The 72089-nt window shown below is 50.8% G+C and overlaps 2 protein-coding genes across 2 annotated transcripts; one reads left to right on the forward strand and one right to left on the reverse strand.

Moving 5' to 3' along the window:
• Nucleotides 1-730: 730 nt before the first annotated feature.
• On the reverse strand, nucleotides 731-6077 carry EBP (EBP cholestenol delta-isomerase). Its single transcript, XM_032971457.2, has 4 exons — nucleotides 5700-6077; nucleotides 3134-3170; nucleotides 1700-1830; nucleotides 731-1117 (listed from the first exon to the last, which is right to left on the reverse strand). The coding sequence occupies exons 1-4, from the start codon at nucleotides 5998-6000 to the stop codon at nucleotides 876-878; spliced, it is 711 nt and encodes a 236-aa protein (XP_032827348.1). The 5' UTR covers nucleotides 6001-6077; the 3' UTR covers nucleotides 731-875.
• A 14861-nt stretch (nucleotides 6078-20938) lies between these two features.
• On the forward strand, nucleotides 20939-55819 carry LOC116952234 (cell adhesion molecule CEACAM2-like). Its single transcript, XM_032971408.2, has 6 exons — nucleotides 20939-21987; nucleotides 32649-32883; nucleotides 33841-33989; nucleotides 34225-34518; nucleotides 43786-43858; nucleotides 44245-55819. The coding sequence occupies exons 1-6, from the start codon at nucleotides 21891-21893 to the stop codon at nucleotides 44261-44263; spliced, it is 867 nt and encodes a 288-aa protein (XP_032827299.1). The 5' UTR covers nucleotides 20939-21890; the 3' UTR covers nucleotides 44264-55819.
• Nucleotides 55820-72089: the final 16270 nt, after the last annotated feature.

The following is a 72089-nucleotide window of genomic DNA, read 5'->3' on the forward strand; positions in this document are numbered from 1 at the left end:
CATTTTAGGATTTTAATGACCACATGAAATCCAGACTAAAACTTGACAAATTCCACACACTGTTGTTGACCAGACTGAGACGAAAAAGACAAAACACACTGACCAAACTAACACTTCGATTGAAAACGAGCACAGCTACAGCTGCGCGGGGTAATCTGCGGCGATGCCAGTACCTGGACAAATCCCTCGCGAGAATAAGGGGATGAAAGCTCGGATAACTCGACGATGTGGCCTCAGGATCTTAGTGGTGTCCATTCAGTGGCTTGGACATGGCCAGAGCCACTGAATGTAGACCATGAGAGAGAAACCCGACGTAAGTTTTAAGCCACGACTGCGGTGACGAGGGCTCGGTGGCCCGGCCATTATGAGCCACCGTCCACCTCATCGCCGCCTTTAGATGCAACAGGAGCACTCTTCATCTGGGGGAGCGGTGAGGGCAGGCGGTGTTGTGGGCTTCCTTCTTCACCTCGTCATCGTCATCCACTCATTTGTCTTCCACCGTCTTTTTCACCATCTCATTCACCTCATCATCAACTATCTCCTCCACCCCTCTCATCTGCCACCTACACCAGCCTCTTCCTTCCCCACCTGTTATACTATCTCTTCCGCCTCTTTATATTCTACCGCCTCTGTTACCTATCATCCCTTGAACCTCTCCTACCATCTTTATCTCCTTCATCATATCCACCTCTTCTTCATCCTCACTACCCCATTCACCTCCATTTCCTCATTCAATCTTCCTGCTCCATCACCTCTTACACCGCTCCCTCTTCCTCCACCAGCACTACCTTCACCATCACCTCCATCACCACCCCCCCCCCCCCTCCTCCTCCTCGCTGGATTAGCCATTTGGCTGCCACCTACTCCTCCCGTTGTCACTTGCGCTTGAGTTTGCCGGTGGCGCCAGCCCCAGCCGAGGGACCGGCGACATCGGCGCGGGTCTGCACGCTGCACAGCTGGCCCCAGGCGTCCACGATGAGCACGAGCGGTAGCACGATCCACAGTGCGTTCATGAAGACGAAGTAGAACCAGAAGTAGAGCGGGTGGCCCGGCTCGCTATGCTGGAAGCCGCTGCGGAACTCCGTGCAGAAGTACAGCACGTCGCCGTACAGCTGCCCTGGGGGGCACAGGCGAGACGATGGCGTCGTCAACAACGCAGCAGTGACGCAACAGCGATATTCTTGGTTCTTTCGGTAAAGTCACCACGTAGAAGGGAAACAATAAAATTATAAAAATATAAAACAATACAATTCTCACGACGTTTCGACTGCAACACAAGCAGTCATCATCAGTGATGTCGAGACAGAGCAGGGCAGTAGGGGCGGGGGGAACCTGTGTCCGGTAATTTCGTTTCATGAGACTTCATTACACATGGCCCGTGGTCATTTTAGGCCTAACTCTTTGACATTGTCCATTATGATGTGCGTCTGTTACTGAGAGTATCATGCGAGTATCATCTCCTCGACTCCCAACCTTCCTCCTTCTTTCTCTCCTTCCCTACCTCATTTCCCCCTCCTCTCCCTCCCTCGCTTCCCTCTCTCCCTTAACGTCGCCGACAACCCCTCAGTCCCTTCTCCTTCCACTCCCTCCCCATCCGTCGCTCCCTCCCTCCCCATCTCCTTCCTCAACTTCCTCCCCCTCCGCCCCCTCCTCTCCCCCCCCCCCCCCGACTTGAAGTGAGCCGCCAAGGTGAGCTCACCGAGCGACACCACGAGTTGCAGCACAAATCTCTCGGGCCGGTTGTGCACGAACGCCATCACGGTGAAGGCGCTGAGCGGGCCCCAAGCCAGCGCAGTTATGCTCTCCATGCATACGGTGAAGTTATCCGAGCTGCAAACAAGACAAACGCAGGTTCACCCAGCGGTTAGTGGGATGCGCCTATTAATCGTTCCCATTCCGATGACGTACGTGTAAAAATAACGTTATCGGTACGTCTTCAGATCGGAAGGCGTACTGAGGCTCCCCACAAGGCCATGCGGGGGAGGGCGCATGGCGCAGTTTGGCGCCAGCTATCGTAGAGTGCGGTTGTGTCACTAGGGTTCTCTACGGTGAGTACAATCTTTAAAAACAATGGCGCTATGCCCCTCTAAGTCAAATTAACGCAGAGCCGCTCGCACGTTCCGAGATTCAGGGGAGAATAGGACCCACCCCGCAACTTGCAGATGTAAGTTTAACAAGAGTGGCTGGGTGGCGCTCAAGTCAGAGCGCCGAGCCGACGCTGCTGATATCCTGGGTTCGAATCAAGAGTTCCAGCCGCCTGTGATTAAACCTCGTCTCAACTTGTAGGGAGATGGTCTCAGCCCACTCACCAATAAAAAAAACCCATCCCATTATATTTCTAGCTCTGAGAAAAATATCGGTTTGTCTTTGGTCGTGCAACGGACAGTACTCTCTAATGTGGAGCGTGTGGGTAATTACTGCACCCTGCTACTGTGTCGACCAGAGGTCACTTGTGGAACTCTCAGAGGCAGAGCTCTATGAATTCCACTTCTGCGGGCCATTCCGTAGCATAAAGGGTTGCACTGCTGTGCCTGAATTTCGCCAAATTATTGCACAGAGCCAATTTTTTTTGTACGCAGCTACTTGGTGATATTGGCCCGGGACCGTTAACTCACTTCACTTAAGAACCCAGTTTAATCGAAAAGAAACTATTTATTTTACCAGGTAAGGGCCCACTGAGCTACATAGCTCTTTTTCAGAAGCAAACTGGCCACAAATTATAGATGTGCGAAGTGGCTTACCTCGTAGAAATTTATAGCAGCCAAATACTCAAATCAATGGACGTTTCTAGATGTGGAGGGAAAAACCGGAGGACCCGGAGAAAAATCCACACAACCACAGGGAGAACACAGAAACTCCAAATATACAGCAGGCATCATGGTCGGGATTGAATCCACGACACCTCCTATATACCAGGCGAGTGTAGTTAACATCTTGACACTGTAGCACCCATCACACGCGGCTGAAACCCGGATTGAGGCCCAGGGGTCTTAGCGCTACCGGCTAATCGCTCTGGCCACCCAAAGCTACTCGGCCACCTCCCCTGGCAAACTGCATTTTGGTTCAAACTTTTCTCAAGCTGGTGGGTGGTGTTCCGGAGGAGTGGACGACGAATCCGTCTGGATGTACTCACGTCATGTATCTGCTGTCTCCCTTTGCATATTCCTTCCCTGGGAAAATAACAACACCGCAGAGACACACAGTGAGACGCAGAGACACACTGCAAAGACCCCGTGACACGTAAAAAAAGATACACAATAAGACCGAAATACACAGGCATGTACAAACACACAGAGACACATGGACACAGTAAGACAGAGACACACCCAGGCTTGCAGACACACAATGCGAAACAGAGTAAAATATACAGACATGCACATACGTACACAGACACACACACACTGGCAAAGTCAGACACTGACACAAGTAGTGAAACACACAAACCCTTCATGTTGCGGAAGCATATATCTCAGAGCTATCTCTGAGACCCCTTAAAGTCATCAAGTGCACAGACTTGAGTTATGTTCATCACATGGCAGTGTTAGAATTTAGCCAAATCAAATGCAAGACCAAAGTTACTGTGATGTACTTTTAACAAGCAATTATTGGTGACCGGGCTGATACCATAACCCCTCTTTTTGGTTTGGTCATGTTTGTTGTAGTACGGAGTTATACTGATGGCCTTAATCTAAGTTGTCTTGTGGTTGTTGTTGTTTGACTTGCATCCCATTGGGATTTTTGCACACAGCCTTAGTGTACGGTGCTTTTTCTGCAATATTTTGCTGTCTTTTCTTGGATTTTCAGTTTGCACAAAGTCACTTTAATATGTTTTCTTGTTCATGTTTTTGTTTGTTGCGGTTGCACCCGATTCAAGAGCCGAATGGCTCACAGGGCTATACCAAATAAAGGAAACTGAAAAAAACTCTACACTCTAGAAGCCGTTCGTTTTAATCGCAGGTGCTTCAAACTTGGACTTAAACCCAGGCTCTCAGCAGTGCCAGTTCAACGCTCTGACCTCCCAGCCACCCGAAGGCCGTCTCTCAGCACACACACAGGTTTAGTCAGACACCCGGAGCTTTGCATTGTGGACTAGGTCACAGGGCAAAGATAAAACATTAAAGGTTGGTTCACTTTTGAGATAACTCTCATTGCGAGATAAGACTCGTTTTTATCTTCCCTGGCTGAAATGTTGAAAAGTAATGTAACAAAAATAATTAAACCTAGCATCTTATCTTATTACAGTGTCATGAGGTTTTGAGGATCGCACACAGATGTTGCGAAACTTCTTTCCCGTGTGCGTTGGGGTAGCCACCATACACTCGCTCGCCAGCAGAATGCGGTACAGCAAAGTTCAGATGAATATACTGCATGTCATCCGTCCCTTCTGTATGGGACTGAGCGTTGCCCCATCGCACGCGTATATTTTCTCCGGGTGCTCCAGTTTCCTCCCACGTGTGCAAATACTCGTTAATCGGCTGAAAACATGTGACTGTATAGAGGATGGCAGAGCTCGGGCAATTGTTGACGACGGCCCACAGCCTGGCTGCTCCCCTCCAGCTTGTCTTAGGGCCCTCGGCGATTGCGTGGTGCAATTTTCACGCACGGCGACGCTCCTGGACATCTGTGAAAAAGAGCTTTATAGCTCATCGGATTCCTCCAGTGTAAATATTCTGATTTTGATATATATAAAAACGGAATAACCATGGATAAAATACGATTCTCTTCCTGCAACTGCCGGAGATGACAGTCGTGCCTATGCTGTTGTCTTCACGCTGATGTCCTGACTGGATTGGTCTTTGCCAACCTGTAGCTGGGCATGGCTCACCACCGAGCCATAATTAATGCGTTTATGGACCACGTAAAGCCCCCCTTGGGCAAGTCCACAATCCACGTGTCCAGTCAGTTTCAAAGACAATGCGTATTTTGTATTATCGGAGCATGTTCGTTCGCACGTTCACCGCAAGCGCCGCGCGTGGCCAACGCGCGCAAGACGCGACCCCTTGCAAAAGGTTTATATTTGGTGTTTGAACACCTTAAGCCGCCTTAACATATCATCCACTGCCGGACTCGAGGCGCCTGTGATAACCTGGCACGCTCACTCACGACGACCCCCTGCTCGGCTCCAGAGATCTGACGAGAGCGACTTTTGTCACTGTGGGTTCCAAAGAGGGTAAGAAGGTTCCAAAGATTGGCAGAGTCCTGCAGTAGAGATGACAGCACAGGCGGCTTGGTGGGGGGGGGGGAGAGAGATGGCGTTCCAGCAGGCAGTGGGTGAATCTATTATCTCACCAACGACTGGGAATTCCACATTGCTTGACCGAAACGCCCCGAGTCTATCCACGCGACCCTGTCAACCACTGTTTTTACCTCACCAGTGACTGAGATTCTACAGTCACGTGACAGCCCCCCCCCACCCCACCCCGCCGGCACATAGAGCTTTATAGCTCATCGGATTCCTCCGGTACAAAAAAAATTAACGTCGCGATTCTGACACGGTCACTCAACAGAGCTGCGAGACGGAGCGCCCTTGTCACGTCAAGCTTACTGCACCAATGTTTACCTCACAAATGACTAAGATTTAACGACTTAAGATTCCCCCTCACCCTTCCCGAGACTAAGCGCAGCGGACAACAACGCATCAGCAACAACAACAAGAACAACGTGAGGCTTCTTCGTAAGCATCTCCCCGGGTGCCTCACATAGCTGCGAGAGGAAGGCCTGGTCGCCCGCGATGTCCCGGTGGAAGAGCGAGAACCATCCCTCGATCACGCCGTGGATGAAGGCGCACACGGCAAACCAGCAGCAGACGAGGCGCCGCGTCGACGAGAGGCGATGGGGCGACGAGCCCGCGTAGAGCCACGTCGCCGCCACCAGCACGCCCGACGTGACGAACAGAAACGCCAGCACCGTGCTGGTGGCGGTGTCGTTCGCCACGTAGCCCGGGATGACGAGGTCGCGGGGCCAGAACGGGTGACGAGGTGCTGCTGAGGGAACGGCCATCGTCGCGTTCGTTGCGGTGGGTCCGTTCGTCGTCCGCGCTGCTCTGTCGTCCGCGGCGCGCGCTTCCCGCCCTTTTTAAATCGCCGGGGGGGGGGGGAGATTGGAAGTTGAAGCAGACGGTCGGCCATCTTGGCGCGGGACGGCACCGTGTAAATAAATGTTATCGAGTCTATTGCGAATGAATATTGCTCCGTTATTAATGGGAGTGTTTTCGAGGAATCGCGTTGTTGCTTTTTTTATATTGATTTTATTCGTGCACAACCGCAAACGTAATGTAGTAACGTAATTTTTTCACCGAATTTTACAAGCACAGTAACGTTATGCCATTCCATACAAATCTTCAACGTTACATTTTTTTAACACGTATTCATCGCCTACTTGGCTTTCTGGGACTGCTTAATTGCGAGCAGCGTTGTTCAACGCGAACAAAAACTCCAAATGGGTTTTTGAACACTCGGACTCATCAACCATAGTCAGATTACATGTAACTCTCCCTACCCAGCACGGCTACCACGGCGTCAGGCTTTGTGACGTCACTCCCCCAAGGGAGGGTGGGGAGGGGGGGGAAGGTACGTGCACGCGATTGGCTGGTGCCCCTCAGGGGTTCCGCCCCGCCACACTAAGGCGGGGAGGGGGTAGGTGCGCGCACGCGATTGGCTGGTGCCTCGGAAGGCCCCCCGCCTACCACGCTCAGGTGGGGAGGGGGGGAGGAGGTGCGCGCACGCGATTGGCTGGGTGCCCCGCAGGCGTCGCGCGAGCGCGCCTCGACCAATCGCAATGTCGCCACACCGAGGTGAATGCGGCGGCGAGGTCACAACGTTCGATTTGGAAGCCCGCGCTCTGATTGGACGGGCGCGGTGGAACCACAAACGCTTAAATTCATGGGGGTTTCACGATATTCAGTCAACAGCGGAGTTGTCACCTACTAGTCTCCCTATCATTATCTTTTTGATTACGTACCGCACACACTATCATGTAATTGTAATAATGAGTACACGATGTAACACGATTTTTGTTCCTGGGTAGTAAAAGTGTTATTTTCTAATTGCGTATGCCTCAGAAGTATGGATATTATTCCCCACAAACGTTGTTTTTCTGACCAGGACTTTATGTGAAGGAACGACAATTTCACTGTCCTGGTCACAAAAGCAAAGTTTGTGGGAAATAACAGGCATTTCTTGTACTTTTGAGCCATAAGCAATTGGAAAATAACGAATACTACACAGGGACAAAATGTTTTTTGTTACAGTGTTATCAATAGTCGGAATAATGTGGCCAGATGTCAACAGAATAAGAATCAGAATCTTCTTTGGTTCTTTCGGTAAAGTCACGTAGAATGAGAATAAAATAATAAATTATTAAAATAACACAATAAAATTCTCACTACGTTTCGTGAGAATTGTGTTATTTTATTTTATTAATTTATTATTTTATTCTCATTTTACGTGACTTTACCGAAAGAACCAAAGAAGATGAATCCTTGCAGTCACGAAAGCTTTAAATCGAAAAGAATCAGAATCTTTATTTATAGTGCAGGAGGAATCCGGTCAAATATAAAACTTTTTTGGCAGATCTTTAGCGGGGGCACGGGGTCAGAACGTTACAACAAGAACCAGTACCAGAAAAAACACAATTCGGAGTGCAAAGTATATGGGAATTAAAACAAATCGCTGAATTAACGTATTCAAATTAAAACTAAACAAACATTTTTTTAATCTTACCATTAGTAAAGCTCACTGAACTTTTAGCTTCTTTTTCAGAAGCGACCTGGCCACGAATAATTATCGCTCAACGAAGTGGCTTGTAATATATACAAGCACAGAGGCAATTTCAACCGAGAAGATGGATTCTGGCTTAGCAATCATTGGAAAGATTTGATAAACCATTTCAGGTCTTAATTGATTGTTCACGCTTACGGTGGCTTTCAGACAGCATACATTAATTTTTCGTCTCCCCCCTCCTCTTTTCAGAACATAGATGGACTAGTCCCTCTAAACAAACTGTCAAATCGCTATCCGTGGCGCTAACGTTTTCTTAAATAAATAAAAACACCGTTTAAAAATAATAAATGCAAACCGCCACTTCTTCAAATGTTTCTTGCCTTTGGTTTTCACACCTGATGATGACCGTTTGTGTTATGGTCGAAACGTCGTGATAATTTTTTTATTGTTTTATATATATTTTATTATTTTATTGTTTCCCTTCAACGTGACTTTACCGAAAGAGCTAAGAATATGAAGTGGCTTGTACCTTGCGCAAATTTATCGCAGTGAAATAATCTCAACAATATTCTTGGTTCTTTCGGTAAAGTTATGTTGAAGGGAAACAATACTATAATAAAATATATTTAATTGTTTCATATATATTTTATTATTTTATTGTTTCCCTTCAACGTGACTTTACCGAAAGAACCAAGAATATGAATCACTGCAGTCACGAAAGCTTTAAATCAAAATCTCAACAATGTGAACGCTCATCATTAGACCTCCTTTGCCAGTACCAAAATGCGTACGCCTTTTGGCGTTATCTGGTCGAGCACCAATTGGGTCGAGGCTCAAAAGAAAGCCGTCCCTTGGTGTGGACCAATCAGTTTCAAGGACAATGCATATATTATCATAGTATGTTTTTTGTTTGCATTTTGACTGCAGGTATTGTGGTTAATGCAGACATGAATCCTTGTAAAAAGGTTTCAGTTTTGTTGCCAGAAAAAAGGGGAAAACCCCTATTATTAATGTCAACGCTCGTTTGATTATAAACGTGGAGGGAAAAACCGGAAGACCCGGAGAAAAATTCACGCAACCACGGGGAGAGAGAAATGCAACAGCAGGCAATAGTCAGGGTCGGGATCAAACCCACGATATCCTACATACCAGGCGAGGGAGTTAAGGTCTCCTAACCACTGCTGCGTCTCTCAAACAACAACAACAGCAGCCGTTCGTTGTTTGGTGACGCCGTGTTCATTCTCACTTTAACATCATGCTAATCTCTCACAATAACATAGCCACTTCCGTAGCCAGTTACATGCTAATTTCTGACATTAACATCACTAGACCCAGCCACTTCTTTATGACCCTTGGGCTACACCCATTTCAAACCTTTTAAAACATACTCTTTGGTTCTATTCGGTAAAGTCACGTAAAATATATATTTTTTTATTTGATTTTTTTGTTTTTTACGTGACTTTACCGAATAGAACCAAAGAGTATGGATCCTTGCAGTCACGAAAACTTCAAATCTATAATTAAGTGGTAGTCGTAGTTTTAGTGATAGCGTTGGTGATGGTGGTAAAGCAACAGCACCACCAAACCAATAGTGTTGCGTTGAGCATTTGGGTAGTCCGACAATTCGGTGGTGGTTTTCAGCCAGCACCATCATCATCATCAGGCACTTACAGATGCGCGTCTGCGGCCGTCTGGAACGCTCTTTCGATATTAGGAAACCACTAATTTCTTTAAAGCAGTTTGTGTGTGTGTGTGTTTAGTTTGTTGTCATTCCCCCCGCAACTCATATTAGCACGGTTGGCTACGTAGGGTGCGAAATAAGTTGAACAAACACGCGAGTTTCCAAAAATGTGAAAATGTTATCGGGTCTTCGGCGTTAAATAGCGGTGGTGGTGATGTCATCAGCGTGACTCACAAGGGATAGAGCTGGGAGTGGCACGAAGTGATACCAAGAGCTCAATGTATTTGTATAAATAGTTTGTTTTACTTAAAATAAATGTTAGATATTGCAACACAGAACAAACGAACATATGCTCTACTTACGCGATGAAACAATTTGATTGCACTACATGCTTATGTTACATCATAATACATTAGGGGCCGTCCATAAATGACGTCACGCACCTGGGGGGGGGGGATCAGACATTTGTGACGATGTGTACACGAGGGGGGGGGGGGGGGTTGAGAAACGTGACGTCACATCAAAATGCGCAACTTTAAATAAATATAGACAACACGTTCTACTTAATTAAATAGATGTTTTAATAAATGTTTTCTCCTACAATGTCAGAGTGCAGCGCTACATTAAATACGTACTACAATGACCATAGTTTAAAGCGATTTGAAGCATGTTTTATTTTTTTGGGGGGGGGGCAGAGCTTTGTGACGTCATATTTGAGGGGGGGTCTGACTTTTTGTGACGCCGTGTGACGAAGGGAGGGGGGGTCAAAAATCGTCCAAAATCGCGTGACGTCATTTATGGACGCCCCCTTAATTCGCGCTACACATATTTACGTGTCGATACTGGTTAGGCACACTTCATTACATCGATACTCGATGGGGAGTAATGCTCCAATAACGATCGATAACTGTCGAGTGACGTGTATGCACTTTTCAGTGACGTACTTAACGTGGCATTTCCAAGCCGGACACACTCTGGAGCTGTGAGCTCGGTTAAAAACTATTTTTAAAAAATTAAATCGCTCGCGTGATTGAACCGATTCTCTCATCAGCCCGGGCCACTGAGGAATGCGTTTTTGTGCGTAGAACCAATGCCGGATGAAGGTACTGCGGGGCCTGTATTATATGTTATAAAGGAGCCCTAAACTTAAAAAACCTTTAATATTAAACACACATTTTTTTACTTGCACAGTAAAGCAAGCGATCGTTCGTTTGTGTTGTGATCGAAACGTCGTAGTTTTTTGTTATTTTCTTTGAACCATCTACGTGACTTTACCGAAAGACCCAAAGAATGTGAATTCGTGCAGTCGCGAACGCTTTAAGTCAAGTAAAGTAATTGTATCTTTTTTTTATTTGCTATACAGCCAGATAATACGACAAATCGCGAACCTTAAACACCCAGTCGTTCATTAAAGTTTAAGGCGGTATAGTACTATAGTGATAGAGCAAGTGCAGAATCACTGAACCGGAATTGACAGCTTGAAATTATTTAGCTTGGCGCTCTTAAAGTGCTGGGCCTGTAGCTACTACTACACATGTAGTAGCTACTACTACATGTGTAGTCGTAGCTACTACACATGTAGTAGCTACTACTACACTACTACACGTGTAGTAACTACTACACTACTACACGTGTAGTAGCTACTACACACTACACGTGTAGTGCTACTACATGTGTAGTAGCTACTACATGTGTAGATACTTTTGCTACCAGGATAATCCGGCACTGCATAGGACACCAACGTTATCAAAATCGATGGAATATCCTTGTTGTTGGCAGGCATGTTCCGCAATTGTCAACACTCGTGTGGTTGTGAGTGCCCTCTTATTCCTGCGCTTATCTTTATCCCCGCTGTGACCAGAGGCGCGTCGCATCTGCCGTGTGTGCGAGTAATCCGGTGAACTAATTCCGTGGTTAGTTTGGGTAGGCCTCGGCAAGGTAATTTACCCTTTTTACCGGGTAAAAGGGTAAAGGTGTCGACATGCCAAGGGGTAAGGTAAAGGGTAGTAGGGTAAAGGTAGCTCGGAAGAGTTACCCGGTAGGGTAAAGGTAGCGCGAAGTATTACCCGGTAAATACGGTGCCTTGTTTACTGCTAAAAGCTCCGTGGCGAAGTCCGTGGCTTCCAATTACTAAGTCATATTTAAAAAAATATATATAAACACGCTTCTATGAAATGTACTAGTAATGGCAGAACTCCGCGACTCCAGGAAGTGGCCTCGAAGCTTGCCATAACGTAAGGGGCCGTGGCCAATCACAGCCAACGTCAAGTTGACAGTGGACAATTAGACCCAAGCCGAAACATAACATGTAACAAATAATGTTTAAAAATATTTTTTTATTTTATTTTTAATGATAGAATATAGTATTGTCATCAGTATGACATAAGTATACCAAGTTCGCAGTCGAAACCACATTGGGAAGTGGGTTAAAATTGAGTTACAAGATTTGATACAATGACAACAACGGAGCGAGTTAAAAGAGAGCGTGTAAACTTGGAATGATCGAGAGTATTCTATATGAATAAAGCGCTCTACCTAGCATTTACCTGTTATAAACCTTGTTCATGTGTAGTACCCCAGAAATTACCCTGTAATCGGGTAATTTGTACGGGGTAAGGGTAAAAGGTAGGGTAAAGGTAGGCTCGTTGCTTTTAACCTTTTACCTTACCTGCTAAAGGGTAAAAGGTAGGGTAGAGTGATTGTATTGTGATAAGGTAAAAGGTAGGGTAAAGGTAGGCTCGTTGTTTTTACCTTTAACCTTACCTTGCCGAGGCCTAAGTTTGGGTAACCCTTTGGTAGCAGTCAACCCGGCCGTCGTATTTTCACCACTGTGCTCACATCTCATTACATGTTCAATAAATTCTTCCTCTTTTGTCGTTGTTACCCGATTTTATTTCTAGCACTCAATGCTCTGTCGGTTTGGGAATGCTCCTATCCGGTCAATCGCACCGCTACGCTTCACTCGATTTTGAACTCATCACCCGTCACTTGTTTTTTTAGTTGCAGCCCCGGTGATGTACGAACGTCTCGACGCGCAGGGGAGTCTCCTTGGACGTGCGGAGGTCCTCTGTGCTCGCACTTCTTTCGCACCGTACGTAGCCAACGGCGCCAACCGGAGGTCGTGGGTCATCGAAAGGCAACGACGGCACGGCGATGCCCCTGGCTGCGCGCAGCGTCGGCCCGTCGGTGATGTGCCGGTGTCTCCTGGGAGGCACGTCCCAGCCCAGGAGGAGGGGTTTGTGTGGATGTCGCGTGAGGTGGTTCGTTCCGGGACGCGTGGGAGACATTCAGACAGCAGTGTGTGTTTTTCGCACGTGTCTTTTGTGTTGCAGAGGAGGGCCACCTTCCCCGATAATTACGCATCGTCAGTGTGAGCGCCGCCACACATTTGAAACCGCTGGCGCTCGACAGCACGACGACGATGATGATGATGGTTGGAGGTGTTGTCACATGTTGGGTATTGTAGGAGGGGGGGGGGGTCGTACGTCAGGGGCCACACTAAAGGCCACCAGGGGCCGCCAGTGGCCCACGGGCCATGCACACGAAGAACGCTGAATGATAAAAGTCCCCTTGGTTCGTTGGCTCTGTCACGTGCTTTCGTGTCACGTGATTTCGTGTCACTTTAAACGCAACATGTAACACCGTCACCACGGAGAGATGGACATCATTCATTTGAACATTATGTACGCATGTTGAACTTCTTTCGCCCCGTATGTAGCCAACCGCGATAATCGGAGGTACGAGATCATTATGAATACCCATAATGATGAAATATTGTGTAGCGGCTGCGAATGCAGCATATTTTCAGGAAATGATGGATTCGTTTTTCCCAATAGAATTCGAGCACTTTTTTCCCCCATCAGGGCGCTCTACTCTACCCCGTGGGTCATCGTCTCTGATGGGTGTATCCACAAATGAGGGAATCCAAACACTTTAGTCGAAACATTTACATTAGAACATCACAAAAAACGTGTCCCAGGCTTATGAACGTGACCAAAAAAGGGAGAGCCGACCTTTTAAAAAGGTATTTGCAAAAGGTTCCGGTATGCACGTAAAATAACAAATATTTACAGTCATTCTAAATCACTTTCTGGTCCATCCCCCTCGCGCACAGAGTGGGATTTTCTCCCCACGCTCCAGTCTGTCTCCCACGTGTATAATAATAACGATAGACACAATTAAACATTAATTGGCTGAAAACATAATAAAGAATTAAAGCTTTCGTGACTGCATAAATTACTCATTGGTTTTTTTTCGGTAAAGTCACGTATGTAGGAATACCATAAACACTCTTCTGAAATTCGTGTTGACCTGACTGGTTGTGCATCACATATTTTTTCTTGGGTTTGTTGAATTCTCCTCTCTCATCTTCTTGTTGTATTTACCTCCGTGATTAGTTTTTTTTTACACCCGATGAAGATCGCTTGTGTTGCGGTCGAAACGTCGTGATTGATTTGTTTTAATATAATTTTATGGTATTCCTACGTACGTGACTTTACCGAAAAAAAACAATGAGTGGCTGAAAACATCTTCACTGAAAAAACTACCAACGTAGCAGCGGCAGGACCCTCCTGAAAAAGAGTCAGGAACGGCCTGCCGGAGGTTCTAAGGACATTAGAATCAGTAAATGTTTTGAAACGAAATCTTAAAAACGTAACTTTTTAGATTACCTTTCAATAAAGGATGCTTTTATGACGTGTTTATTATGCCTTTTTATGATACTTTAAGTCAATTTTAATGCGATGTAATTTGTTTTAATGCATCATTCTTATTGTTGTTTACATTGCTTGAGTCCCTTCATTTAGTCCCGTAAATCACCTTTGTGTTGCATTATTTGCACGCATTGTGTTCTGTCAGTGAAGTTTTGATTTGATGGTACTCAGCGTGGCACTCTCCTGGATATAAACGTAAATTGATTATTAAAATACGACATGAGGGTACCGTACTACTCTCAGATGCGCTTTTGTGACCGTCTGGAACGCTCTTCCTTCCGATATTCGGAAGCCACTGGAGCTACGCACTTTCATTTCCTTATAACAGTTTGTGTGTGTTTAGTTTGTCGTCCTTTCTCCTTACCTACAATGGGCGCTCACGGTGCGAAAAACGTCAACATACACACACACGTGTGTCTGGTGGCCTCGACGGGGCCACGGCGGTGCAGAGACAATGCCGTGTGAGGAGGGGTGGGGGCAGTGCCCGGGTGTCGCTGAGCAGGGGGTCGCGTCAGGACGGTGACCGCGAGGTGAACCCGGGAGGGCACGTGACCGGACGAGAGGGGGCAGGGGAGGGGGGCCCCAGTCGGGGGTGAGAGGGTCACGTGATAGGGATCCAGAGTCCTCACGAGGGTTCTGGAAGGAGGGCGTGGCCAGGGGCGGAGCCAGCCACGGCAGGGGAGTTATAAGCGGGGTCCCGAGAGGGATTGGGGCTCAAGTCTGGGGATGAAGTCGACGTCCTTGATCCTCGGTCTCCGGTCTCCACGTGTGGACCAGGCAGCCCGTTAGCTGTCCGGGTCCGACTATAGAATTGTCTCTCCGAGTGTCACTTTAGTTAGCCGTGGTGGTCACCAACCCTATGCTGTTATCCTGTTAGAGTTACCCGTTGTGTTAAATAAACGTGTTGCCTCCAAGTACAAGTGTGCGTCTAAGTTAGCACACCACACATGCATTCTCGGGCATTGTAAATGCATCAGATACTGCAGAGCGATTTTCAGGTGGATTTATAATGCATCGCATACCACATCGCGATGTTCTAGACTCTAGGGGATTTAAAATGCACTATTTATATGGTGAGCAGAGCGCTGGTGCAGTGGTTAGCATAGTGCGCCATAAAATCCCCTGCGAACCCGGGGTTTGATTCCCGGCCACGGCTAACATCAGTGACGGAGTGTTATCTGAACCCGGCTTTGCTGCCCGAACCCTGCCCATCTCGAACCCTCGCGGGGGTAGCGCGGGTGAGGTCTGGTGAGATACCGCCCACAAGAAGGCCATCGTCCAGCAGTGGATTCATAAAGGGCTGCACGCTCTTTTATTATTTGTATAATTGCCGTGAAACGCATCGATCCACCGACCGTCCCCTGCTGCAGCTGCTGTCTCTGCAACGCCCGCAGTGAGACGATGCACATTAAAGCAGAAACGAAACACTGCGCATTGATCGAAGTCTCCCTGGCAAGGAGCCACGCGGCTCGTTCAGCTTAAATATCGCTGATGCACGATGACAAGTCGTTGGATTTTTACATATCATCATCAGCCATGATCCATCCACTGCTGGACGAAGGCCTCCTCCTGCCACCGAGCCGCCGCTACCTCTCGCGACCCTGCGAGGCAACGATCCATCCAGCGCCTGCCCACGAAGCGATTTCATCGCTCCATCTCCCACGTGGCCGTATTTTTTCCACGCGTTCTTCCGTGAGTTTCCCCCCCCCATTACCTATTTTAACTATAAATTTTTATTTTATTTTACCAGGTAAGGCCCACTGAGCCGTCTTGCTCTTTTTCAGAAGCCACGTGGCCGCCACAAATGATAGCTCAACGAAACGGCTCATCATCGCGGGGAAATGTACAGCAGCCACATACTCGAAACGCGCGACGCTGATTCTAAACGTGGAGGGGAAAACCGGAGGAGGACCCGGAGAAAAATCCACGCCGCCACGGCGAGAGAGACACGCAAACTCCGAATATACAGGTGTCGGGGTCGGGATCGAACCCACAACCTCATGTATAGCGGGCGAGGTAGTAAACATCTCATAGCCACCGTGATGATGATGAGAGAGACACGCAAACTCCAAATATACAGCAGCAGGCGTCAGGGTCGGGATCTAACCCACGACCTCCTGTACACCAGGCAAGGTAGTTAACATCTCCTAGCCACCGTGGCGCCCTCCACAACGAATAGCGGACTCCACCGCAATGCAGAGCGTCAGGTATTGATGTCTGTGTTGAATGGTTCTAAGTAGTTTATAGGGAGTGCTCTTGCCAATAGCTCCTAGCAACTCAGTGGCAAGCGTTGAACACGCCTGACTCTGCTTGACTGTGCAGGCAACCAAGGAGCACAGACTGCAACAACGCAGACAGAACCACGCGTGTCGCTGCGGTGGCTAGGAGATGTCAACTACCTCGCCTGGTGTACAGGAGGTCGTGGGTTTGATCCCGACCCTGAACACCTGTATAGTGGAGTTTGCGTGTCTGTCTCTCATCATCACGGTGGCTAGGAGATGTTAACTACCTCGCCTGGTATACAGGAGGTCGTGGGTTCGATCCCGACCCTGAACACCTGTATATTGGAGTGTGCGTGTCTCTCTGGCCGTGGTCGCATTAACTTTTATCCTCCGATTTGTATCCCACCCCCCTACCCCACCCACATTTAGAATCAACGTGCGTTCAGGGTATGTCACTGCTGCACATGTGCACGTGACGATAAGCCACTTCGTTGAGCTGTCATTTCTTGGTCAAGTCGCCTCTGAAAAAGTGCGAAGAATAGCGCAGTCGGGCCTTACCTGCTGAATTATAACGAATCGTTTTTTCTGTTACTTTAACACAGAGCCGCCGTCTGGTGGGGTTCATCATCGGGGTCTCCGTGAGCTGGAATGTGGTTCGGCTCTCCCCACCGTGACACTTGCGCATGAAATGTGTCATAAGAGCGCCATCTCCTGTCTTATGTGGGGCGTACATTGTTTATACAGCTGTGGTCTACCTATGGTAGGGTTTATACCTGGGGTTAATGTGATGGGGCTGAATCCACCAGGGAAGCCTCTGGAACGTTCCCGAAGGTTCCAGGAGGGGCGTGGCCAGAGGCGGGGCTTAGCCTCCGGGGAGCGAATATAAGCCGGGGGCAGCAGGAACGTGCGGGGTCTGTGTGTGAAGATCGAGATGAGTTCCCCGTAGCTGCTGCCCCGCCAACTCCACCTGCCACGTGGTGGTTCGACCTCCGGCCGCTCCCTGGCGCGCCGTCAGCCAGCGGCGCGTTAGTGAGCGGGGTGAGCGCCACGTGGCGCGGGGCAGCAAAGCCGCCCCAGCGCGGTGCAAACATCCGTAGAGAGAGAGAAAACCAAGCTGTACCGAAGATTTATTAATAAACAACGTAACGTTACTTACCGTGTCGGAGCCACTCATTACAAATGTGAGGACAATTCGCATTCTCCATCGTTAATGATTCGAATCGACATAAGCATCGCACTCCTCCCCTATAGGCGGGCGCTGGTGGTGGCCACGCTGCAGCAGCAGCATCCTCCATAGCGCTGCGTCACAATAGCCACGTGCAGCAGCAGCAGTAGCAGCAGCATGGAGTGTTGGTGAATCACCAGGCACACAGATGATGTCGTTGTGAAACTCCCTTCTACCCCTGTGGGTGGCCGTGGAGGTGCCGCCGCACTGCCCTGGCTCTCCAGGAGAGGACGGCACAGAGAATGGACTCGTCACTGTTTCGTTTACATCTGTACGGGGATAGAGCGTTGCCCCCTCGCGCACGTGGTTTTTACTCCGGTTCTCCTACGACGCGCGTATAATAATAAGTAATAATTATTACTTGTCATAAATTGGCCGAAAACATACAGCTCGGCATAGGTGTCTTAGACAAAAGAAGCAATGACCATCGTCACCTGTTCACAGTGTTAGGGAATTGTCGCAGGCTGCATGCGCAGTACCCAACATTGCACAGGATGGAGAGCGTTTTGCAAGCTCAGTCCGTGGACTCGTGGGTTTTTCGTTAAGCGCACAAACTCAACTTTTTTTTTTCATTTTACCACGTAAGGCCCCACAGAGCTTACTACGTTCGCTCTTTTTCAGAAGCGACTAACCTGGCTATCACAAATGATAGCTCAACACAAGTGGCTTATCACCACCGTGATGATGATGAGAGAGAGACACGCAAACTCCAAATAAACAGCAGCAGGCGTCAGGGTCGGGATCGAACCCACGACCTCCTGTACACCAGGCGAGGTAGTTAACATCTCCTAGCCACCGTGATGATGATGAGAGAGAGACACGCAAACTCTAAATATACAGCAGCAGGCGTCAGGGTCGGGATCGAACCCACGACCTCCTGTATACCAGGCGAGGTAGTTAACATCTCCTAGCCACCGTGATGATGATGAGAGAGAGACACGCAAACTCCAAATATGCAGCAGGCGTCAGGGTCGGGATCGAACCCACGACCTCCTGTATACCAGGCGAGGTAGTTAACATTTCGCCATGATAACTGTTTGCACACGTTACTAACCGGTGATTGTTCCCAGCGGAATTTTAGTGATCGATGCACCGATGGGCGGCGCTGCGGTGGCTAGGAGATGTTAACTACCTCGCCTGGTATACAGGAGGTCGTGGGTTCGATCCCGACCCTGACGCCTGCTGCTGTATATTTGGAGTTCGTGTGTCTCTCTCTCATCATCACGGTGGCTAGGAGATGTTAACTACCTCGCCTGGTATACAGGAGGTCGTGAGTTCGATCCCGACCCTGACGCCTGCTGCTGCTGTATATTTGCAGTTTGTGTCTCTCTCTCTCATCATCATCACGGTGGCTAGGAGATGTTAACTACCTCGCCAGGTATACAGGAGGTCGTGAGTTCGATCCCGACCCTGACGCCTGCTGCTGCTGTATATTTGCAGTTTGCGTGTCTCTCTCTCTCATCATCATCACGGTGGCTAGGAGATGTTAACTACCTCGCCTGGTATACAGGAGGTCGTGAGTTCGATCCCGACCCTGACGCCTGCTGCTGCTGTATATTTGCAGTTTGTGTGTCTCTCTCTCATCATCATCACGGTGGCTAGGAGATGTTAACTACCTCGCCTGGTATACAGGAGGTTGTGGGTTCGATCCCGACCCTGACGCCTGCTGCTGCTGTATATTTGGAGTTTGTGTGTCTCTCTCCCCGTGGTCACTTGGATTTTTTTTCCCACGGTCCTCAGGTTTTTACTTCCACATTTAGAATCAGCACGCGTTTAGAGTGTTTGGCTGTTATACAGTTTCACGTGATAAGCCGCTTCGTAGAGCTTTCATTCGTGGCCAGGTCGCTCCTGAAACAAACAAAAAAGCCGTATAGTAGCTCAGTGGACCTTACCTGGTAAAATAAAAAATAAAAGTTTAGTTTAGACTCAGCCTTAAATTAGTAGCACCTGGTTCGGTGTGTAAACATCGCTAGTCGGGAGACAAAGGCGGCCGGGCGTGGTGCTTGACAACCCTCTCGTGTGCCACCGTGCCGGCCTTCACAGGCGCTCGCTAAAACCACTTGCCCCAACAGTCTGTTAAGGCTATACAGGGTGGGGGGCGGGGGTGCTTTGCATTTCGTTGTTGCAACAATCCAGCGCTGCTATTTGAAAATGATTGGTCCATTGTGAGTCGGGATCGTCGACCAAGCTTAGCACGTGTTCCACATTTTAATGCCAATTGCAAACAGCAGCAACAGCAGCAGCCATCACCACCACGCCACTATTACTGGCAGGCATCCATGCCCGCTTGGGGGCGCCGGGTTGCTTTGTTCGGCACAGGAACGGCTGCCACTGGTGGAGGGGGGTGCCCTTCGAACGCTCGTGACGCGATGCTTTGCGGCGCTTTGAGATGCTCTGGCATGGTGGGGAATCGCCAAGCTCCCGATAAATAACATCTTTGGATGACCTTCAAACGTAGGATCTTAAAATTTGAGGATAATTGTTAATATTATCATGTTTTTAAAAAAAAAAATTCTAGTGACTTGACGGGTATACGTTTGTTTGGCTTTTGTGTTCGTCCGAATTGGTCCCATTTGAACATTCGCATGTTGGGAGTGAACTCAGGCCGTGTTCATTGGGAATCGGTCCTCACGGGATTCGTTTATCGCCGGCGGCGGCGGCAGCAGCAGCAGCTCTGCGCCCAATGAATTACCGCGCTTATCTCTGCCCAGACTCAAAAAATATTTGGTCATTTTGGCCCTGTAGTTCGTATCGCATGACAATATATAAACAACACCCACACAGGAATGTAACAGCAGCAGCAACAACAACAACAAGAGGCTAAAGGCACAGCCCTGCAATTGCGCGCTCTGCGCCACTGCCGGCGGAAGGAACCATCCACGAGGGGCTGCTCTTTCTGGAGATCCCCTTGGAGGCCCATCGAGATGACACGCGCCCTTTCTTCCACGCCGCCTCCTCACGAGTCTAGCAAGGGGTGGGAGTTACCCACGCTTGATCACATTTACATTGTTGAGCGGACAGAGGCATGTCGGGGGGTGGGAGGGGGGTACCGCTGCTGATTTAAGAACCTCGCTTTTGTGACAAGTGCCGTTAGCGAGGAGCACCTGTCGATGAAGGCCGGAACAGCACACGAGGGGGTGGGTGGCCAGCGCCACGCCCGGCCGCCTTTGTATCCCGAGTGGAGATGTGTACACACTGCACCGGATACTCATTTGAGGCTGAGTCGACCTAGGCGATGCCCAGGACCGGTTCAGATCATCGTCAATGGCGGTGTTGGTGGACGTGAGCGGGAATCGAACTCGGGCCGCCGGGTTCGTAGCGCAGCGTAGCGCTAACCGCTGCACCACCGCTCCCCGATATATATAGTGTGTGTGTGTGCGCACACGCTCGCATTGTGCCTCCAATCGCACGCGCTCTCTCCCACCAACCTCCCTGGAGCGTTCAGAGAGAGCAGGGAGAGAGAGAGCGCGCGGGCTGAGAGCGTCGAGAGAGAGAGAGACGATATAGAGAGAGAGAGAGACACGACAGAGAGAGAGACAGAGACAGAGAGAGACAGAGACACAACAGAGAGAGAGAGACACGACAGAGACACGACAGAGACAACAGGGTGAGGACGGAGGGACGCTGAGATCACAGGGGGTTGACGAACGCAAGCGACAGAGAAGACGCAGATAGACCCAGAGACGCGGTCGTAAACACGCGCAGCCGCAGAGACACGGGAGACGCAGAGACGCAGAGACACAGAGACGCAGAGACACGGGAAACGCAGAGACACAGAGACACGGGAGACACAGAGACGCAGAGACGCAGAGACGCAGAGACACAGAGACGCAGAGACACAGAGACGCAGAGACACAGAGACGGACCATTTAAGAGCCGCACACACAGACGGCGTTTACGTGCGTACACGCGTGGAGACGAAGAGCGACGGGTTTAGACCCATAGACTCACACAGAGACACATAGACTCACACAGCAGAGACGCATAGATTCACACAGAGACCCATAGACTCACACAGACCCATAGACTCACACAGAGACCCATAGACTCACACAGAGACCCATAGACTCACACAGAGACACATAGACTCACACAGACCCATAGACTCACACAGAGACCCATAGACTCACACAGCAGAGACCCATAGACTCACACAGCAGAGACGCATAGACTCACACATAGAGACCCATACACTCACACAGACGCATAGACTCACATAGAGACCCATAGACTCACATAGAGACCCACAGACTCACACAGAGGATCTATAGTCAAGGGCACGCGGACCAGGGAAGCCATCCCCAGATTCGTCTCCATCTCTGTTTAGAAATGGGCTCAAATCCTCCTCCTTCACCTCGTCATCGTCGTCGTCCTCACCCCGGGGTCTCCCTCGTGATCATCGTCGTCGTCTGCGCGGCGTTTCTCGGTGAGTGCCGGGTGAGCGGTGCGGTGTGGTGTGGTGTGGTGCGGTGTGGTGTGGTGCGGTGTGGTGTGGTGCGGTGTGGTGGTGTGTGGTGTGGTGTGGTGCGGTGTGGTGTGGTGGTGTGTGGTGTGGTGTGGTGTGGTGCGGTGTGGTGTGGAGTGGTGCGGTGTGGTGTGGTGCGGTGGTGTGTGGTGTGGTGCGGTGTGGTGTGGTGCGGTGTTGTGCGGTGTGGTGTGGTACGGTGTGGTGTGGTGTGGTACGGTGTGGTACGGTGTGATGCGGTGTGGTACGGTGTGGTACGGTGTGGTGTGGTGTGGTGGTGTGAGTGGTGTGGTACGGTGTGGTACGGTGTGGTGGTGTGAGTGGTGTGGTACGGTGTGGTGTGGTGGTGTGAGTGGTGTGGTACGGTGTGGTGTGGTGGTGTGAGTGGTGTGGTGTGGTGCGGTGCGATGCGATGTGGTGTGGTGCGGTGTGGTGCATTGTGGTGTGGTGTAGTGGTGTGGTGCGGTGTGGTGTGGTGTGAGCGGTGTGGTGCGGTGTGGTGGTGTGGTGTGGTGCGGTGTGGTGGTGTGAGGGGTGTGGTGCGGTGTGGTGTGTTACGGTGTGGTACGGTGTGGTGCAGTGTGTTACGGTGTGGTGCGGTGTGGTGCGGTGCGGTGTGGTGCGGTGTGGTGGTGTGGTGGTGTGGTACGGTGTGGTGGTGTGAGCGGTTAGCTCGCGCTGCGCTACGATCCCCGGCGACCCGAGTTGGATTCCCGCCCACGGCCGACAGCGCAGTGACGATTATCTGAAGCGGGTCCTGGGCCTCCCCTAGGTCGACTCAGCCTCAAATTAGTACCTTGTGCGGTGTGTAAACATCGCCACTGGGGAGACAAAGGCGGCCGGGCGTGGTGCTGGCCACCCACCCCCTCGTGTGCTACCGTGCTAACAGCACTTGCCCCTACAATCTGTTCAGGCTACACGGAGGATGTTTGTCTTTGGGGTGAGTGTGGTGATTAGGGCGAGTGGGGTGAGTGGAGTGAGTGGGGTGCGTGCGGTGAGTAGGGTGAGTGGGGTGAGTGTGGTGAGTGCGGTGAGTGGGGTGAGTAGAGTGAGTGGGGTGAGTGCGGTGAGTGGGGAGAGTAGAGTGAGTGGGGTGAGTGCGGTGAGTGGGGAGAGTGGGGTGAGTAGAGTGAGTGGGGTGAGTGCGGTGAGTAGAGTGAGTGGGGTGAGTGGGGTGAGTGCGGTGAGTAGAGTGAGTGGGGTGAGTGCGGTGAGTAGAGTGATTGTGGTGAGTGCGGTGAGTAGAGTGATTGTGGTGAGTGCGGTGAGTAGAGTGATTGTGGTGAGTGCGGTGTGCAGTGGCTGTGGGTTGCCCTTTGTAAACACGCCACGTTTCCACCTCTGCGTCATACAAATCAACGCATCCCCATGTCGCCCGTGACAGGCTGTTGATGCTAACACCGTTCGCGAGCAGCACCCTACGCTGGCCGTGAGCCCGGCTCCCCTCTCGTCTCGCCAGTGTCGATGTTTAACGCACCGCGCCAGGATGCTGCTCATTTAAGGCTGAGTCGATCCGGCGAGAAGCGCGCAGGACCGCTTCAGGTCATCTCGACAGACTCGCACAGATACCCGGGTCGCTGCTGCACCACCGCATCTGCGTCAGACGCAAAGACAAAGGACCCCCGTATAGCCCGAACAGACCCTTTGGGTCAAGTGCTGTAAGCGAGCACATATGAAGGCCGGCACTGCACACGAGGGGGGGGGGGGAATGACCAGCACCACGCCCGGCCGCCTTCGTCTCCCTAGAGGCGATGTGTACACATCGCAGCAGGTATTAATTTGAGGCTGAGTCTACCTAGGGGAGGCCCAGGACCAGTTCAGATGATCGTCGCTGGTGTTGGCCGTGAATCGAACCCGGCTCGCCGCTGCACCATCGCTTCTCAACATCTGCGTCACACGCAAAGACAAAGATCCCTCGTATAGCATCAGCATAACACCATCCACATCATCACCACGCCATCATCACAGCATCATCATCATCACACCATCCACATCATCACCACGCCATCATCACAGCATCATCATCATCATCACACCATCCACATCATCACCACGCCATCATCACAGCATCATCATCATCACACCATCCACATCATCACCACGCCATCATCACAGCATCATCATCATCACACCATCCACATCATCACCACGCCATCATCACAGCATCATCATCATCACACCATCCACATCATCACCACGCCATCATCACAGCATCATCATCATCACACCATCCACATCATCATCACGCCATCATTACAGCATCATCATCATCATCATCACACCATCCACATCATCACCACGCCATCATCACAGCAGCATCATCATCACACCATCCACATCATCACCACGCCATCATCACAGCATCATCATCACACCATCCACATCATCACCACGCCATCATCACAGCATCATCATCATCACACCATCCACATCATCACCACGCCATCATCACAGCATCATCATCATCACACCATCCACATCATCACCACGCCATAATCACAGCATCATCATCATCACACCATCCACATCATCACCACGCCATCATCACAGCAGCATCATCATCACACCATCCACATCATCACCACGCCATCATCACAGCATCATCATCATCATCACACCATCCACATCATCACCACGCCATCATCACAGCATCATCATCATCATCACACCATCCACATCATCACCACGCCATCATCACAGCATCATCATCATCACACCATCCACATCATCACCACGCCATAATCACAGCATCATCATCATCACACCATCCACATCATCATTACGCCATTATCACAGCATCATCATCATCATCACACCATCCACATCATCATCACGCCATCATCACATCATCATCATCAAACCATCCACATCATCACCACGCCATCATCACAGCATCATCATCACACCATCCACATCATCACCACGCCTTCATCACAGCATCATCATCACACCAACCATCCGCATCATAATCACGCCATTATCACAGCATCATCATCACACCATCCGCATCATCATCACGCCATCATCACCACATCATCATGATCACACCATGCACATCATCATCACCACATCATTACACCACCCGCATCATTACAGCATCATCATACCATCCACATCATCACGCAATCATCACATCATCATATCGTCATCGCACGATACACATCATCATCATCACATCGCGATCACATCACCGCATCATAATTTTTTTCATCGCATCATCAGCACATCGCCATCACATCGTCATTACATCATCATATTCATTTCCAACACCGTAGAACATACATGATGCGCCACACAATCGCACATACAACACGTGTGCACCCATCCTCGCATACGCCACACCGCATACACAAAGGCAAAGGTCCCCCCGTATAGCCTTAACAGGCTGTTGGGGCAAGTGCTGTTGGCGAGCACCTATGAAGGCCAACACGGCACACGAGGGGGGGTGGGTGGCCAGCACCACTCCTGGCCGCATTTGTCTCACCGGTGGCGATGTTTACGCACCGCACCAGCTACTCATTTGAGGCTGAGTCGACCTAGGGGAGGCCCAGGACCGACTCAGATAATCGTCACTGTTGGTGGCCGTGACCTCACAACAGGGAATGGAAGTGCATCGGTCTCTGTGAGTCATTTAATCCACGTATGAGTCAGTGTATCTGTGTGAGTCAGTTTACGTGATTGTGAGTGATTGTATCCACGTGTTTAAGTTTAATTTACAGTAAAACCTTGGATTGAGCATAATTCGTTCCGGAAACGTGTTTGTAATCCAAAGCACTCGTATATCAAAGCACTCGTATATCAGTTGATCACGTGACGCTTGGCAGACAAAGCGTATACGTACTACTCGTATTGCAAAACCATCGCTCGTTTATCAAATTAATATGAATTAAAAAATTTTGCTCGTCTTGCAAAACACTCGCAGACCAAGTTACTCGCAATCCCAGGTTTTGCTGTATTTGGTATAGCCCTGTGAGCCATTCGGCTCTTGAATCGGGTGCAACCACAACAAACAAAAAACAAAAACATGAACAAGAAAACATCTTCAAGTGATTTTGTGCAAACAGAAAAATCCAGGAAAAAACAGCAACAATCTTCCAGTCTGTGTATCTGTATGAGTCACCTAATCTACGGGAGTGTGGGTATCCACGTGTGAGTCTGTGTCTGTGTGTGAGTCTGTTTATCCACGTGTGAGTCGACACGAGTCTTTCGGTCTCTGTGTGAGAGTCTATGGATCTCTGTGGGAGTCTTGGGCTCTGTGCGTGAATCGACGGGTCTTCATTTTAATCGAGGGGTCTCTTGTCTGAATCTACGCGAGAGAAGGTTTGTAATGCCAGTAGAGTCAACCAACGGTGTGAGTGGACTAGTGGGCACGGGAGGTACCGACAGGGGAGTCAGCCTGCAGTGCGAATGGACTAGTGGCCACGGAAGGTAATGACAGGGGAGTCAGCCTGCAGTGCGAATGGACTAGTGGCCACGGAAGGTAATGACAGGGGAGTCAGCCTGCAGTGCGGATGGACTAGTGGCCACGGGAGGTAACGACAGGGGAGTCAACCTGCAGTGCGAATGGACTAGTGGCCACGGGAGGTCATTACAGGAGAGTCAGCCTGCAGTGCGAATGGACTAGTGGCCACGGGAGGTAATGACAGTGGAGTCAGACTACAGTACGAATGGACTAGTGGCCACAGGAGGTAACGACAGTGGAGTCAGCCTACAGTATGAATGGACAAGTGGCCACAGGAGGTAACGACAGAGGAGTCAGCCTGCAGTATGAATGGACTAGTGGCCACGGGAGGTAATGACAGGGGAGTCAGCCTGCAGTGTGAATGGACTAGTGGCCACAGGAGGTAATGACAGTGGAGTCAGCCTACAGTACGAATGGAATAGTGGCCACGGGAGGTACCGACAGGGGAGTCAGCCTGCAGGGCGAATGGACTAGTGACCACGGGAGGTAATGACAGGTGAGTCAGCCTGCAGTGCGAATGGACTAGTGGCCACGGGAGGTAACGACAGGGAGTCAGCCTGCAGTGCGAATGGACTAGTGGCCACGGGAGTTAATGACAGGGGAGTCAGCCTGCAGTGCGAATGGACTAGTGGCCAGGGGAGGTAACGGCAGAGGAGTCAGCCTGCAGTATGAATGGACTAGTGGCCACAGGAGGTAATGACAGTGGAGTCAGCCTACAGTACGAATGGACTAGTGGCCATGGGAGGTAATGACACGGGAGTCAACCTGCAGTGTGAATGGAGTAGTGGCCACGGGAGATAATGACAGGGGAGTCAGCTTTCAGTACGAATGAACTAGTGGCCACGGGAGGTAATGACAGGAGTCAGCCTGCCGTGCGAATGGACTAGTGGCCACGGGAGGTAATGACAGAGGAGTCAGTCTGCAGTGCGAATGGACTAGTGGCCACAGGAGGTAATTACAGGGGAGTCAGCCTGCAGTGCGAATGGACTAGTGGCCACGGGAGGTAATGACAGAGGAGTCAGTCTGCAGTACGAATGGGCTAGTGGCCACGGGAGGTAATGACAGGTGAGTCAGCCTGCAGTGCGAATGGACTAGTGGCCACAGGAGGTAATTAAAATGACAGGGGAGTCAGCCTGCAGTACGAGTGGACTGGTGGCCGCGGGAATGATGGAGAACAGGGGCGTGGCCAGGTGACAGAAGAGGATGGTGGAGTCTGCCGGTTGAGCGATCGGTCTAGAACCAGCGAGAAGGTTCGAGAATGAGGGCGTGGCCTCGGACCGTATACAATGGAGATGCGCGGGAGACTCGGGGCTGTTGCGAGCACGTGGCTCCTTAATAAAATAAAAAATAAAACATCTCAAGACAAGTGCGTCCAAGTCGTCATTACACATTTGATGCGATGCCGTGCCTACGTCGCTTTGATTCGTCGCTGTACTCTCTCCTATCGTTATTTACTCTTCACTTTTTTTACTTTTTTTGTCATTTTGGTGACCTGGATCACTCTGTGGCGCTTTTGGTTCTCGCCTACTTCAAGGCTCACCTTAATTTCCACCACTATTATGTATATTTCTTTCGTTAGCCAAGTCACGCCCTTGTTGTTTGGGGTCGAGTCTAGTGAGAGAGTAATGGATACCAAAGCGGAGGCGATTTAATATCGTTGGTTTGTCTTTAATTTTGTATACAAGCTCCCCCCCACCCCACACTCTCTGCCTGCTTTCACACCATAGCGTAGATCTGGACAACACGGTGCGCTTACAGCATACCACAGGGCGACCCCTTTGTCACACACTTCTGAGGCTGCACGCGTACCCTAACAAAGATCCCCCGTATTTTCTAGATTTGAAGCTTTCGTGACTGCAAGGATCCATACTCTTCGGGACAACAGAGCTTCAAGCTCTGTTGTCCCGACAGTTCTGTTCCTTCACCTGAAGAAGGCCGCTTGTGTTGTGGCCGAAACGGCATGATTTTTTGTTGTTTTATTTTTTGCCTACGTGACTTTACCGAATAGAACCAAAGAGTATCCCCCCTATAGCCTTAATAGACTGTAGGGGCAAGTGCGTGTATTTTTCTCACGGTTCTTCCACTTTTCCCCTACCACGTTTGCAAACGTGGCTGCCGATATAAATTTTTCCACGCGACAAGCCACTTGCTTGAGCTTTCGTTTGTGATCGTCAGGTCGCTTCCGAGAAAAATATCTCTACAGCCCAATCATCCTGACCTGGTAAAATACAACAAATAGTTTCGTTTCTCGTGTCCTCGTCTATTACACACAGCGAAATATTTGTTTCGCCTTAGGCCACACAGGGTTCAGAATCAAAATGTTTCTTAAGACTGCAAGGAGGAAATGGATGACCTATATGAATCTCTTTATTTTTTTTACAGATGTCTAGTCAGGCCGGGTCAGCAAGTTACAACAGCAAACAAACAACAACAACACACAAAAAACCCCGATAGGAGTGCAAAGTATATGATAGGTAGGCAGGTCACGAGAATTACATAAGTATAAAATATGCAAGTCCAAAGCATTTCACGAGTGCGTAAATTCCCGCCCATGTTCTGAAAACTGAAGTTGAATCTTGGGGCAAGGCAGCAAAAACGACGACTCCGCAAACAGCCCCAGACCACACCAAGATCACAACAGCAGCACACAGTAGGCGGTCCCCCGATGCAATTGCACATTAAAATGTAACTTTCCATACACGAGTGACGATAACAAGTCGCATTTTTTTTGCAATTGCAGTTGTATCCAGCACCAAATCTTCCCCTCCGAGATATTTATTGCCGATGAGAAATGTGCTGAGTTGTTATCGTCAAGTATGTCCTAACAACGCAGCAGCAGCATCGCCGGATCTCTCGGATTCCTACGGAGTGATGTTGAACGCATGAAAGTGAACACGGCGAAGTCATAATACGCAGAGTGGAGGGTGTTGGTTCTGGACATGGCCCTCGGGAGTTGACAGGACACATGTCCGGAGTGGTGGTGGTGGGGGGGGGGGAGTGGCGGTGAGAGCGGAGAGAAGTCTAAACTAGGGGTCAGCAACCAGAATATCAAGATGAGTATTTTTTTATATATATTTGGGTCTTTTGTAAAGTCACGACGATAGGTTTAAAGAAAACAACAACAAACAACAACAAAAACCTCTCAATGTTTCAAGAGCCGCAATGCACTGTGGTGGTGGTGATGATGGTGGTGGTGGTGAATACGAGACGTTGGTGCCTTTAAGAATCACGACACGATGCCGTTCCCTCCCGGGGAACCACCGCATGCCGCCCCGCCAGCCTCCGGCTGTCCGACTTGCGGTCTCGACTATACGGGGCCCACACAGCAGGGGGTGGACCTCGCTGAGCCAACGTCGATCTCGGGCAACGTCCGCGCCAAAGGCGAAAAAGACGCCCCCCGATGCAGCCTTGCGAGACTGCCGGAGCCAAGTGCCGCTAGCGTGCAGCTGTGAAGTCTGGCACGCAACGTGGCCCACCAACAAAGCACCCGGACTCGCCGTTGACTCCAAGGTGCTGATTTGGCGTTGACGCACCGCACCAGGAACTCATTCGAGGCCGGATCGACCCGAGGGCGTGACCAGGGATCGGCTCAGATAATCGTCACCGGTGTTGGTGGCCGTGAGCGGGAATGGAACTCGGGTCGTTGGGTTCGATACGGATGCGCGCAAACGGCAGCACAAAAAAAAGATCCTCCGTATAGCCTGATAAGACTCTTGGGGCGAGTGCTGTTAGCTAGCTACTATGAAGGCCGGCACTGCACACGAGGGGGCGGGTGGCCAGCACCACGCCCGGCCGCCTTTGTCTCCCCAGTGAGGATGTTTTACACATCGCACCGGGTACTCATTTGAGACTGAGTCGGCCTAGGGGAGGCACAGGACCGGTTCCGATAATCGTCACTGGTTGTTGGCCGTGAGCGGGAATCGAACCCGAGTCGCCAGGTTCGGAGCGCAGCGTAGCGCTTAACCACTACACTACCGCTCCCCACACACACACACAAACACGTGCGCTGACGTCACATCATCGGCATCAACACCACACCAACAGCATCATCTTCATACCATTAGCATGCAGGGCGCCCAAGGGCCGATTGCGTCAAGTGCACAACTAAATCACTGTACGTATACTCGCTCGGTGGTGCACATCGTCTAGTCCAAGCGCCCTGGTGACGCCACCGCTACTTTAGTTAATAAAAATGCAAATGTATAACGCGAATTCCATCCCCGGATCCCAAATGCGCAACGCATGGAAAAGCAGGAAACAAAAATAAAACCAGCGGGCAACCGACCAAACCAAAGAGGCAAGGCTGAGTTTGAAGAGATGGGGGGGTTTCAAAACAGACTTAAATATACCTCCATAATACAGGGAGGGGTTTTTTTTCGGTCGGAGATGGAGATCACTAAGTCAACGTTGCCTCGGGGAATGTCTGTACCAAAGGCACACGATCCCCCCGTGTAGCTATGAAGATTGGCACGTAACGTGGCCAACAACACGCGTATAGGCGATCTAACTCCCCCCCCCCCAAAAAACCCTGCATTATGGATGATATTGGTCACGAAAGCCGACGCATTAAACGTATATATACCTAACGACTTCTTCCTGATTTCAAGTGGCGAGGTGTTCCATAGCTTGTGGACGCCACGCTAACAGAAGCGCCAATCACCAAAAGAGCACAAACCCAGCCTGGACCTGGGAGTGCTGAGCAGTTGGAGATCAAACGATCTTAAGGACCCTGATGGAATATAAAAATTTATTTAGTTCCTGCAATTAGTGTGGGGTGGTGGTGGGGGGGTGGTGAGCACTTTTAAAGCCGCGTTAAAACAACGGTGGAGTTAAATTTCGATTTAAAGCTTTCGTGACTGCAAGGATTCATCTTCTTTGGTTCTTTCGGTAAAGTCACCACGTAGAATGAGAATAAAAGAATAAATTGATAAAATAAAATAACGCAATAATATTCTCACGACGTTTCGGCCACAACACAAGCGGCCCTCATCAGGTGACAGACAGCCTCGTCCCCGGCCTAGACACAACCCTAACCGCGTTGCACCGACGGCATCGACCGAGACAGCCAACAATTGTCCGGCCGCGCAATTATCGAGTGAAGTCCGCGGCGACGAGGTGCAGCGAAGACAAAAGCGAGACGAGTCCACTCCCAGAACAGGCAGCCCGGAGCTCTCGCTCTCCGCTGCTTTTATTCTACTCGACGCGGCCTGGCTCCGCCCTGGCCGCGCCTCCCTTCTCGAACCCACTAGCGGGTTCCAGGGGGCCTCTCTACGAGGTCTTCCGTGACCCTTGCCCCAGTTCCTCCGCCCTGCCGGCACGCAGCCGTGCTCGACCGCAGCGCGTGCGCTAAGTGTCCACCGCAGTTGCCGCTGCTGGACAGCAGTCGGCGCTGTGTCACTACACTCGTGTAGAGGATGTTCGGGACATCCTCACACACAAACACCACACAACCACGGGTTAAGGGTCACGGGGGCGCTGCCGTGTACGCCACCCAAACCGATTATTGAGGGGAGGACACTCCGATCGGATTGGCCCCCAGCAGGATTAGCAGTGGAGGGGTCAGCCCGAGAAGGGAATGAGTGTTTAAAAAAAGGGCAGGCGATTTGGAGGGTTCGGGGTTGGTTTTCGACGATGAGTGGAAGTGCGGTGTGAGTTGCCTTGAGAATAAAGATCCTGCTTAAACCATCTCAAGTCTCCTCTTCACTAGTACTGCTGTAAGCATCGCCACGAGGAAGGCAAAGGACGTGGTTCTGGCCACTACACCCATCGCCTCGTGTACCACTCCGTCCTTCACAGGTCACAGTTTCAGTTTTTTTCAGTTTCATTTATTAGGATTTACGCTGTGAGCCATTCGGCTCTTGATTTTGGTGAAACTGCAAACAAACAATAAAATTACAAGATACACCTAACAGCACTTGCCTCAACAGTCTGTCAATGCTATACGGGGGACCTTTGTCTGTTGTGTGTGTCGGGCGTGGTTGCTGACCCCCCCTCACCCTACCCGCCCCCCCCCCCCCACTTTGTTGCACCGCTCTGGCCTTCACAGGCGCCGCTTGCAAATGACCACATGCCCCCCCCCCCCCCCCCCCCCATCATTCCGATAATTAACGGGAGCCCACACGGGTGGACCTGTCGTGCGTGTGTCTGCGTGGTGGGCCAGGAGGCGGCGTTGAGGGCCGCGCGGTGGTGCGGGTCGCGTCCCAGGCCCTCACGGTGGCCGTCGGCTCCTCGGCGCTGCTCAACGTCTCCTTCTCGCTGCAGCGGCCCACGGGGGTGGGCCCCCCCCCCGGGTCAGGCGACCCCCACGCGGAGGTGGACGTCGAATGGACGTTCCACAGCGGCGGCACGGAAATGCGCGTGGCCCAGCGCAAGCAGGGCATCACCAACCTGCGCACGTACGAGACGGGCGGGGGGGGTGGGGGCAGGAGGGGGGGCGGGGGGCAGGGGGGGGCAGGGGGTGTTGGGGTGAGGGGCAGCACCAACCTGCGTGTGCATGAGACTGGGGTGGTGGTGGGGGGGGGCAGCGCCAACCTTACCAGCGCACATTCAATATTTGTCCTGCACGGGCTCCACACCGCAGCCTGTGCTCCCCCGGACACCTCTCATGGTGAATGTCCCCGCGGGTTGAGACGAACGTGGCGCCGGCACAGCGAGGGCTCCACGCACCAGCGGATAGACCATGGCCGCCGGAGGGGATGTTCCAGCGGTCGTATGACGGGGGCGGCGTGACAGGGGCGGTGTTGTGACGTCGCCGTGAATGTGACGTCGCTGTGAATGTGACGTCGCTGTGAATGTGACGTCGCTGTGAATGTGACGTCGCCGTGAATGTGACGTCGCCGCGAATGTAACGTCGCCACGAATGTGACGTCGCCGCGAATGTGACGTCGCCGCGAATGTGACGTCGCCGTGAATGTGACATCGCCGTGAAAGTGACGTCGCCATGAATGTGACGTCGCCGTGAATGTGACGTCGCCATGAATGTGACGTTGCAGTGAATGTGACGTCGCCGCGAATGTGACGTTGCCGTGAATGTGACGTCGCCGTGAATGTGACATCGCCGTGAAAGTGACGTCGCCATGAATGTGACGTCGCCGTGAATGTGACGTCGCCATGAATGTGACGTTGCAGTGAATGTGACGTCGCCGCGAATGTGACGTTGCCGTGAATGTGACGTCGCCGTGAATGTGACATCGCCGTGAATGTGACATCGCCGTGAAAGTGACGTCGCCATGAATGTGACGTCGCCGTGAATGTGACGTCGCCATGAATGTGACGTTGCCGTGAATGTGACGTCGCCGCGAATGTGACGTCGCCGTGAATGTGACGTCGCCGCGAATGTGACGGTTCGGCAGGTACGATGGCCGCGCGCAGCTTTACCCGCTGAACGGCAGCCTGGTGCTGAACTCGCTCACCAAGAAGGACGGCGGCGTCTACACGGTGCACGTGACCGACACGGCAGACGGCGGCAAGGACCGCAAGCAGATCCGAGTCACCGTGCTCAGTGAGGCCCGCACCGCCGCTAACGCCACGGCGCCGGCGGCACTGGTGGTGCCGACCGACGCCAGGACGCCATGAAACGAGCTTTCGCGCACAACCAACCGCTCGGCGGCGTGAAGCCGGCCTTCGCAGCCACGACCCTGACCACCGCTTCTCCGCTCCGCTCTCTTCCCTGCCTTTCCCCGTAACCCCCCACCGCTCCCCCCCCCCCCGTCTCTGCGCAACCTCTCCCCCTCCAGACCCCGTCTGGGGGGTCTCGCTGTCCCCGTCGCCCAACCCGGCGGCGAGCGGGGCCTGGGCGGAGGGCCAGAACGTGAGCCTCTCCTGCTCCGTGTCGTCGGGCGACGAGGTCTCGCTGGCGTGGAGCCGCGACGGGGACCCCGCGCTCCTGTCGCGGCGCCACCTCCGCTTCGCCGACAACAACGCCACGCTCGCCATCGACGGGCTGCAGGCGGACGACGCCGCCACCTACGCGTGCGTCGCCTCCAACCGCGTGAGCCGCAAGGAGGCGTCGTTCGTCGTCACAGTTGAGGGTGAGTCGGGGGGGGCGTGGCGTGGCGTGGCGGGGCGTGGCGGGGGGAAGGGGCGTGGCGTGGCCGGGCGGGGTGGGGGGGGCGTGGCGTGGTGGGGCGGGGCGTGGCGGGGAGGGCGGGGCGGGGCGTGGCGAGGTGGGGGGGAAGGGAAGTGGCGGGGTCGGTGCCGGCCTTCGCAGGTTGCTGCTGACGCGAACAGCACTTAGCGTCTTAGCCCATACTCTTTGGTTCTATTGGGTAAAGTCACGTGGGTAAAAAATAAAATAACTTAGCCCCGCACGGGTGTTGAGGCTATACGGTGGTGGTGGGGGGGGGGAGTATCTTTGTCTTTTTTGTTAGATGAGAGCGGTGGTGTAGGGGTTAGCGCTACACTGCGCTACGAACCCGGCGAACCGAGTTCGATTCCCACTCACGGCCAAGACCGGTGACGAATACCTGAACCGGTCCTGGGCCTCCCCTAGGTGGACTCAGCCTGAACTGAGGACCTGGTTCGGTGTGTAGTAAACATTGCAACTGGGGAGACAAAGGCGGTCGAACGTGGTGCTGGTCACCCACCCCCTCGTGTGCCGTGTCGGCCTTCATAGGTGGTACTCGCTAACAGCACTTGCCCCTACAGTCTGTTAAGGCTATACAGGGAATCTTTGTCTTTATTGGTGGTGGTGTTGGTGGTGGTGGTGTTATTGGTGGTGTTGGTGGTGGTGTTGTTGGTGGTGGTGTTGTTAGTGGTGTTGTTGGTGGTGGTGTTGGTGGTGATAGTGTTGGTGGTGATAGTGTTGGTGTTGTTGTTGGTGGTGTTGGTGGTGTTAGTGGTGGTGGTGTTGGTAGTGTTGGTGGTGTTGTTGGTGGAGGTGGTGTTGTTGGTGGTGGTGTTGGTGGTGTTGGTGGTGCTGTTGGTGGTGTTGTTGGTGGTGGTGGTGTTGGTAGTGTTGGTGGTGTTTGTGGTGGTGGTGGTGGTGTTGGTGTTGTTGATGGTGTTGGTGGTGGTGTTGTTGGTGGTGTTGGTGGTGATGTTGGTGGTAGTGTTGGTGTTGTTGGTGGTGTTGGTGGTTTTGGTGTTGGTGGTGGTGTTGGTGTTGTTGGTGGTGTTGGTGTTGGTGGTGTTGGTGGTTTTGGTGTTGGTGTTGTTGGTGGTGTTGGTGGTGGTGTTGGTGGTGTTGGTGTTGTTGGTGGTGGTGGTGTTGTTGATGGTATTGGTGGTGGTATTGGTTGTGGTGTTGGTGGTGGTATTGTTGATGGCGGTTGGTGGTGGTGGTGTTGTTGGTGGTGTTGGTGGTGTTGGTGGTGTTGGTGGTGTTGGTGGTGGTGTTGTTGATGGTATTGGTGGTGGTCAGAATCAGAATCAGAAAGGGTTTTATTCGCCATGAAAGTTCACACCGACACGGAATTTACTTTGGCAGGATGGTGCATACATTCAACATATAGGAATCTAAAATCTTAAATAAGTTTTAAACAAGTCTTACTATAATAATAAGGGTTAAAAGTCTAACTAACACCAAGGGGCTGAAGTATATAAAATTGAATAAATATCGAATATAAAATAGCTTTAAGATATAATTAAAAAAATACAAATAGGTTAACATAGTTAATATCGGCAAGGTGTCATTATGTAGATAAAATGTTAAAATCAGTGTAAGCCCTTGGCCTTGTTTAACAGGCCAGCAGCAGATGGGAAGAAACTGTTTTTATGGCGTGAGGTTTTGGTCCTGATGGACCGAAGCCTTCTGCCGGAGGGGAGTAGCTGAAACAGAGAGTGACCAGGGTGGGAGGAATCGGCCATAATCTTCCTCGCTCGCCTCATGGTCCTTGTCGTGTGCAGGTCCTCGAGGGTTGGTAGATTGCAGGCAATTACCTTCTCAGCAGTGTGGATGATACGCTGCAGTCTGCTCTTGTCCTTGGCAGTGGCAGAAGCGTACCAGACGGTTATGGAGGAGGTGAGGATGGATTCAATGATCGCTGTATAGAATTGCACCATCATTGTCTTTGGCAGGTTGAATTTCTTCAGCTGCCGTAGAAAGTACATCCTCTGTTGAGCTCTCTTGGTGAGGGAGCTGATGTTCAGTTCCCACTTGAGGTCCTGGGAGAGAATAGTGCCCAGGAAGCGGAAGGACTCTACAATTTTGACTGGGGAGTCTAACAGGGTGATGGGGGTGAGGGGGGCTGTATTCTTCCTGAAGTCCACAACCATCTCAACTGTCTTTAGAGCATTTAGCTCTAAGTTGTTCTGGCTACACCAGGTCACCAGGTTGTCAGCTTCCCACCTATAGTCAGACTCATCCCCACCAGAGATCAGCCCAATGAGGGTGGTGTCGTCCGCAAACTTCAAGAGTTTGACAGACAGATGATTGGAGGTGCAGCTGTTGGTATACAAGGAGAAGAGCAGTGGGGAAAGGACGCAGCCCTGAGGAGTTCCGGTGCTGATGAACCTGGAGTCAGAGATTTGTGTTCCCAGCTTAACGCACTGCTTCCTGTCAGACAGGAAGTCTGTGATCCATTTACAGGTGGTGTAGGGAACGTTCAGCTGGAAGAGCTTGTCCTGAAGCAGGGCAGGGATGATGGTGTTGAAGGCAGAGCTGAAGTCCACAAACAGGATCCTGGCATAGGATGCTGGGGCGTCCAGATGCTGTAGGGTGAAGTGGAGGGCCATGTTAACTGCGTCATCCACAGACCTGTTGGCTCTGTAGGCAAACTGAAGGGGGTCCAGGAGAGGGTCTGTGATGGCTTTGAGGTGTGCCAGGACCAGGCGCTCAAAAGACTTCATTACCACAGATGTAAGGGCGACCGGTCTGTAATCATTTAGTCCTGTTGGCCTTAGCTTTTTGGGCACAGGGATGATGGTGGAGGACTTGAGACAGGCTGGTACATGGCATGTCTCCAGGGAGGTGTTAAAGATGTTGGTGAACACCGGAGACAGCTGGTCAGCGCAGTGCCTGAGGGTGGCTGAAGAGACAGAGTCCGACCCGGCTGCTTTGCGTGGATTCTGCCTCTTGAAAAGTCTATTAACTTCTCCCTCCTGAAAGGAGAGAATCGTCTCTGTAGTATTGGTGGGGGGTGGGGCCTCTTGGGTGGGAAGGGGTGGTTCAGGACAGTCCAATTGTCTTTCAAATCTACAGTAGAACTCGTTCAGGTCGTTGGCTAGGCGGGAGTCGTTAGTGGTATGGGGGGCTCTGGGTTTGTAGTTGTTGATCTGCCTGAGCCCTCTCCAGACAGAAGCAGCGTCGTTAGTAGAGAACTGGTGTTTTAGCCTCTCTGAGTACAGTCGTTTAGCCTCTCTCACCGCTTTGCTAAACCTGTTCTTCGACTCCTTGAATCTGTCTCTATCCCCACTCCTAAACGCTTCCTCCTTCTCCAACCTCAACCTTCTGAGCTTTGCTGAGAACCAGGGCTTATTGTTGTTAAAGTTCACCCTGGTACGTGTTGGGATACAGCAGTCCTCACAGAAGCTGATGTAGGACGTCACAGCCTCTGTGAGTTCATCCAGACTATTGGTAGCAGTCGTAAACATATCCCAGTCAGTACAGTCTAAGCACGCCCGCAAATCTTCCACAGCCTCACTGGTCCACTGTTTAGATGTCCTCACAGCAGGTTTACAGAGTTTTAGTTTCTGCCTGTATGCAGGAATCAGGTGGACCATGGCATGGTCAGAGTGTCCTAGTGCTGCTCGGGGGACGGCGTGGTAGGCTCTACTGACTGTATTGTAGCAGTGATCCAGAGTGTTCCCTTCTCAGGTTGCGCATTTAATGAATTGTATGTATTTGGGGAGTTCGTGGCTGAGATTACCTTTGTTAAAGTCGCCAAGTACGATAACCAACGAATCTGGATTTGCTCGCTCCACACTCAGAATCTGATCGGCGAGCATGCGTTGGGCCTCTTTAACCTGAGGACAAGGCGGCAAATAAACTCCGACCAAAATGAGCGACGCGAACTCGCGAGGCGAGTAAAACGGTTTACAGGTTATAAAAATTTATTCAAGAAGTGGAGAACAATGTTGCAGAATCACTGTGACATCTACACACCAGCCACTGTTAATGTAAAAACAAATACCACCGCCTTTCGTCTTGCCGGAGAGTGCTATGTCACGATCCGATCTTACAAGATGGAATCCTGCTAGTTGTAGCGAAGTGTCCGGAATCAAATCACACAGCCATGTTTCCGTGAAGCACAAAACAGAAGCTGAAAGAAAGTCTTTGTTTTTTACCATCAGTAGCTGAAGTTCATCCATTTTGCTGTACAGTGAACGTACGTTGGAGAGGAAAAAGCTCGGAAGCACTGTTCGGATCCCGCGTCTGCGTAGCCGTACTAGAGCCCTTGACCGTTTACCCCTTGGGCGGCGTTTCGCTGCTTGAGCAAAGCCTAGCGCGGCATTGACTAGAATGCCTACTAATTCTGCCGCTGGAAGCAGAAAAGTAGGAATTAAATCCACAGGAGTTGTTTTCCTGATATTTAAAAGTTCGTCTCTTGTTAGAGAACTCCGAAAATATTGGCAAAACACTGAATTGACAGACAAAACAAGACAAAACAGGGCGCACTGACCGGCTGAGGCTACCATCATCGGCGCCATCTTCGCACCAGCACGGGTGTGCTGAACAGCAGGACTCTCTCACCAGCACGGGAGTGGTGAACAGCAGGCCCCTCTCACCAACACGGGTGTGATGAACAGCACGCCCCTCTCACCAGCACGGGTGTGTTGAACAGCAGGCCCCTCTCACCAACACGGGTGTGATGAACAGCAGGCCTCTCTCACCAGCACGGGTGTGTTGAACAGCAGGTCCCTCTCACCAGCACGGGTGTGCTGAACAGCAGGCCCCTCTCACCAACACGGGTGTGATGAACAGCAGGCCCCTCTAACCAGCACGGGTGTGATGAACAGTAGGCCTCTCTCACCAGCACGGGTGTGCTGAACAGCAGGCCTCTCTCACCAGCACGGGTGTGCTGAACAGTAGGCCTCTCTCACCAGCACGGGTGTGCTGAACAGCAGGCCCCTCTCACCAGCACGGGTGTGTTGAACAGCAGACCCCTCTCACCAGCACGGGTGTGATGAACAGTAGGCCTCTCAACAGCAGCCCCCTCTCCCCAGCACGGGTGTGCTGAACAGCAGGCCCCTCAACAGCAGGCCTCTCTCACCAGCGCAGGTGTGCTGAACAGCAGGCCCCTCAACAGCAGGCCCCTCTCACCAGCACGGGTGTGCTGAATAGCAGGCCTCTCAACACGGGTGTGCTGAACAGCAGGCCTCTCTCACCAGCACGGGTGTGCTGAACAGCAGGCCTCTCTCACCAACACGGATGTGATGAACAGCAGGCCCCTCTCACCAGCACGGGTGTGTTGAACAGCAGGCCCCTCTCACCAGCACGGGTGTGCTGAACAGCAGGCCCCTCTCACCAGCACGGGTGTGCTGAACAGCAGGCCCCTCTCACCAGCACGGGTGTGATGAACAGTAGGCCCCTCAACACGGGTGTGCTGAACAGCAGGCCTCTCTCCCCAGCACGGGTGTGCTGAACAGCAGGCCCCTCAACAGCAGGCCTCTCTCACCAGCGCAGGTGTGCTGAACAGCAGGCCCCTCAACAGCAGGCCCCTCTCACCAGCACGGGTGTGCTGAACAGCAGGCCCCTCAACACGGGTGTGCTGAACAGCAGGCCTCTCTCACCAGCACGGGTGTGCTGAACAGCAGGCCCCTCTCACCAGCACGGGTGTGCTGAACAGCAGGCCCCTCTCACCAGCACGGGTGTGCTGAACAGCAGGCCCCTCTCACCAGCACGGGTGTGCTGAACAGTAGGCCCCTCAACACGGGTGTGCTGAACAGCAGGCCTCTCTCACCAGCACGGGTGTGCTGAACAGCAGGCCCCTCTCACCAGCACGGGTGTGCTGAACAGCAGGCCCCTCTCACCAGCACGGGTGTGCTGAACAGCAGGCCCCTCAACACGGGTGTGCTGAACAGCAGGCCTCTCTCACCAGCACGGGTGTGCTGAACAGCTGGCCTCTCTCACCAACACGGATGTGATGAACAGCAGGCCCCACTCACCAGCACGGGTGTGCTGAACAGTAGGCCCCTCAACACGGGTGTGCTGAACAGCAGGCCTCTCTCACCAGCACGGGTGTGCTGAACAGCAGGCCCCTCTCACCAGCACGGGTGTGCTGAACAGCAGGCCCCTCTCACCAGCACGGGTGTGCTGAACAGCAGGCCTCTCAACAGCAGGCCTCTCTCACCAGCAAGGGTGTGCTGAACAGCAGGCCCCTCAACACGGGTGTGCGGAACAGCAGGCCTGTCTCACCAGCACGGGTGTGATGAACAGCAGGCCCCTCAACAGCAGGCCTCTCTCACCAGCACGGGTGTGATGAACAGCAGGCCTCTCTCACCAGCACGGGTGTGTTGAACAGCAGGCCCCTCTCAAGACAAAACTGGACAAAACAGGGCGCACCAACCGGCCTAGCCTGCCATCATCATGTTGGTGGTGTTGGTGGTGGTGTTGGTGGTGTTGTTGGTGTTGGTGGTGGTGTTGGTGGTGGTGTTGTTGGTGGTGTTGGTGGTGGTGTTGGTGGTGTTGTTGATGGTGTTGGTGGTGTTGTTGATGGTGTTGGTGATGGTGGTGGTGTTGGTGGTAGTGACAGTCGATGCTGATTCGTGGGTTTTTCGGCCCAGCGGCGTCAATCGCGGGCCCTGTATCTCACGGCGCGCGTTACAGGTCACGGCATCTTCAGCCGACTGCCGATGAGTGTGTATAATTATAATTATATAGTGGTGATAATAATTATTATAAAAAATATCACCACTGCACACGTGTTTGGAGGAAAACGGAGCGTACGGGAGAACCCCCCCCACCCCACGCGTGCGAGGGGGCAACACTCAATCCCCGTACAGACGGAACACATGACGGCGACGAGTCACACTCTGCTGTACCGCCCTCTCTTGGCGAGCCGGCGTAGTACGGGCACCCGCGGGTAGAAGGGAGTCCCACTATGACAACAACAATAATAACAACATCATCTGGGTGTGCGATGATCCAACAACTCACGCTTGCTGCTGCTGCTTCCATAGTGCTGGGTCACGTGCAGCCACGTGCAGCAGCAGCAGCAACGTAGCTATCACCACCGTCATCATCACCACTACTCAGTCATCAAGTGGAACGGGCACTGGCGTAGAGATTTCGCGGTTAGATTTCCCGGATAATTATTTGAGCCACATTCGTAAAAACAAACATTTATAAGTGTCAACCATTGCCCCCCCCCCCCACCAACTCTCCACTAACCGGTGCTGAGTGGCTTATGCGCCGCACCGGGACAGCTGCCACTGGGCGAGCCCTGCGGATGTGGAGAGACGAGACGCGAAAAGAACCTCATGGCAGTACCCCGGGGGGTTACCAGAGTGCCCCGGCTCTAGCACAATGTCCGTGACGCAGTCACTTTTAGTCTGTTGATGGTGGACGATGTGGCAGTCGACTCATCTCGACGAGCCGTACTCACGATGCACCACCACCGCCACAGTGCGTGCCGCGAGCGTTCAGGGTTTCGGCGGAATCGTCCTCGCTGCGTTTCGACATCGCGGAGTGTGGCACCGACGTCGGATTGACTGGAACCCCAGTCGCGGAGTGAAGTAACACCCCTGGACAAAACAAGTGTCCCAGAAATAACATATTTAATTGCCTCGGCCCATTTTGTATTATTGGGCACCCCGGGGTACCTCCATAAGGATCAATTGTTGAAGCGGGTTGAGCTGTTGAGTGGAAGGCTGCCGGGAAAGAGGAGATGCTGAAAGGCTTCGGGGGTTTGGCTGCGAGGTGGCCGGACATTCGATGGATTCCCAAATCGATCTGTGCGGAGTTGCGAATGTCGCCCGTTTCCTGCGAATGGTGGGTTGCTCCGGCCGGAGGGAGGGAACGTGGAGGAGAGTGGAGTGAGATGAGAGGGGAGAGGTAGGAGAGTGCGTGAAGGGGAGTAGAGTGAGATGAGAGGGGAGAGGTAGGAGAGTGCGTGGAGGGGAGTGGAGTGATATGAGAGGGGAGAGGCAGGAGAGAGTGTAGAGGGGAGTGGAGTGAGATGGATAGAGTGAGGTAGGCAGGAGTGAGTCACATCACACAAGCAGAGCGGTTGACGTTTTGATTTAAAGCTTTCGTGACTGCAGGGATTCATATTCTTGGTTCTTTCGGTAAAGTCACGTAGATATCTAAAGAATACGGTGAATGTTTGACAATCTCCAGGGAGAAGATGGAAGGTAAAGATTCACTCAGAATCGGACATCAACGGAATATGGAAATAGACGCCCCACGCCCCAAAGACGGAAGACTGTAATTGTCCATGCCTGGAGGTTGTGTTATTTTTAGTTTTTCAAAAGGGTACTTTCCAATAACATTTCGTGTAAAAAAATAAAAAAATGACTCACTTAGAGAACCAAAGACGATTAGAGACCCATAGACATGCGGGGACAGTTTGGGTCACCTGAGATTGAGTGCAGACCTCCTGTCGCCAACATCGTCAGTAACGTTATCCCAAGACCTCCTGTCGCCAACATCGTCAGTATCGTTATCCCATCATCAGTACCGTCAGTAGCATCAGCATCATGAGCACCATCAGCACCATCAGTAGCAGCAGCATCATTAGCACCATCATCATCAACATTATCATCACCATCATCATTATCAACACCATCATCACCTTTATCAGCATCATCATCATCAGTGTCGTCATCGTCAGCAGCGTCACATCCCGTGGTGGTGCACACGTGGTGGTGGTGCACACGTGGTGGTGGTGGTGCACACGTGGTGGTGGTGGTGCACACGTGGTGGTGCACACGTGGTGGTAGTGGTGCACACGTGGTGGTGGTGGTGCACACGTGGTGGTGGTGGTGCACACGTGGTGGTGGTGGTGCACACGTGGTGGTGGTGCACACGTGGTGGTGCACACGTGGTGGTGCACACGTGGTGGTGCACACGTGGTGGTGCACACGTGGTCACCGCAGTCGGTCGTTCTCCAACTCGCGGTAGCGCGGGTAGGGGGGGTGGGGGCCACCGCGTGGGGATCTTCGAGCTCCTCCAAGGCCTTAGCGTAGCAGAGCGGACCCACAATAACCCCCCCTGCCACCCTCTCCCCGTCAAGGGGGCTCCCTCTCGCGACACGCCCACCTTCCGTCAGCAGGGGCGCCATTGCAGGGCTGCCCCTTTAGCTTCGCGGGTTCGCCTGCTGCGATGCGCTGCGAGTTGTGAGGACTTCAAGGTCAGGACGCGCGGTGTGTCTCGCCCCCACCCCCCTCCCCTACCGCGGCGTGATTCACGCTTGAAGGAAACGGCGCCGCGAGGCTGGGACGCGGAACGCCGTGGAGCGCAGGCGTGATCCCCCTCTTCATACTCAGCTGGTGAGCCGCAAGGGACCCCGGTCACTCATCGGGGACCCGGTCACCCACGGGGTGTTTCCTAAAGAAGACGTATCAGAGACGCCGTGACGGGTTCCTGGTGTCCAGCCGTGGTGGTCGAGCCCTGGGGTCTGGGTGTCTCAGAGACACCCAGACCCCAGGCCACCAAATAACCACCTCCCTCCCTCCCTCACCACCTCCCTCACCACCTCCCTCTCTCCCTCCCTCACCACCTCCCTCACCACCTCCCTCTCTCCCTCACTGCCTCACTACCTCCCTCTCTCCCTCCCTCACCACCTCCCTCACCACCTCCCTCTCTCCCTCCATGCCTCACCACCTCTCTCCCTGCCTCCCTCACCCACTCCCCGTTCCTCGCGCGTGGCGTGCAGTCTGCTGATCGTTGCCTAAGTGGCAGCCCAACACCCATCAGCACCATCAGCACCCTCGGAGCAGGAAGAAGAAGAAGAGCGAGCGAGCGAGCGGAGGATGAAGAGGAGGGACGAGGAAGACGATTGTAACTTATTTAAAAGAAGAACACGTTATTCAATCCACGTGCGCCGCATTCTCCTCATCCTCCCTCCTCCTCCCTCCCTCCCTCCTCCTCCTCCTCGCCATTCACTCGGCGTCCTTCAGCTGTCGATGTCCGTGATTGACTGTCGTTGCTTTCTCACCGCGTTGTTTCGTCTCCGCACGCGATGCCGCCGCGTTGTTTCGTCTCCCCGTTCCTTCGTTCGCGAACGCAGTATTCTTTTGATCTCACGCGGTTGCTTCACTTCTCCCTCCCTCCCCCCTCTCTCTCAACGACTTGCCACAAACTGTGAGCCGCGTGTCATCATCCCTGACACGAGCGCGTGGCTGAGCCCCGATTGTAATCGTGGTGGAGGCCCTCTGGCGGGGTAGCTTGAGTTGAGACCGAGCCGCGTGTAGCCAACCGCGCCGGATCACTGAAACTAAAACGCCGCTATTGCACGGTCAACCCCGGGGTGACCACCCCCCACGCCCCCCAGGCAAACCCAAATGTAGACGTCTATGAGGAGCTTCGTATAACGGTCAGGTCGGATCGCAACGCTGTCGCGCTGCGATCCGACCTCGGGAGGCGCGCCCCAGCGACCCGCGCGTAACTAAAAGGGCGCTAACGGCGGCCCCCGCTTTGTCTGTCCACGACCCCGTCGGCCGCGCGAACGCGCAGTGCGTAAATGTCAAGCGGCGCGAGCAACGACAACAAACAACAACAACAAACTCTCCGACGTTCGGATGTCTCGTCGGGAGCAGAGCGAGGCTCGCTCGGAACGATGCCCTGGTTAGATCTGTTTGCAGGACCCGACAGGTCTGAAAAAGGGGAATCGCCTGGCCCGCTGGACGCGTGAACGCGCCCCTGGTCATGACGGACAAGCGCGTTCGAAATGCGCGGCGGAGAACGAACAACGCCGAGCGGATTGTGAAGGGGAGGAGGCGCCGGTCGTCCGCTGTTCCTCCTCGCCCTCTTTATATTCTGCCCCAAGCGGTGACTCCTTCCAGGATCGCGACGGCGTCGCTTTGTTTGCGCATTGACTCCGACAGTCACGCGCCGAAATGTGAGAAACGATGAAATCGCACGCACACCGAAATTATCTTCGAAACGTCACGATTTCAAAATGAAAATTTATCTTAATTAAAATATTTTTTAAACCCCCCCCCCAACTTGAAGAGCTCAAGTTGAAATCAACAACGGTGGGGCCAAACGGGTTGAGCTCTTTTCAAATCACCAAGGTGGTGATTTGGTGATTTCAAGCTGGCGTCTGGCCCCACGCTTGGTGATTTCAACTTGAACTCAAACGTGGTGTCTGGTGCCAAACACCACCTTGGTGATTTGAAAAGAGCTCAAATTCAAATCACCAAGGGGTGGTGTTTGACGCAACGTTGGTTCCGCAAAAGGTGGCTCAACGTTGGTCCAGCAACGTTGAGGAGGTAGGAACTGAATAGACAGAGAGAGAGAGCCCCCCGCCCACCCCCCAACCCTAACCGTCTCTGCCGCGTTCGATCGTCGCTCGCGACTCAACGGAGCTGCGGGCGGCGAAAAATATCGGAAGCGGTCCCGGGCCTCCCCCTCGAAGGAACGACCCGGAGCCTTCGATGAGCAGTTTGGTGCGGCAGCACGGCGTGTGCTACTACTACATGTGTGCTACTACTACTACATGTGGTAGTAGTAGTAGTAGCTACTTGTGCTACGAGGGTAATCCGGCACTGCCCACGTTGTCGTCGTGCGCCCTGACAGCACTCGCCCCAACAGTCCCACTACACGTGTAGCTACCACTACACGTGTAGTGGTAGCTACTACACGTGTAGTAGTACACGTGCTACACATGTAGTAGCTACCACTACCACTACGACACGTGTGTGTAGTAGCTACTACTGCATGTGTAGTGGTAGCTACCACATATGTAGTAGTAGCTACTATATGTGTAGTAGTAGTAGCTACTTGAGCTACTACTACTACATGTAGCACAAGTAGCTACTTGTGCTGCTACTACTACTACATGTAGTAGTAGTAGCTACTTGTGCTACTACTACTACATGTAGTAGTAGTAGCTACTTGTGCTACTACTACTACATGTAGTAGTAGCTACTTGTGCTACTACTACATGTAGTAGTAGCACTAGTAGCTACTTGTGCTACTACGACACGTGTGTGTGTAGTAGTGGTAGCTACTACATGTAGTAGTAGTAGTAGCTACTACATGTTGTAGTAGTAGCTACTTGTGCTACTACTACATGTAGTAGTAGCTACTTGTGCTACTACTACATGTGTGCTACTACTACTACTACATGTGGTAGTAGTAGTAGTAGCTACTTGTGCTACGAGGGTAATCCGGCACTGCCCACGTTGTCGTCGTGCGCCCTGACAGCACTCGCCCCAACAGTCCCACGTGGGCTACAGGGAGGAGTGGGGGGGGATCTGTGGGGATCTGTGGGGATCTTTGGGGATCTTTGGGGCTCTGTGACTTGCTGGTTCCGCCTGGGTGGGCCACGCTGAGCGAGCGTAAGGAGGAAGGGGGTGGGGGCGGATCTCGGAGGTAGCCGTCGCCTTTATATATTTATTTATCACTCGCGGCGGCAGAGGGGGGGGGGGCGGTCAGCCAAGCCCCCCCCCATCCCCCGGCCAGCGCTCCGTCGAGCGTTCAGATTCGCTGCCCGCGCGTCGTCGTCGTCGTCCGAGCACGGCGACGTCCGACGTTTCGCTGCCGCGTTCCTGGGAGATTCTTCCCGCGACCTTAATCGTTCGCGTTGAAAAGGTGGCCCAGGTCTGCGGCCTCGGCTTGCCGGAATCTTCTACACTCGAGTCCGGCTCTGGTAGTGGACACGAGGAGATGCGGACTCGACCACGATCGACAGGAACCACGGACTCCGTAGGTTACGTGATAGCGCATGACACCACGCACTTACACGGAACGCGTTTACCGGCACCGACTTGACCGACAAACAGGTCCCTGCAGGGTGGGCTGGTAGGAACATTGGAATTTTGCGCAATTTAATGACATTGTTACTTCCAAATGTTGGGTGCAATAAGACATATCAAGTCTCTGCGCTGTCTATTGCTGATTTTACACCCAACAGCACGAGATTTCACTTCGTTAAAGTATTGAAAGGGGACGGACGGACGGACACATTAATCTATTGCAGGCTGGTACACTCAGTTTACAACTTCGTTCCTACCAGTATTATCGGAACGCTTTCAACGGGGCCAATAGACTCGCACCGAACCCACACGCACACGCACACACTTACATAGAGACCCGTAGACATACATAGAAAACATAATAATGCATGACCCACATACATAGAGAAACCTGTGGACAGACATACATAGGCACTGTAGAATAACATTTTACCCATATTCTTGCAGGGGACCCATAGACATACATACATAGATAGTATAGAATAGCATTGTACCCACGGACTTACAGAGACCCATAGACATACATAGATACTATACAATAGCATTGTACCCATGCATTAATAGACGCTAATCGACACACGTAGCGGGCGACGTAATAACGCAGAGCTCACGGGGCTTACGTAGGAGTTGAAGGCAGCGGTTTGTGTACATGCTACGAAAGGTCAGTCAGTACGTCACGGGGACAGCCGTGGCCAATGCATCACCCCCCTTCAGCTGCTGCTGCTGTTGTTGTTCTAAGTTGAGGACGGCTGACTGCTGCAACTAGCGCTGATGCCTCTTCGCGGTCGTTTAGTGGTCCGCGCGTTGTTCGGAACGACGCCCGACGTTTCGCACGCACGGGTCCCGAATCCATTCGGAAATCGCGGGCGAGGTTCGCGTCACGTGACGCCAGTCGGGGCTCAAATTGGGGTGGGGTGGAGTGGTGGGGGGGGTCAATCGACGGATTGAGACCCAGAGCGACGCTTGGCCGATCACGCCCAGTCGTATAGACAGGACCGCAGAGCGCGGGCAATTGTTGGGTAGCGTCCGGCTCCTCGTCGCGTGTGGCTGCCGCCGCCGCTGCTGCTGCTGCTGACTTCTCGCTCCTCTGAGTCGTCCGCTGTCTCTCTCTCTCTCTCCGCACAGCGTTAACACAATGTCGCTTATTCTACACCGTTATTTTGTCTCATTGTAATAGCCGTGGCAGCAGCGCTTCGAGGGTTTCCTGTGGAAAGGGCGGGTCACGGCGTTCCGCATTCAAACCGACCGCACGCACCAAAGCAAACATCAGCGCTTCGTGATAATTTAATTGTGTTATTTTATTTTATTATTTTATTCTCATTCTACGTGACTTTACCGAAAGAACCAAAGAAGATCAGCGCTTCTAGTTTAATTTTATTTTGCAACGGAACTCTAAATTACCAATCAGCAAAACAAGCAGAGAGAGAGAGAGCGGTCAAACTCACTGGGAACCCACAGCACAGGGGGGCCCCCCACACCCCCCCCACCACCATGCACCCCCCAACTACGCCCCCCCCCACCACGCCCCCCCTTTCCGCACCCCCTCTCCACACCCCTCCCCCAAACCGCGCCCCCCCCATCGCCCGTCCCCATCGCCCCCCCCTCCACACCCCCCATCGCCCCCCCTCCACACCCCCCCCCCCACCGCGCCCCCCCCTCCCATGTTTCAGTCCGGCAGCAGCCCGCGCTCCGTGCTCCCCCTCCTCGTGCCTAGCAGCGAGCGAGTCGGCTTTACTGTACGCCCGACTTCTTACGCAGCTAGTCGGAGGCGGTGCGGGTGAAGGACAACAAACTGCGCACGCGCACACGCACACGTAAACACACACACACACGCACACACACACAGGCACACACACACGCACACACACACACGCACACACACGCACACACACACACGCACACACACACACGCACACACGCACACACACACGCACACACACACACACAGGCACACACACACACGCACACACACACACGCACACACACACACACGCACACACGCACACACACACACACGCACACACACACACACGCACACACACGCACACACACACACACACGCACACACACACGCACACACACGCGCACACGCGCACACACACACACACGCACACACACACGCGCACACACACACACACGCACACACACACACACGCACACACATACGCACGCACACACACACACGCACACACACGCACACACACACGCACACACACACGCACACACACGCACACACACGCACACGCGCACACACACACACACGCACACACACACACACGCACACACACACACGCACACGCGCACACACACACGCACACACACACACGCACACACGCACACACACACGCACACACACACGCACACACACACACACACAGGCACACACACACACACGCACACACACACACGCACACACACACACACGCACACACGCACACACACACACGCACACACACACACACGCACACACACGCACACACACACGCACACACACACGCACACACACACGCACACACACGCGCACACACGCACACACACACACACGCACACACACACGCGCACACACACACACACGCACACACACACACACGCACACACACACGCACGCACACACACACGCACACACACGCACACACACACGCACACACACACGCACACACACGCACACACACGCACACGCGCACACACACACACACGCACACACACACACACGCACACACACACACGCACACGCGCACACACACACGCACACACACACACGCACACACACACACACGCACACACACGCACACACACACACGCGCACACACACACACGCACACACACGCGAACACACACACGCGTGCACACACACACGCGCACACACACACGCGCACACGCACACACACACGCACACACGCACACGCGCACACGCACGCACACACGCACACACACACACGCACGCAAAAAGTAGTTCCATCGCCTTCACTTCGGAAGCCTCTAGACCTGTTGGGGGGGGGGGTGGGGTGACCCTCAGTGGCAGCTGTCCCTGTGTGGCACGCAAGGTGTAAAGCAGCACCTGGTCGGCAAATGTATGGGCATTAGTGGGGGGGAGGGGAGAGGGAGGGGGGGTCAATGGTCGCCGGTAAACGCGCCAAACGTTGACGCAACGTTGGTCCCGTAACGGTGGCTCAACGTTGGTAACGCAACGTTGACGCAACGTTGGTTCCGCAACGTTCACGCAACTTTGGTCCCATCAACGCTCACTCAACGTTGGTACCACAACGTTGGCGCAACGTTGGTCCCGCAACGCTGAATCAACGTTGCGGGGCCAACGTTGTTGAATCAACGTTGGCCCCGCAACGTTGACTCAGACGTCGGTCCCGTCAACGTTACCGCAACGTCGCGTGTCATTTTTTTTTATTTTGCCCGTTTGGGGTCCGGCGCGGAGACGCGTCACAGGGGAACGCACGGCCGCTCGCTCGGAGCCACGCGGAGTGTCCCGTGGGTGAAAAACCCAAAACCGAAAAAAACAAACCCCACAGCGGAGGGAATCCCAGCGACGCTTTTCACCGCCCGCGTGACACCAAGATCGCTGACTGAATGTCGACGTGATGTCCACGAGCCGCTCGCAATGCAAACCCCGGCCGCCGCCGTCGATCGGCGCGCTCATTGCGCGAGCCGTAGCACCCGCTCGCGTCGCAGTGAGTCCTTGCACGTGTGGGAAACGCCTCGACCCCGCCATAGGCACGTGGAATTTACATCGCATCGTCTGCCGCGCTCGTAAGCGGGCGGCGAGCACCGATGGCCACGTGAGCAGCGGGAAACAGCTGCTCACGTGGCTATCGGCGGTCGCGTTCCCCTGCTGTGCCGCGTGTTCCTTGGCGCGGTGTCCGACGTTCCGCTGCACGTGCCCGGAAGCCCCTTGAGGACCTTACCTCAGCAGGCCACGCATTTCTCTTGGTTGATTAGGGTTGCTTGGCCGGCTGCTGCTGGTGATGCTAAAAATATATATATATGAAACACAAGCAGCAGCAGCGGCAGCAGCAGAACTTTAGCTGTCGCGTTCAGTTCCTGGAGGTCCCCAGCACGTGGAACGAACTTGTGGGACATCATAACCGAACAACACGTGACACACCCGGGAGACGGCATCGGAGGGTGACACAGCAGCACAACTAGTTGGCAGATACAGGAGTCCCCAAGCCACATCTTCTGCTCGAGTGAGCAATGTTTACAGTCCTGCAGAGCCAGTGGTGTGAATACCGCGTACCTGTGGCGGGGGGCCGAATATATCCATTGGGGCGACCACTGTTGATTTCCGCACAAAGCGGTGCTCACTTTATCGACCCCCGGAGGGATGATGGGTGGAATCAACTCCCAAGCAGGATGTAAACTCATAGGCCTTTGCGATTGCGAGCCGCTCGCGCTGTCGCCGACACACCTGGCCGGACATAGCAGAGCAAGCCCGGTGCCAGCCTGGCCCTGCTTGGCCCCACATCAGATTGCGGTGTTTTGTAACGCAGGTGCGGCGTGGAGGGGTATCAGAGTTTGATTCCGGCTCGGCTTGGCAAACAGCCGGTGGAGGGGAAAAAAAAGGCCCCGCTCGTGCTATCGAGGGCCCGCCGGTGTGACAGTCGCATACCGAGCGCGGGAGCAGGGGGCGCCTTGACCACCCCCGAGCCCGAGCCGCGGTGGACAAAGCTACGAATTGGGGCCCCCTCTTAACAACCATTATATGTATTCAACAACGGTGTAAAAGAACGAAGAAGAAAAACGTATTTAAAACGCGGTATTAATCCATGGAAGGTGTTTTAGATTAGATCGTGTTAAATATCAACGTGTTGTTAAACCCGCCACCGCCCGCGACACAGCCAACTAGTAAGGGTTGTCACGTAAACAAAGAGTGCCAATTCGTTACTAGTTCAGCGCACGGGTGTGTCGGGTAGTAACATCCGCGACATTTACCGTGACGCTTCGCCGGTGATTGGTCGCGAAAAGCCTTCGTGTTCGAAACGTGGTTTAAATGTTGGAGGCCGCGAGCGTGAACGACGACGTGGTGATAATGACAGAAGGCCGCGATCTAGGACAGCCTCTCGGTGCGATCGTGCGAGACGAATCAAATATTGGGGCACCCCCACGCCACTGATAATGTAGTTACTACACCACTGATAATGTAGTGACTACACCACTGATAATGTAGTTACTACACCACTGATAATGTAGTGACTACACCACTGATAATGTAGTTACTACACCACTGATAATGTAGTGACTACACCACTGATAATGTAGTTACTACACCACTGATAATGTAGTTACTACACCACCGATAATGTAGTTACTACACCACCGATAATGTAGTTACTACACCACTGATAATGTAGTTACTACACTACTGATAATATAGTTTACTACGCCACTGATAATGTAGTCACTGCACCACTGATAATGTAGTCACTGCACCACTGATAATGTAGTTACTACACCACTGATAATGTAGTCACTACACCACTGATAATGTAGTTACTACACCACTGATAATGTAGTTACTACACCACTGATAATGTAGTCACTACGCCACTGATAATGTAGTTACTACGTCACTGATAATGTAGTTACAACACCACTGATAATGTAGTTACTACACCACTGATAATGTAGTTACTACACCACTGATAATGTAGTTACTACGCCACTGATAATGTAGTTACTACACCACTGATAATGTAGTTACTACACCACTGATAATGTAGTTACTACACCACTGATAATGTAGTCACTACACCACTGATAGTGTAGTTACTACACCACTGATAATGTAGTTACTACACCACTGATAATGTAGTTACTACACCACTGATAATGTAGTTACTACACCACTGATAATGTAGTCACTGCACCACTGACAATGTAGTCACTACACCACTGATAATGTAGTTACTACACCACTGATAATGTAGTTACTACACCACTGATAATGTAGTCACTGCACCACTGACAATGTAGTCACTACACCACTGATAATGTAGTTACTACACCACTGATGATGTAGTCACTACACCACTGATAATGTAGTCACTGCACCACTGACAATGTAGTCACTACACCACTGATAATGTAGTTACTACACCACTGATAATGTAGTTACTACGCCACTGATAATGTAGTCACTACGCCACTGATAATGTAGTTACTACACCACTGATAATGTAGTTACTACACCACTGATAATGTAGTCACTACACCACTGATAATGTAGTTACTACACCACTGATAATGTAGTTACTACACCACTGATAATGTAGTCACTACACCACTGATAATGTAGTTACTACACCACTGATAATGTAGTTACTACACCACTGATAATGTAGTTACTACACCACTGATAATGTAGTTACTACACCACTGATAATGTAGTCACTGCACCACTGACAATGTAGTCACTACACCACTGATAATGTAGTTACTACACCACTGATAATGTAGTTACTACACCACTGATAATGTAGTCACTGCACCACTGACAATGTAGTCACTACACCACTGATAATGTAGTTACTACACCACTGATGATGTAGTCACTACACCACTGATAATGTAGACACTTAGACGACACCAGGCAAGCGCTGCGTGTTCTCAGAGCCGCGGCATCTGCTCGCTCGCTCGCGGCCGACGCGTTTTGTGTTGTGTAACGCGCGTCCCCGGTGTTTAGGGCTTCTGTGAACGATGATGGGCCTCCTCCATTCATCATTGCCTGTGTGTGTCTGCGTGTCCGTGCGTGCCTCGCGGTGGCTTCAGCTCCGTCAAAGCGTGGCCGTGTCGTGCCGTAACGTGGCAGAAATCTCCGTAGTAGTCGTAGTAGTCGCAGTAGCTGTGTAGCCAGGTATTTAGGCGTAAGGTCCTTTGGCGGTTCGGGTAGGTGTCCAGGTGGGTCAGTGTTCTTCCTTGCGAGGAGAGCGGTGGGCGGGGGGGGGGGCACTGGTGGGCCCCTGGTGGCCCCTTTAGTGCGGTCCCCTGACGTGCGGCCCCCACCTGACAGTATGCAACACGTGACACCCCCCCCCCCCCAATAATCATCATCATCGTGCTCCTGTCACCCCCCCCCCCAGCGAAGTATTCGGCTGCGAGAGAGACGAAACGTTCACATTGCGAGCACGACGCACGCACGGCGCACACACACACACACAAAAAAACACATTTCTGGGAAGGTTTTTTTTTCGCGTGACGTATTTCGACATTGGCCGTTGTATTAACAACAAAAAAACAAATTTAAACCGGCCCCCAAAAAAACGAAACCACCTGAACTACGTGGCCGCAGCGTTCCTGTGCTGCTAACACATCGCACGACGCACCGTTGTGATAGCGCACGCCCTTGACACGCAAGGGCGCTGCAAGGCCCGGTCGTTCAGCCGAGCTGACCGACCCAGCCGGTTGACTCGGTGATCCCCGCTGCCAGCGGTGCGTGCGCCAAGTGTGCTACCAGCAAAGCAAAACACGAACAAATACAATTGCGTCAACGCGCCGCGTCGACTGCGACATCTCCCGAGGCTGTGCGGCGCGGCGCTATGAAAACAGCAAGAGACGAAGTGAAAGCGCGTGGGGACACGGGTTTTTGTCTCGAACTCAAACCATGGGGTTGTCTTTGTTCTAGGTTTTTGTCGGGCGAAGTTGAGGAGTTGCCAGGTTTGCAACGCTGTATCCCCGCGCAGAAGGAACAGATGGAGATTAGTCCGCACTTTAATTCGTCCGCGCTCTCCTGTCGAGCCAGGGTGGATTGGGCTCCTCCTAGACGCCCACCCACGGGTAGAAGAGAGTTTCACGACAATATCATTGTGTGTGTGTGTGCGGTGACCCACCAACCCCTCGCTGCTGCGGCTGCCTCCACAGCCCCATGTGCAACGTGACCACCACCACTATCAACACCAACACCACCACCAACACCACCACCAACACCACAGCCACCACCTCCATCGCCCGGGTGGTGACTCTCTGGACGGGCGGGCAGCAGTGACCCCAGCGGCTCCATCGTGGGTTCCGCTGCACGTGGCACACGGAGACGGCCACACGCGTCAACAAACGCCGCCACCCTCAGAGGGACAACCACGCAACGTTCCGGGCAATGGCCCTTGTCCGTTCTCGCCGCTGTGAAGAAGGGACATTGCCCGAAACGTCGCCTAATACGCATTTGTTTCGCGTTTCGAGGCAGCGCCCGTTGACACATTGTGCCGAGCCGCTGACTTTGTTTTACCGAGTCGACGTTGCAGCTCTCTGCAGAGGAGCGGCACCAGCCCACAGGGTGGTGCGCCGCTCGCTGTTGGGCGGTCTTCATCCCATGGCCATACACGACCCCCCCGCCCCTGCCAGCCAGATGCCAGCAGCAGCAGCAGGAAAAAAAAACCCCATCTTGCGATAGAGGCGTGTATTAAGGACGTGAACTAATTGCGTGACAAGGCCGTCTATGTTGATTGTTCGCTGGATTGTGTTCGTCGTGTGTTCTCTGTCGTGACCAGGAATACCGTCAAATAAAACCACGGGGACGTCCCTGAACCCCCTGCTCGCATTCCCTCTCGTGGGCCCCGCGTTCGGAGGCGAATCTCATCACCGGTGGCACCACAGCATCCTCTTCGCTCGCCGACTCTCGCTCCAATACGCTTGTCACGCGCACCTCTATCGCTACTACCGCGGTCGCTTTTTTCCCCGCAAACTTCGCTGACCGATTCCTCCAGTCCACTCGCCTCGGTATCACTCCCACATCGCAGGTGCTACGGTCCCGGGGTGGTTTCTTTTTAGCGGGGATCGTGTGAATGCCAGAGATGGGTCGACCACTCGAGGCTGAGCAGCTCAGTGTCAGAAGTTGAGACTAAACTGGCGCGTTCCAGCGGCAACTTCGTGAGTAACGCGCCCACGAACACAACTCTCGGGCACACCCTCACACCCACACTCATTCGCCACCTGACTAACTGCACGTGGTCCTCAAGGGGGGCGGGGGCGTGGGGGGAGGGTAGAGGACTACGTGGCAATGTCCCAGCGGATCTACGTGAGGTCATTTATGAATGTGTGAAACAATATCTCAAGGAGAGAAGTCATTGGCCAATGTTAGTGTATGACTGGGCCAATATAAATTAACTATGATACATTTTAAATACACGTCGTGAACAATTTCGGTTTCCAAGACTCCGTCCGTCATATGTTTCGTTTCTTCGCTTGCAGTTGCCTAGCTGCTTGGGATACTTCACGCAACGGACATTTTGGTTAAAGTATTGATATTGTTTGGGTGTTTCGGTAAAGTCACGTAGATGGTTCAAAGAAAATAACAAAAAAACTACGACGTTTCGATCACAACACAAGCGATCGTCATCATCCTCCTGATAACTTTACCGAAAGACCCAAAGAATGTGAATTTCTGCTGTCACGAATACTTTAAGTTCAGATTTAATGTATTGATGTTCACCATTCACACGGTTATATCTCAAAACCACGTGTTAGGGGTCAGGTAAGGTTGGAACTCTGTCGAAACGAAATTCATCAAGGGGGGGGGGGCAGGTGGGGGAGGGTACAGTAGAGGCCAAAAAACGATTGCGAGCCACAGCACGAACGTAACCACTCTCCCAGTCGCCCAGTCACTCATCCACCCACTCACAGTGCGGCGCCGCAGAGGGGAGCGGTGGGGGAAGTTGAAGGAGCAGAGGGGAGGAAACGGAGGGAGTTGACGGAACGGTGAGGGTGTTAGGGTCGTCGGCCCCTGGGGTCTCTCCTGCCTGCGACCCTGCCCGCGAAGTACCGATGCCCCCAGACTCTCCACTAGTGTGGGAGCTGCCGCCGCTGCACTCCTCACCGGGCGGGGAAGGGTCGCCGCGCTCCTGTTCCCCCTCCCCTGGGCTGTCCCCCCCCCGAGTCCGGGTTTCCTGCCGGTAAGGCATCACCCTCGACCGCCCTGAGACCCGCTAGCGCTTCGCCGGCACTCGAACGCGACGCTCCCCACCCGCGCAGTCCCACGCACCAATCACACGCGGGTAACAGGGGGTTAGAGGTCGGAGGGTAAGCGACGTCACTCGTACCCACGCCGGCGATTGGGGGGATTGGATTAAATGGATTTAAAGGGCTACGCGATGGGCATGCGTGCGAGATGGGTATCCGCTCGCAACGTGGGAGTCCGCAGCCGAGGGTTTGTAGCGCACACACCCCACGCGGCGCCGCTCCACACACGCGGCGACCACCGCTAACAGCAAGCGCACCCACGCTTCTACTCTCTTTCCACACACTCGCAAAAACCACACCAGTCCGTTATTGGATCGCCGACGATTTATTCCACCGGGTCGGCGAGCCCTTATTTAACCGAGTCAGTCGGGATCAGCGGGGCAGGACCAATCTATCTCTCGATAGTCGGCACTATACTCTACCTGTCCTTCTCCACTTAACCCTCGCAGGTTTTCTTTTTAAGCTAAGACCCAACTCCCTCTTTCTCTCCCACTCTTACTCACGGTTCGTCGCTACTGTCGGCTGGTCCTCGCGGCACGTCGATACGTCCCACGGACGTTCGCGCGGCTGGACTCTGGAGTTGACGGGCCTGGGGTTGACTCGAGTAGCCAGAGCGCCTTTGCCCCTCGCCCTGACCCGCTTTATTCTTTCTACATCAAAGGGGCTACCTGGTGCCGACTCGCAGGCCAATCAGCTCGCTGGGATCCCTCGCCAATCGGTAGGCCCATCTGTATCCCAGCATCCCCCGGGCTGTTGCTTTCAGCGACGTCCGCATCTAAATTTACCTGCTCAGCGGCCCTCCAGCCGGAGGGCGACCCTGCTTTCCCGCCGCTCGTGGCTCTGCCCTCCTACCTGCCTGCCCTGCCGACCCGTGTGTGTGAGGTGCGTACTAACCGCGGTGGCGGGGCAGCCCCGCCGTGGACATGTCAGTTCTACTCAAGTCACGGCGCCACGGTGTGTGTTAGCGTCGGAGGAGACCGTCCAATTCCCTGGCCGCAGGAAACCGTGAAGATTACCCCTTTACGAGGGCTTCTGGGTGAAAACCCGTCGGCCAGGGTGTCTCCCCACGCGCTCTAATGGTGGGGGGAATGCGTGCGTGTGTGTTTCGGTGGGGGGGGGGGTGGTGAGGTGGAAGCAGTGTCGGCCTCGCCGCTCGGGGGCGGCGAGATCGCAGGTGGGCCACCCGCCGATCGGCTCCGTGGCGGCGGCATCACAAGGGCGTAGGGAACGAAGGGGTTGGAATGATGGGGGCGGGGGGCTGAGAAGAGCGGTGGGAGAGGTGGGATCGGTGGGAGGGGTCGGAGCGGAGCGGCGGAAGCGGTGGGAGTGGAGGGAGCGGAGGGGAGGGAGTGGAGGGAGCGGAGGGAGTGGAGGGAGCGGTGGGAGTGGAGGGAGTGGAGGGAGCGGTGGGAGTGGAGGGAGTGGTGGGAGTGGAGGGAGTGGAGGGAGCGGTGGGAGTGGAGGGAGCGGTGGGAGTGGAGGGAGTGGTGGGAGCGGAGGGAGTGGTGGGAGTGGTGGGAGTGGAGGGAGCGGTGGGAGTGGAGGGAGTGGTGGGAGTGGAGGGAGTGGAGGGAGCGGTGGGAGTGGAGGGAGCGGTGGGAGTGGAGGGAGTGGTGGGAGCGGAGGGAGTGGTGGGAGTGGTGGGAGTGGAGGGAGTGGTGGGAGTGGAGGGAGCGGTGGGAGTGGAGGGAGTGGTGGGAGTGGAGGGAGCGGTGGGAGCGGTGGGAGTGGAGGGAGCGGTGGGAGCGGTGGGAGTGGAGCGGTAGGAGTGGAGGGAGCGGAGGGAGTGGAGGGAGCGGTGGGAGTGGAGGGAGCGGTGGGAGTGGAGGGAGTGGTGGGAGCGGTGGGAGTGGAGGGAGCGGTGGGAGTGGAGGGAGCGGAGGGAGTGGAGGGAGTGGAGGGTAGCGGGTGAAGGTTGTCTGAAGTTACGCTCTAACGATCAGACACGTTTAGAAAACAATACATTTCCATTCACATGAACAATCTCCGTTATCAGGAACCTCCGGTGGGCAACGTTCGGTGAGGGAAGTGGGTGTGGGGGGAACGCGCTGGCACGGACACAGTGCAGCATTTGTGCCATGAGTGGGTGGGGAAGAAAGTGTTCACAATGTACACGAGATTTTTCATCAAGGGTCCAGGAACCAAGGCAACCAAGGCCGATTCCCGCTCACGGTCACCCAACGCCAGTGAGGAGTATCCGATTCGGTCATGGGTCTCCCCATAGGTCGACGCAGCCTCAAATGAGTGAGCATCTTGTGCGGTGTGTAAACAGCGGCAGTCGGGGAATACAAAGGCGGCCGGGCATGGTGCTGGCCACCCAGGGCCGAATTAAGATTTTGTAGGCCCCTGGGGGCTACAAGTACTGTGAGCCCCCCCCCCCTCCCCCAGTAATATTTTCAAAAGGAAAACAAAGTTATAGAAAATGTAAATGTATTTTTACAAGGCTAACAACAAATAAAAATTCAGCATTCACGACCGAAATAACGTCTCACTTCATCTCTGGAGGCCCTCCAGCTGACGGAGGCCCCCTGGGCTGCAGCGCCCTAGAGCCCCCCGTGCCTTAAGCCGGCCCTGTGGCCACCCACCCCCTCATGCACAGTGCCGGTCTTCATAGGTGCTGCCGGCTAACAGCACTTGCCCCAACAGTCTGTTAAGGCTATACGGGGGGTGGGGGGGGGCTTTGTTTTTTTGGCGATGATTAACTCGGGCGGGGGAGAGAACTTCCATAGAAACCTTGCTTATTGAAGCAGAGAGTGTCTGGAGGGGAGCAGAGAGAGAGGAAAAGGAAGAGGAGAGAGAGCGGGGGTAGGAGGAGGAGGATGAGGAAACGGCGTGGGAGTTTTGAAGCAAATATGAGAGTGGAAAGCGGCCAAAATCCAAAGTAAATGTGTTTTGTACAAAACACTTTGCTGTGCCCTGCAACTATAAAACTCACCGGTTAATTAGAGTGGGGGGGAGGGGCAGCTCATCAACAGTCCGGTGTTGTGAAATCCACAGAGGAGGAGGCCACCACCCAGGGGTGACTTCACCAGCCTGAGTTGGCGCCGCTGAGAGCCTCTGTCTGCGTCAGGATTAAGCCGCCGATTTTCAAAGTGGAGTGGGGAGTGAGTCACCATTGGCGGCTCACGCGGCAAGCCCATTTGGCTCGCATAGAGAGAACCCGTGTTATGCGCATGGGTTTAACACACATCGCTTAGGGCACGCATAGACTGACTCGCGTAAAATTCCCATAAATTCACAAAAGATCAATAAACTAAAAACATATGTGGACCGAAAGACCCACATGAACATCCATGAATGCACAGAGGCCCATAGAATCGGACAGACCCCAGCGACTAACACGTGATCCCGTCTCAAGCACGCTACGTCGATTGAGAAACCACCAGTTACACGAACATCGACACCCATAGACTAGTACGTTGACTTTACATGGAGACCCACAGATTCACGTATGGCTCAGCCTTAGAGACCCATAGACCTTGGGGACCAATATAGAGTATTCGTCTATAGACCTTACAGAGACCTATAGATTCACAAGTCTCTGGCGGGCAGACGTGTGAGTACAGGTTTAGGGGCCGTCCATAAATGACGTCACGCTCCCCCCCCCCCTTCGTCACACGGCGTCACAAAAAGTCAGACCCCCCCTCAAATGTGACGTCACAACTCTGCCCCACCCTCCCCCAATACAAAATATAAAACACGCTTCAAATCGCTTTAAACTATTCCCATTGTAGTGCGTATTTAATGTGGCGCTGCGCTCTGATGTTGTAGGATAAAACATTTATTAAAAAGTCTATTTAATTAAGTAGAACGTGTTGTCTATATTTATTTAAAGTTGCGCATTTTTATGTGACGTCACATTTCTCAACCCCTCCTCCCCTAGGTGCGTGACGTCATTTATGGACGGCCCCTTATGCAAAACATTGCGCAGACAACACCGCGGTTGCGTTGAGTCGATGGTAAGCCCACGGCTGTCTGCTGCCGCTAATTAATGAGCTCTGTCCGGCTGTCTGTGAGAGTAGTGAGAGATAACCTTTACAAGGATGATCAAATATTTATAATTATAATAATACAATATCGATGTAGACTCGTGCTCACGAGGGGTAAACTTCCCACGGGTTCCTTCCCTGGCGCGGAGTCGCCCTCTAGTGGCTAACTACACAACAACAACTACACAACAACAACTACACAACAACAAACTACACACACAATAACTACTACACAACAACAACTACACAACAACAACTACACAACAAACTACACACACAACAACAACAAACTACACACATAACAAACTACACAACAACAACTACACAACAACTACACAACAACAACAAACTACACACACAACGACAAACCACAACAAACTACACAACAACAATAACAAACTACACGCACAACAACAAACTACACACACAACAACAAACTACACAACAACAACTACACACACACAACAACAAACTACACACACAACAACAACTACACACACAACAACAAACTACACACACAACAAACTACACAAACAACAACAACAAACTACACAGACAACAACAACAAACTACACACACAACAAACTACACACACAACAACAAACTACACAGAAAACAACAACAAACTACACACACACAACAACAACAAACTACACACACAACAACAACAAACTACACACACAACAAACTACACACACAACAAACGACACACACAACAAACTACAAACACAACAACAAACTACACACAACAACAAACTACAAACACAACAACAAACTACACACACAACAACAACAACAAACTACACACACAACAAACTACACACACAACAAACGACACACACAACAAACTACAAACACAACAACAAACTACACACAACAACAAACTACACACAACAACAAACTACACACACAACAAACTACACACACAACAACAACAAACTGCAAACACAACAACAAACGACACACACAACAAACTACACACGCAACAAACGACACACACAACAAACTACAAACACAACAACAAACTACACACACAACAACAAACTACACACAACAACAAACTACAAACACAACAACAAACTACAAACACAACAACAACAAACTACACAGACAACAACAACAAACTACACACACAACAACAAACTACACACACAACAAACTACACACACAACAACAACAAACTACACACACAACAACAAACTACACACACAACAACAACAAACTACACACACAACAACAAACTACACAACAAACTACACACACAACAACAAACTACACACACAACAACAAACTACACACACAACAACAAACTACACACACAACAACAACAAACTACACACACAACAACAAACTACACACACAACAACAACAAACTACACACACAACAACAACAAACTGCACACACAACAAACTACACACACAACAACAAACTACACACACAACAACAAACTGCACACACAACAAACTACACACACAACAACAAACTACACACACAACAACAAACTACACACACAACAAACTACACACACAACAAACGACACACACAACAAACTACAAACACAACAACAAACTACACACAACAACAAACTACAAACACAACAACAAACTACACACACAACAACAACAACAAACTACACACACAACAAACTACACACACAACAAACGACACACACAACAAACTACAAACACAACAACAAACTACACACAACCACAAACTACACACAACAACAAACTACACACACAACAAACTACACACACAACAACAACAAACTGCAAACACAACAACAAACGACACACACAACAAACTACACACGCAACAAACGACACACACAACAAACTACAAACACAACAACAAACTACACACACAACAACAAACTACACACAACAACAAACTACAAACACAACAACAAACTACAAACACAACAACAACAAACTACACAGACAACAACAACAAACTACACAAACAACAACAAACTACACACACAACAAACTACACACACAACAACAACAAACTACACACACAACAACAAACTACACACACAACAACAACAAACTACACACACAACAACAAACTACACAACAAACTACACACACAACAACAAACTACACACACAACAACAAACTACACACACAACAACAAACTACACACACAACAACAACAAACTACACACACAACAACAAACTACACACACAACAACAACAAACTACACACACAACAACAACAAACTGCACACACAACAAACTACACACACAACAACAAACTACACACACAACAACAAACTACACACACAACAACAACAAACTACACACACAACAACAACAAACTACACACACAACAACAAACTACACACACAACAACAAACTGCACACACAACAAACTACACACACAACAACAAACTACACACACAACAACAAACTACACAACAACAAACTACACACACACAACAACAAACTACACACACAACAACAAACTACACACACAACAACAAACTACACAACAACAAACTACACACACACAACAACAAACTACACACACAACAACAAACTACAAACACAACAACAAACTACACACACAACAACAACAAACTACACACACAACAACAACAAACTATACAGACAACAACAAACTACACACACAACAACAAACTATACAGACAACAACAAACTGCACACACAACAACAAACTACACACACAACAAACTACACACACAACAACAACAAACTACACACACAACAACAAACTACACACACAACAAACTACACACACAACAACAACAAACCACACACACAACAACAAACCATGTGTAACAAACTACACACACAACAACAAACTACACACACAACAACAAACCATGTGTAACAAACTACACACAACAACAAACTACACACAACAACAAAAAACTACACACACAACAACAACAAACCACGTGTAACCTGAACAGGCTGTTTGGGGCAAGTGCTGTCAGCGAGCGCCTACCGACGAAGGCCGGCATCGGCGCACGAGGGGGTTGGGTGGTGGCGACCACGCCCGGCCGCCTTTGTCTCCCCCTAGTTGCAACGTTTCACACACCGCACCAGGTACTCATTTGAGGCTGAGTCGACCTAGGGGAGGCCTCAGGACTTGTTCAGATAACCGTGTTACCTCGTCAACCCTGACCCTTAGTCCAAGTCCTAACTCTGGACCCATCCTAGTCCTCACGTGAAATCTAACCAGAACCCGAGCTACGGTCAGCGTTAGGAATAAGGTCAGTGTCAGAGATAGACATTCAGAGGCAGGAGGAGGCAGTGGTGGAGATATCAGGCGAGAGGGGCAGTGTTATAATGATAGGGTCAGTGTTATAACGAGTGGGTCAGTGTTATAATGAGAGAAAGTGTTAATAATAGGGTCAGTGTTATAATGAGAGAATCAGTGTTAATGATAGGGTCAGTGTTATAATGAGAGAATCAGTGTCAATGAAAAAGTCAGTGTTCTAATGAGAGAATCAGTCTTTATGATGGGGTTAGTGTTATAATGAGAGAATCAGTGTTAATGATAGGGTCAGTGTTATAACGAGTGGGTCAGTGTTAATGATAGGGTCAGTTTTATAATGAGATAAACAGTGTTAATGATAGGGTCAGTGTTATAATAAGAGAATCAGTGTTAATGATAGGGTCAGTGTTATAATGAGAGAATCAGTGTTAATGATAGGGTCAATGTTATAATGAGAGAATCGGTGTTAATGATAGGGCCAGTGTTATAATGACAGAATCAGTGTCAATGATAGGGTCAGTGTTATAACGAGTGGGTCACTGTTAATGATAGGGTCAGTGTTATAATGAGAGAATCAGTGTCAATGATAGGGTCAGTGTTATAATGAGTGGGTCAGTGTTAATGATAGGGTCAGTGTTATAATAAAATATCAGTGTTAATGAGTGGGTCAGTGTTATAACGAGTGGGTCAGTGTTATAACGAGTGGGTCAGTGTTAATGATAGGGTCAGTTTTATAATGAGATAAACAGTGTTAATGATAGGGTCAGTGTTATAATAAGAGAATTAGTGTTAATGATAGGGTCAGTGTTATAATGAGAGAATCAGTGTTAATGATAGGGTCAATGTTATAATGAGAGAATCGGTGTTAATGATAGGGCCAGTGTTATAATGACAGAATCAGTGTCAATGATAGGGTCAGTGTTATAACGAGTGGGTCACTGTTAATGATAGGGTCAGTGTTATAATGAGAGAATCAGTGTCAATGATAGGGTCAGTGTTATAATGAGTGGGTCAGTGTTAATGATAGGGTCAGTGTTAAAATAAAATATCAGTGTTAATGAGTGGGTCAGTGTTATAACAAGTGGGTCAGTGTTAATGATAGGGTCAGTGTTATAATAAGACAATCAGTGTTAATGATAGGGTCAGTGTTATAACAAGACAATCAGTGTTAATGATAGGGCCACTGTTATAACGAGTGGGTCAGTGTTAATGATAGGGTCAGTGTTATAATGAGAGAATCAGTGTTAATGATAGGGTCAGTGTTATAATGAGAGAATCAGTGTCAATGATAGGGTCAGTGTTATAATGAGAGAATCAGTGTTAATGATAGGGTCAATGTTATAATGAGAGAATCAGTGTTAATGATAGGGTCAGTGTTATAATGAGGGTCATTGCTATATATAGGGTCAGTGTTATGTTGAGAGAATCAGTGTTAATGATAGGGTCAGTGTTATAATGAGAGAATCAGTGTTAATGATAAGGTCAGTGTTATAATGAGAGAATCAGTGTTAATGATAGGGCCACTGTTATAACGAGTGGGTCAGTGTTAACGATAGGGTCAGTGTTATAATGAGAGAATCAGTGTTAATGATAGGGTCAGTGTTATAATGAATCAGTGTTAATGATAGGGTCAGTGTTATAACGAGTGGGTCAGTGTTAATGATAGGGTCAGTGTTATAATGAGAGACTCAGTGTTAATGATAGGGTCAGTGTTATAATGAGAGAAACAGTGTTAATAATAGGGTCAGTGTTATAATAAGAGAATCAGTGTTAATGATAGGGTCAGTGTTATAATGAGAGAATCAATGTTAATGATAGGGTCAGTGTTATAATGAATCAGTGTTAATGATAGGGTCAGTGTTATAACGAGTGGGTCAGTGTTAATGATAGGGTCAGTGTTATAATTAGAGAATCAATGTTAATGATAGGGTCAGTGTTATAATGAATCAGTGTTAATGATAGGGTCAGTGTTATAATGAGGGTCATTGCTAGAGATAGGGTCAGTGTTATAACGAGTGGGTCAGTGTTCATGATAGGGTCAGTGCTATAATGAGAGAATCAGTGTTAATGATAGGGTCAGTGTTATAAGAGAATCAGTGTTAATGATAGGGTCAGTGTTTTAACGAGAGAATCAGTGTTAATGATAGGGTCAGTGTTATAATGAGAGAATCAGTGTTAATGATAGGGTCAGTGTTATAACGAGTGGGTCAGTGTTAATGATAGGGTCAGTTTTATAATGAGATAAACAGTGTTAATGATAGGGTCAGTGTTATAATAAGAGAATCAGTGTTAATGATAGGGTCAGTGTTATAATGAGAGAATCAGTGTTAATGATAGGGTCAATGTTATAATGAGAGAATCAGTGTTAATGATAAGGCCAGTGTTATAATGACAGAATCAGTGTCAATGATACGGTCAGTGTTATAACGAGTGGGTCACTGTTAATGATAGGGTCAGTGTTATAATGAGAGAATCAGTGTCAATGATAGGGTCAGTGTTATAATGAGTGGGTCAGTATTAATGATAGGGTCAGTGTTATAATAAAAGATCAGTGTTAATGAGTGGGTCAGTGTTATAACGAGTGGGTCAGTGTTAATGATAGGGTCAGTGTTATAATGAGAGAATCAGTGTTAATGATAGGGTCAGTGTTATAATGAGATAATCAGTGTTTGTTATAATGAGAGAATCAGTGTTAATGATAGGGTCAGTGTTATAATAAGAGAATCAATGTCAATGATAGGGTCAGTGTTATAATGAGAGAATCAGTGTTACTGATAGGGTCAATGTTATAATGAGAGAATCAGTGTTAATGATAGGGTCAGTGTTACAATGAGAGAATCAGTGTTAATGATAGGGTCAGTGTTATAATGAATCAGTGTTAATGATAGGGTCAGTGTTATAATGAGGGTAATTGCTAGAGATAGGGTCAGTGTTATAATGAGAGAATCAGTGTTAATGATAGGGTCAGTGTTATAATGAGAGAATCAGTGTTAATGATAGGGTCAGTGTTATAATGAGAGAATCAGTGTTAATGATAGGGCCACTGTTATAACGAGTGGGTCAGTGTTAATGATAGGGTCAGTGTTATAATGAGAGAATCAGTGTTAATGATAGGGTCAGTGTTATAACGAGTGGGTCAGGGTTAATGATAGGGTCAGTGTTATAATGAGAGAATCAGTGTTAATGATAGGGCCAGTGTTATAATGAGAGAATCAGTGTTAATGATAGGGTCAGTGTTATAATGAGAGAAACAGTGTTAATGATAGGGTCAGTGCTATAATGAGAGAATCAGTGTTAATGATAGGGTCAGTGTTATAAGAGAATCAGTGTTAATGATAGGGTCAGTGTTTTAACGAGAGAATCAGTGTTAATGATAGGGTCAGTGTTATAATGAGAGAATCAGTGTTAATGATAGGGTCAGTGTTATAATGAGAGAATCAGTGTTAATGATAGGGTCAGTGTTATAATGAGAGAATCAGTGTTAATGATAGGGTCACTGTTATAACGAGTGGGTCAGTGTTAATGATAGGGTCAGTGTTATAATGAGAGAATCAGTGTTAATGATAGGGTCAGTGTTATAATGAGAGAATCAGTGTTAATGATAGGGTCAGTGTTATAATGAGAGAATCAGTGTTAATGATAGGGTCAGTGTTATAACGAGTGGGTCAGTGTTAATGATAGGGTCAGTGCTACAATGAGAGAATCAGTGTTAATGATAGGGTCAGCGTTATAATGAGAGAATCAGTGTTAATGATAGGGTCAGTGTTATAATGAGAGAATCAGTGTTAATGATAGGGCCGCTGTTATAACGAGTGGATCAGTGTTAATGATAGGGTCAGTGTTATAATGAGAGAATCAGTGTTAATGATAGGGTCAGTCTTATAATGAGAGAATCAGTGTTAATGATAGGGTCAGTGTTATGAGAGAATCAGTGTTAATGATAGGGCCACTGTTATAACGAGTGGGTCAGTGTTAATGATAGGATCAGTGTTATAATGAATCAGTGTTAATGATAGGGTCAGTGTTATAATGAATCAGTGTTAATGATAGGGTCAGTGTTATAATGAGAGAATCAGTGTTAATGATAGGGTCAGTGTTATAATGAGAATCAGTGTTAATGATAAGGCCACTGTTATAACGAGTGGGTCATTGTTAATGATAGGGTCAGTGTTATAATAAGAGAATCAGTGTTAATGATAAGGTCAGTGTTTTAACGAGAGAATCAGTATCAATGATAGGGTCAGTTTTAAAATGAGAGAATCAATGTTAATGATAAGGTCAGTGTTATAACGAGAGAATCAGTGTTAATGATAGGGTCAGTGTTATAACGAGTGGGTCAGTGTTAATGATAGGGTCAGTGTTATAATAAGAGAATCAGTGTTAATGATAGGGTCAGTGTTATAACAAGAGAATCAGTGTTAATGATAGGGTCAGTGTTATAATGAGAGAATCAGTGTTAATGATAGGGTCAGTGTTATAATGAGAGAATCAGTGTTAATGATAGGGTCAGTGTTATAATGAGAGAATCAGTGTTAATGATAGGGTCAGTGTTATAATGAGAGAATCAGTGTTAATGATAGGGTCAGTCTTATAATGAGAGAATCAGTGTTAATGATAGGGTCAGTGTTATGAGAGAATCAGTGTTAATGATAGGGCCACTGTTATAACGAGTGGGTCAGTGTTAATGATAGGATCAGTGTTATAATGAATCAGTGTTAATGATAGGGTCAGTGTTATAATGAATCAGTGTTAATGATAGGGTCAGTGTTATAATGAGAGAATCAGTGTTAATGATAGGGTCAGTGTTATAATGAGAATCAGTGTTAATGATAAGGCCACTGTTATAACGAGTGGGTCATTGTTAATGATAGGGTCAGTGTTATAATAAGAGAATCAGTGTTAATGATAAGGTCAGTGTTTTAACGAGAGAATCAGTATCAATGATAGGGTCAGTTTTAAAATGAGAGAATCAATGTTAATGATAAGGTCAGTGTTATAACGAGAGAATCAGTGTTAATGATAGGGTCAGTGTTATAACGAGTGGGTCAGTGTTAATGATAGGGTCAGTGTTATAATAAGAGAATCAGTGTTAATGATAGGGTCAGTGTTATAACAAGAGAATCAGTGTTAATGATAGGGTCAGTGTTATAATGAGAGAATCAGTGTTAATGATAGGGTCAGTGTTATAATGAGAGAATCAGTGTTAATGATAGGGTCAGTGTTATAATGAGAGAATCAGTGTTAATGATAGGGGCAGTGTTGTAATGAGAGAATCATTGCTAGAGATAGGGTCAGTTTAACGCGATAGCATCCTAAAGGTGTTCTACGGGATGCACGACTAACGTGAGAATATCACCGAACCAGCCCTGGCCACCCCTCCACCCCCAGACACCTTCACCAAATCCGCGTGAACCAGCGTGGTGAAGTATGCCCCTCCACCTACCAAGCCTTCCTCCAACAGGAAGCGGATTCAAATAGCACGAAAAATTACAGTGAGGGAAAAAAAGTATTTGATCCCCTGCTGTTTTTGTACGTTTGCCCACTGACAAAGAAATGATCAGTCTATCATTTTTATGGTAGGTTTATTTGAACAGTCAGAGACAGAATAACAACAAAAATCCAGAAAAACGCATGTCAAAAAAGTTATACATTGATTTGCATTTTAATGAGGGAAATAAGTATTTGACCCCTCTGCAAAACATGGCTTAGTACTTGGTGGCAAAAACCCTTGTTGGCAATCACAGAGGTCAGAGCATCGGTTAGCACAGACATGGGCAAAGTACGGCCCCCGGGCCGTATACGGCCCGTTGGGCTTTTTAATCTGGCCCGTCGAACTTGTCCAAATATTATTATTAAATACAATTTACCTTTCTCCCGTAATGCCCCCATTTCCCCATTAGATGACGCACTTTGACCGGGAGTTACCACATGTTTTTGTATTGTTCATGTTCGTGCAATTGATTAAATTGCCTTGCAAATAAATGCTTTGCTACCTGTTAAAGGCCAAATCGTTTCATGTAATGAGTTTTACATGTCAATTATATTAGTTCACACAAACACTCTATCCATCTGTTCCTGGCCCGGCCCCTCTGTCAAATTTTAGAACCCATTGTGGCCCGCGAGTCAAAAAATTTGCCCACCCCTGGGTTAGCACGTCACTCGACTTTCAATCCAGAGGGCAACAACGGTTCGCTGCCTACTCCCGGCGCAGCAGTTCAAACAAACTGACCCCCCCCCCCAACTCCAACCTCCTGCCGCAGCCTCTGTACACACCGCAGTTGAACGGCGGCAGGTTACGTCTGATGGGGGGGGGGGGGTAAAGTGTGAGTACGCACACCTCTTTCAAAGACCATGACAATTGTGGAAGAGTAGACCAAATTATTCACATTGGAGTGGAGACCCTGCTCCGCCAGCAGGGGCTTTGAACAATTGTGCCAGGGGTGTGAATTACTGTAAGAAAATAAAACTATAAAACTACGTGAGTTTTTTTCCATAATCTAGGTATTTTTTTGCGTTAGATCGCGTAAATATTAATGTGTCGTTAAACCCGCCACCACCCGACACAGCCAATTAATAAGGTTTGTCACGTAAACAGAACGTGGCCAATTCGTTACTATAACAGCACTAACCGGTGTGTTGGAGAGCAAATCCACAAAATTTACAATCTGAGTACGACGTTTCGCCAGTAATTACAACTAGCTTCATCAGGCGGACAGAATCATCAGGCGGATAGCCTGATTGCTGATGCTATGTTATTTTACCAGGTAAGGCCCACTGGCTACACAGCTCTTTTCCAGATGCGACCTGGCCACAAGTGATAGCTCAAAGAAGTGGCTTATCGCGTGGACATTTCTAGCAGCCAAATACTCTTAAACGCGTGATGTTGATTCGAAAATTTGGAGGGGAAAACCAGACACGGAGAAAAAGATCACTCGACCACGGGGAGAACACGCAAACCCCAACTATACAGGCCTAAGGATCGGGATCGAACCCACGACCTTCTGTATACCAGGCGTGGTAGTTAACATCTCCTAGCCACCGTGGCGCTCAAATGACACGTGCAATAACATTTCCCCACGTGCTTCTTCTCCGCCTGCCGTGGCGTGGTCGTGAACTTGAGCAAGTTCGTGCCCTTTCTACAGGCGCCAGCAGTCCACACGGTGTTCGCTCCGGAAATTAAATTATTAATGGGGATTTCTGCGGGAACCTTCCAGAACTTTCAGAGCCCCGCCAAACTGTTAATAACACTGTGGCGTTAAAAGGCTGAGGTCAAACAAATACACTCATAGGCGACGTTTCGAGCAATGACCCTTCATGTACATTACAATCTTCTCAAGATCAAAATAAGCGCAAGCCTGCAATAAATCACGTGACCTCTGGGTGACCATCCCAACTCTGAATCCCATTCCTCTCCCCGCCGCCCGCTGTGAAACACAACCCGCTGCTCATCCGTGCAGCGGTGCCTTTCCTCTCATCTCTCCTTCTCCCTTCGCTCACCCTTTGCTCCCCTTTACTGTAATTTGTATTTATTTGTGTCCACGCGTCACATCCTTGACTATACACACGCCTTGCCCGTCGCGTTCCACGGGGTTACACAGTC

This window comes from Petromyzon marinus, chromosome 46, assembly GCF_048934315.1.
Source record: "Petromyzon marinus isolate PM22_M1 ecotype Great Lakes invasive population chromosome 46, UKy_Petmar_22M1.pri1.0, whole genome shotgun sequence".
Taxonomy (NCBI): domain Eukaryota; kingdom Metazoa; phylum Chordata; class Hyperoartia; order Petromyzontiformes; family Petromyzontidae; genus Petromyzon; species Petromyzon marinus.

What these genes read in the sequence shown, in the direction of transcription:
- LOC116952234 (XM_032971408.2), top strand. Translation starts at nt 21,891, where the DNA reads ATGGGCTCAAATCCTCCTCCTTCACCTCGTCATCGTCGTCGTCCTCAC. An exon ending in CGTCTGCGCGGCGTTTCTCG is followed by an intron (nt 21,988 to 32,648) that starts GTGAGTGCCGGG and finishes GTGGTGGGCCAG; the next exon opens with GAGGCGGCGTTGAGGGCCGC. An exon ending in GATCCGAGTCACCGTGCTCA is followed by an intron (nt 33,990 to 34,224) that starts GTGAGGCCCGCA and finishes CTCCCCCTCCAG; the next exon opens with ACCCCGTCTGGGGGGTCTCG.
- EBP (XM_032971457.2), bottom strand. Translation starts at nt 6,000, where the DNA reads ATGGCCGTTCCCTCAGCAGCACCTCGTCACCCGTTCTGGCCCCGCGAC. An exon ending in GGCCTTCCTCTCGCAGCTAT is followed by an intron (nt 3,171 to 5,699) that starts GTGAGGCACCCG and finishes TTATTTTCCCAG; the next exon opens with GGAAGGAATATGCAAAGGGA. An exon ending in GGAGACAGCAGATACATGAC is followed by an intron (nt 1,831 to 3,133) that starts GTGAGTACATCC and finishes TCTTGTTTGCAG; the next exon opens with CTCGGATAACTTCACCGTAT.